At 38.8% G+C, this 72,089-nt stretch overlaps 2 pseudogenes; one reads left to right on the top strand and one right to left on the bottom strand.

The window, feature by feature from the left end:
* Positions 1–6,300: 6,300 nt before the first annotated feature.
* LOC100338647 (probable ATP-dependent RNA helicase DDX43 pseudogene) lies at positions 6,301–8,091 on the bottom strand (annotated as a pseudogene).
* Positions 8,092–18,441: 10,350 nt separating this feature from the next.
* Positions 18,442–58,345, top strand: LOC103348922 (dnaJ homolog subfamily A member 1 pseudogene; annotated as a pseudogene).
* The last annotated feature ends 13,744 nt before the right edge of the window (positions 58,346–72,089 follow it).

Here is a 72,089-nt window from a genome sequence, read left to right as displayed (position 1 = left end):
CATGTTTTCCCTTGCTTAGAATTAGTCAAAAACCTTAGGAAAGGTAGGTCTCAAGTAACTTGATCCTAATGACTACCTTTTACTTAAACAGGGTCTACAAAATAAACCAGTGAACAAAATTCACTACATTAGGACCAGGCTATTTCAGATTATCTTTATTTAATATTTCATTATATGTATTAACATCTAGTTTCGCCATTGGTCTGTGTGTCTCCTACTTTTCAAGGGATTCTTAGATTTTAATAGGTTTACTTTTGTGTAAAAACATATGTATTAGTGAACTTTGCCTTGATCTTCTGAGTACTCTCTCTCTCTCTCTCTCTCTCTCTCTATATATATATATATATATATATATATGACTTTTATCTGTTCCTAACATTTGTCAACCCTTTCCTGGCTTAATGCTCCACAGGGAAATTCAATTCCATTATGACTTTGTTTTCCTGATTCACAAAACAATATAATGCAATAAACCAATGATGAAAAACATTCCAGTATGCCTCTATTATTGTATTAAGGCCTTTCAAGTAAGTACTTTCTGGTGAAAAAATTTTGAGTGTGAAATAATGAAAAGAAGAAATAATTTAAAAGATTTTATATTTTATATTAATTCTGGAGGTCTTAAAGATTTGTGTGCTACAGGCGGCATCATATTTAGCTGCATGACACTGCTCTGTACTGCTGTTGATAAAATCATGCTGCTTTGCTTTAGAGCAGCTAATGTGAAAAGCATTTGCACAGAGGAATACAAAGTGTACAAAACAAAACAGAGGACTTAACTGGGTCTTTAATCAAGTTGGAAAGTAAAGTGGTTCATGCTCAGATTCTTTGAAAATAATTGAATTCACATAGTCAAGTTCTAGGACTGTAAGTCCATGACTAAAGTCTAGTACATGTTACAACAAGCTTTTACCTAAGTATCAGAAGACTGCTGCTTTATCTCTTATCATCCTCTGCGGCCTTGGGTAAATCAATTAACTTCTCAATAAACTTAGTTTTCTTATCCTTGGAATGGAAGTCCATTCATCCATTCATTCATTCAACACATCTTTATTCAAATTTAATAGGGCCAGCCTCTGTGTTGAGGTGATAAAGATAACAGCATGCAAATGAAAGCTAGCTTAACATTTTCCTATACATTAAGAAACAAACATTACACATAAATAATTTAGCACAATACAATAAAGGCAACCAATATATAGAAAAAGTTGTGAGAGGACAAGGAACTAATGTATGAAAGTGAAATGTCAAAAATCTAACAGAAACCATAGAAGATTGTTTTATTTTAAATTCAGAGCATAAGATTCCAAGAAGCTCCTTCAAAGGGATATTTTGAAGTTTAAATGAGCCAACATATATCTATGTACTTTCAAAATTTTCACATTTAACCATAGATTAACACAATCAAAACGCAATTGTACCTGAAATGAGTGTTGATCCGCTTTGAAAAAATAATTTATTACCTTGCACGTCTTTATCTCAATATTTTCTTCTATACAGCCATTTTGCATTTAAGCTCATTATTATAATTATTTTTTAAAATAATAAAGAATATTATTATGTATTGAATTCATGTTGTGTCCCAGGAACAATTTGAGCTGGGTTTTAACAATGTTTTTAAAGTCCCTATTCTCATATAATGTCTGTTGTAAACTGGAGTAAGAGACGTAATAAATAGCATTAAATGTTAAGAACCAAGAATAATGAATCACAAAAGAAGATAAAGAATAAAAGGAAAAAAAATATTTTGGACAGAATTATCAGAGAGGAACTGTGAAAAAATATTTGAGGAGAAATTTCATTAAGGTAGAGGAGTAAATAATCAAAATTATTTCAAAAGATACTGTTTTAGTGAATGATAGTTCTATTTATAAGTATTTTCAATTCCATCTCTTTCCATCATACCAATGAAGCAAAACTGCAACCTTGAGTTAGGCCTGTATTCTGATTGCATTTCTGTATCTGAGACCTGGAGACTGCCATGCAACCAAGCAGATGGCCCTACAACTAAAATTCAGTTTCTTATTCACTTGGATCGTGGATACTAGCCAACACTCATTCTAATTTATATAACCAAATATCTTCCCCATTATCCACAACTACCCTAAGCCTGCTCTTGTCTGCCATGCTCTATGCTCCCTCTCTTCCTCCTCTTTTTTTCTTCATCATGGAAAAAAAAATCTAGACTGTTCAATTGCTCTTGCAAATTCTTGCAGCAATTATACAAAGTTCTAACATATACAACCTAACTGTCTTGCTCCCTTCTTGTTTCTAATAGAAAATGTGCTAGTCTTCCAACATCAACTCACTCCCTACCCTTGAGCTTGTATCTGGAGCTTCACTCTTTTCTGTGTTCAGGCTTATTCTCTGTACTAGCATCTATCTATCAACATTTAAGCACACTTGATTATTTATATCATAAACAAACACTCCTGAGGGGTCCCAAGGTGGTGGAATAGTGACAGGGTGATCTGATTTACATGGGGCGAAATTAATATAAGAAAAGTAGAGAAAGTGCATTCTCAGGGTAAGGCTAAGGGGAAACCGCAGTGGGACATCCAGCAAAAGCAGAGGAACAGCCAGAATCTGGGCAGAAGGTGTACTCAGCTGGGTACAGTGAGACGAAGGAGCGCCAACTTGGATCTGGGAAGGGGGATGCCCACTCGCCCTGGAAAACCAGGTGAGATAAGATTCCAGGGCCCACACCTGACAGGAAAAGCTTGGTGAATTGTACCTCTTCGAGTCCACAGGGGATCCCTCAGAAAAGCAGGGCCACAGCTCACCCAGAGTGGGAGGAGGAAAGGAAAAAAGGCAGCACATCTCTCTGCCCTCCTCCCTCCTGCAACATGACCTGCCACCAGCAGGGGGTGGGGTGCAGCGCCATTTTTGGACTTAGGCCCCTAGCAGCCACCCAGATTGTGTTCCTTGAAGGCCTAGAGCAGCTCATAGGATAGAGAACTGTGCTCACAGGAAGGGTTGGGCAGATCATCTGTGCATCAGTGTGGATGAGTGTTGAAAGCATTGGGAGCTAACACTTGGGCACTCCTCAGCCTGGAAGAGAAAGAGTGGTTGCACTAACAGAGGTGACCATTCCTCCCCACCTAGTTAACCAGAGGAAAGCTACTATGCCCAACCTGGTATTTACCCCAGGCACTTGCTCCATCCTGGAGCACTGACCAGAACTCCCTGGCCACACCCACCACGCACCTCTTGGTATTCACTGACAGTGTAGATATTCCACTAAGCCACAGAGGCATAGGCATACTTCAAAGGTAAAAAGCCATCAGAGGGGAAAAAAATACATTTCTATGGATGCCTAAAAATAAGTGCAAAAACTCAAGAAACAAGTGTAAGGAACACTACGACCTCTACAAAAGAATAAAACAAAGGCTTGTGCCGCAGCTCACTAGGCTAATCCTCCATCTGCGGCGCCAGCACCCCAGATTCTAGTCCTGGTCGGGGCGCTGGATTCTGTCCCGGTTGCTCCTCTTCCAGTCCAGCTCTCTGCTGTGTTCCGGGAGTGCAGTGGAGGATGGCCCAGGTCCTTGGGCCCTGCACCCTCATGGGAGACCAGGAGGAAGCACCTGGCTCCTAGCCTCGGATTGGCACAGCGTGCAGGCTGTAGAGGCCACTTGAGGGGTGAACCAACTGCAAAAGGAAGACCTTTCTCTCTGTCTCTTTCTCTCACTGTCTAACTCTGCCTGTCCAAAAAAAAAGAATAAAACAACATTTCAATATTAGAATGTGAAGATTAAGAGATTGAGGAAATGACAGAAATGGAATTCAGAAAATTAATCACAGGATTACCCAAAAGTAATCAGAAGCAAATCCATGAGCTAAAGAAAACCGTATATGATATGAATAAAAATTTTTCCCATGAAATTGAGATTTTAAAGAAAAATCAAAATGAAATACTATAAATGAATTCAAAAATTAAATTAAATAGTGGAAAGTCTCAACAAAGTTAGTGAGGCAGAAGAAAGAATATGCAAGCTAGAAAACAAAGCTCTGAAAATTTTAGTCATACCAAAAACAAGAGGAATAAATTAGAAAACTTAAAAGCAGTGTTGGAGACAAATGAGATACTATTAAATGACCCAACATACAGGTCTTAGGAGTGCCTGAAAGAGCAGAAAGAGAGAAGGGAATAGAAGGCCTACTTAGTGAAATAATTACAGAAAATTTCACTAACTTGGAGAAAGAAAAGAAGGACCAAGAAGAGGAAGCACACAGAACTCCTAACAGATAGATATGACCAGAAAATATCTTCACCATGACACATTTTAGTCAAACTTTCTACAGTAAAGCATAAAGAATAGACTTTAATATGTGTATGAGAGAAATGCCAGATTACCTTCAGAGGATATTCAATTATACAACATAAACTGCTTCTAAAAATAAAAAATTGCATAAGTCCATGAAAATTAAGGCAAAAAATGAAATTTCTTTAATTGGATGTTTTGGTACGAAAATAATTTTAAAGACATAATTGTCATTTTATAGTAACATTCTTTACATACTATCCAGATAATATCTGTGTGTAACATCTAAGGTGCATTGGATAGCTTTTGATGTAATCTGAATTTTTAAATATAACTAAGCCTTTTCCAAAGTTGTATATTAAATACATTTCAAATTTTTGACATCTTCCATTAAATCCTTCATAGAGATAAACTGTGATATTTTCAGAAAATACTCTCTTATTAAAGAATTCAAATGCTTAAGTAAATAATTTTATATGGATTGTTTTGTCTCCATTCATTGTACTTCAATAAATCTTTTTACAAGACAAAATTTGTCTTTTTTACAATTTTTGAAAATTTTCTAAAAATATGGATGTTATAAAATCTAAAGTCTTAACTTCATTTTAACCTAGTATAAAATATCTATTTATCCAATTAAATTTAGCTTTGGAGTCAATGTACTTTTTCAACAAATTAATATATTCCTAAATCTAATTATAGAATTCTAATATTAAATCTCTACTACTTGAGCTCATAATCTGATTTGTTAATTTTTCCTTATTGCTATTTTATTGATAAATTTCAATGAATTTTATCTTAGCAGCTTAGTGTATTTCAAGGAATACAGTAGATGCATTTGGTGCAAGAAATACACAGAAAAAAAAATCAAATACTTCCACCATCACCCCCAAGACTGGAAAAGGTCAGATATATTCAGCTGCTTGCATCCAAGGGTGCTTCCTTTTATCAATGGGTAGCTTGTATGCTGAATTTGGAAAACATGTTATGTCTCTAGAATAAGTTGACAAAAGAGGGATGACTCTTCCTGGTTATCTTTCAAATTTAATCACATACTGAAATGAAAACTCTTTTTAAAAATATTAATCTTCTACATCACCAAATGAGACCATGAAGGAAACCAGAAACTTAATGTAGAAACCTATCACATCCTTCCTGGTTTATGTTAATACAACTACTGATAAAAATACATTGCTAAAAAAGAAAATTTTCATACAAATACCAACTGTACAAGATGTTAGGACAGCTGGCATTGATAGGGTTGGTTTCAACCAAATGAAAGTGTTTTTAAAGAAAACGTCACAAAGTAAATTCCAAAATCTTGGTAGCTCCAGGGATCCTATCCCCAAATATACTTTTTTTTTTTTTTAGCCAATTTGGTTTTATTATGAAAATGTTTCACAACATACAGAATCACAAACCTTCATTCATCATCTAGCATTGGGAACATATCAAGAAAATATTACATCTAGCATTTCTAGAAATTAGATTGAAGTAGAAAAGTTTCTTATGTTAGCTCAATCCACCATTCTAGTGCATTTTGCTTTTCTGCTTTTAACAGATGTCCTTAAAGATGGTCCACATGATCTTCAAATGCACACCATACCCAGTATACCTGCAGTTTGTTCATCTAGCTCCCCTGCCAGACATGTTACATTCTTCTGCTAGTGTAAACATTGCTTTAAGTCTCCTAAACAAGCATATTTATAAAATACATTCCTAGAACTGCTGTATCAGAGGTATATGTATTTACCACTGATACATTACTATGTTTCTTAGAAGCCATTTTACCAATTTTTACCTCTACCAACTTTTGTGCTATAATGACCTTTCTGTAGAACGTAATATTTTCAACTCTGAAATTAGTACTTCTAGTTATGAACATACATTAGATTTTAGGCAACTGGTTAGAGAATTAACACCTAATAATTAAAGACTTAGATAATACTGATTATAATAAACAAAAAGCCTAGATTATATAGGCAGGCATTTGAAAGCCTAGTAGGTAAAATTTCACCTGTTAGGCTAATGCCATCTTTCAATAAAACATCATTAATAAAACTTTTTGGGTTTTGCTTGAGGTCATCCCATTTTTTTTTTCCATTTCTCTTTTCAACTTGCTTGCATTATATCTCTCAGCCATTGAAACAAGCTCCTCCGGGATATTCTGATTTGCTCTTTCCTGGATATGAATCAGTTCAGTGGCAATCCTCCAATCATTTCCCATGATGAGGGTGACTGACACCCCTGTTCTCCCTGCTCTTCCAGTGTGTCCTACTCGGTGTACGTATTCTTCAATATTCCTCGGAAAGTCATAATTATAGACATGAGTGATATCGTGGATATCCAATCCACATGATGCTAAATCAGTAGCAATTAATATCCTTACTTTACCTGTGTTAAAGTTCTTTAATGCTTTCTCCTGATCACTTTGTTCTCTGTTGCCATGCAGTGACTCCAATGATAGGTGTTGGAGGACTAGGTCACTTGACAAATGATCAGCAACAACTTTTCTACTAATACTATGACTTTGTCCTTAGGTGACATATTTTCCAAGAATTTTTGTGTATGTATTCATTTCTCTATTCAGTGGTAATGATTATATTTTGTTTTACTGGATTACAGCCACTAGATCCAAGGTTCCAACATACACAAGCATTGGTTCTTTCAAGTATGACTGTGCAAGCCTACAGACACCATATGGCCAGGTTGCACTTGTCATAATAGCTTGACTATCTGGTTGAACATCTAATAAAACCTTCATTATCTGGGGTTCAAATCCCATATCCAACATTTTATCAGCTTTGTCTAAAACCAAGTAGGCTACACTCTTGAGTCTGATGAAGTTATTCATTTGTAGATCATTTAACCTTACAGGAGTTGCGATTACAATATCGACACCTTTTGAAACATCTTGTATTTGTGCATCTCTGTCTCCACCACTATACATACAAACACTTCTAAGGTTTTTGTGTGAATACTTAGCACATTCGGCCTGTACCTGCAGAGTCAGCTCCTGAGTGGGTGTAAGGACTCACGTGCTGGGGCCATTCCTTTTCTCCCTGCCAACTGGTTGACAAGCTAGATGAATAAATCCAGGCATTAAATATGACAAAGTCTTCCCAGTTCCTGTTTGGGCTGCTCCTATGACATCTACTCCTTGTAGAACTACCGGCCAAGTTTCGACTGAATTGGTGTCGGCCTTTTAAACCCTGCCTTTTCAATATTTTTCATCGTTTCAGGAAAGTTTTCTAAAGCACCTTCAAAGAAACAGGTAGGATTCGGTACAGGATGTTTTTCACCTTCTTTCAAGTCGTCACACATTACATTAAAATTTTCCTTCCTCCAGGTGTCTATCTCTTCTTGTGTCGTCGATCTTGTTTTTTCTGATTCTACATAAAAGTTTTTCTTAATCGGAAGTAAATCAATTTTGCGACTTAAATTGTAATTCTCTTGTTTTTTAACAAAGTCATCTATTACGGTTTTTGCTTTTGTCTGCATCGTCTTGCTGCCAAAAATTACTTCCGAGTTAGGTGTTCCTTTTATTATCTGTATTTTAATGTTTGTTGCACTTTGTATCTCTTTTATTTTTGACCTACCACGACCGCTCACCAACTCGCTCTTTGAGCCGGAAGAGAAGAGAGAGGCGATTCCCTACCGACCACAAGGTCGCATCCGGAGGGCTCCCTCCAGGAACCTCCTCTGCCTACTCTATTACCTCTCTGACCTCTTCGCCCGGGTTCCTACGACGCTCTCCTCCCGGAAGCTCGAGGCACAGTGGACCCTCGCGGAGCAGCAAGGACCCAGGCAGAGGCGTTAGGTCCTGCATCTTGCGTAGCTACCAGACAGGGATGCCCACTCTCACCACTGCTATTCAATATAGTTCTGGAAGTTCTAGCCAGAGCTATTAGGCAAGAAAAAGAAATTAAAGGGATACAAATTGGGAAGGAAGAACTCAAACTATCCCTCTTTGCAGATGATATGATTCTTTATTTAGAGGACCCAAAGAACTCTACAAAGAGACTATTGGAACTCATAGAAGATTTTGGCAAAGTAGCAGGATATAAAATCAATGCACAAAAATCAACAGCCTTTGTATACACAGACAATGCCATGGCTGAGGAAGAACTGCTAAGATCAATCCCATTCACAATAGCTACAAAAACAATCAAATACCTTGGAATAAACTTAACCAAGGATGTTAAAGATCTCTACGATGAAAATTACAAAACCTTAAAGAAAGAAATAGAAGAGGATACCAAGAAATGGAAAAATCTTCCATGCTCATGGATTGGAAGAATCAATATCATCAAAATGTCCATTCTCCCAAAAGCAATTTATAGATTCAATGCAATCCCAATCAAGATACCGAAGACCTTCTTCTCAGATCTGAAAAAATGGTACTGAAATTTATATGGAGGCACAAGAGACCTCGAATAGCTAAAGCAATCTTCTACAACAAAAACAAAGCGGAGGCATCACAATACCAGATTTCAGGACATACTACAGGGCAGTTGTAATCAAAACAGCATGGTACTGGTACAGAAACAGATGGATAGACCAATGGAACAGAATTGAAACACCAGAAATCAACCCAAACATCTACAGCCAACTTATATTTGATCAAGGATCTAAAACCAATTCCTGGAGCAAGGACAGTCTATTCAATAAATGGTGCTGGGAAAATTGGATTTCCATGTGCAGAATCATGAAGCAAGACCCCTATCTTTCACCTTACACAAAAATCCACTCAACATGGATTAAAGACCTAAATCTATGACCTGACACCATCAAGTTATTAGAGAACATTGGAGAAACCCTTCAAGATATTGGCACAAGCAAAGAATTTCTGGAAAAGACCCAGGAGGCACAGGCAGTCAAAGCCAAAAGCAACTATTGGGATTGCATCAAATTGAGAAGTTTCTGTACTGCAAAAGAAACAGTCAGGAGAGTGAAGAGGCAACTGACAGAATGGGAAAAAATATTTGCAAACTATGCAACAGACAAAGGGTTAATAACCAGAATCTACAAAGAGATCAAGAAACTCCACAAAAACAAAACAAACAACCCACTTAAGAGATGGGCCAAGGACCTCAATAGACATTTTTCAAAAGAGGAAATCCAAATGGCCAACAGGCACATGAAAAAATGTTCAAGGTCACTAGCAATCAGGGAAATGCAAATCAAAACCACAATGAGGTTTCACCTCACCCCGGTTAGAATGGCTCACATACAGAAATCTACCAACAACAGATGCTGGCGAGGATGTGGGGAAAAAGGGACACTAACCCACTGTTGGTAGGAATGCAAACTGGTCAAGCCACTATGGAAGTCAGTCTGGAGATTCCTCAGAAACCTGAAGATAACCCTACCGTTCGACCCAACCATCCCACTCCTTGGAATTTACCCAAAGGAATTTAAATTGACAAACAAAAAAGCGGTCTGCAGCCTAATGTTTATTGCAGCTCAATTCACAATAGCCAAGACCTGGAACCAACCTAAATGCCCATCAACGGTAGACTGGATAAAGAAATTATGGGATATGTACTCTTTAGAATACTATACCGCAGTAAGAAACAACGAAATCCAGTCATTTGCAACAAAATGGAGGAATCTGGAACACATCATGCTGAGTGAAGTAAGCCAGTCCCAAAGGGACAAATATCACATGTTCTCCCTGATCGGTGACAACTGACTGAACACCAAAAAGGAAACCTGTTGAAGTGAAATCGACACTATGATAAAAGGTGACTTGATCAGCATAGCCCTGACTGTTAATGAACAACTTAATACATTATCCCTCTTAGTAGTTCTTTTGTCTGTTCTACTTAATATGACTGGTTTAATTCTGTAATTAATACACAGTTATTCTTAAGTGTTGAAATTTAACTGAAATGTGATCCCTGTTAAACATAAGAGTGGGGATAAGAGAGGGAAGAGATGTACAACTTGGGACATGCTCAATCTGACTTGCCCCAAATGGTAGAGTTAGAAACATACCAGGGGATTCCTATTTAATCCCATCAAGGTGACATGTACCAATGCCATCTCACTAGTCCAAGTGATCAATTTCAGTTCACAATTGATCATAATGAAAGGACTAAGAGTCAAAGGGAGCACATAAACAAGTCTAGTACCTGCTAATACTAACCGATAGAATAAAGGGGAGAGTGATCCAACATGAGAAGCGAGATACTCAGCAGACTCATAGAATGGCGGATGTCCTAAACAGCACTCTGGCCTCAGAATTAGCCCTAAAGGCATTCCGATCTGGCTGAAAAGCCCATGAGAGTGTTTCAGGCATGGAAAGCCAAGACACTCTGGCAAAAAAAAACACACCTAAATGGAATATCTGTGAGTGAGATCCCAGTGGAAAGAACAGGTCTTCAAAGAAGGAGGTACCTTTCTCTGAAGGGAGGAAAGAACCTCCACTTTGACTATGACCTTTCTAAACAAGATAAGAGTCGGAGAACTCAAAAGGCTTCCATAGCCTTGAAAACTCATGGCTGGTGCATAGGGAGATTACTGATGCCATAAACAGGAGTGTCAATTTGTAAAGTCCACAACAGGAGTCACTGTGCACTTACTCCTCATGTAGGATCTCTGTCCTTAATGTGCTGTGCATTGAGGCTTAATGCTATAACGAGTACTCAAACAGTATATTTCACTTTGTGTTTCTATGGGGGTGCAAACTGTTGAAATCTTTACTTAATGTATACTAAACTGATCTTCTGTTAAAAAAAAAAAAAAAAAGAAGAAGAAATTAGCAATTCCCAACTTGACCTTTGCTGGGATTAAACATGACAATAGGTCTGATCTGATTTCATCATCATTTAAAAAATCATCTATTATTTTTCACTTTATGTTTCTGTGTGGGAGCAAACTGTTGAAATCTTTACTTAATGTATGCTAAACTGATCTTCTGTATATAAAGAGAATTGAAAATGAATCCTTATGTGAATGGAAGGGGAGAGGGTACCGGGTTCTAGTCCCGGTCGGGGCGCCGGACTCTGTCCCGGTTGCCCCTCTTCCAGGCCAGCTCTCTGCTATGGCCAGGGAGTGCAGTGGAGGATGGCCCAAGTGCTTGGGCCCTGCACCCCATGGGAGACTAGGAAAAGCACCTGGATCCTGGCTCCTGCCATCGGATCAGCGCGGTGCGCCGGCTGCAGCGGCGGCCATTGGAGGGTGAACCAACGGCAAAGGAAGACCTTTCTCTCTCTGTCTCTCTCTCTCACTGTCCACTCTGCCTATCAAAAATAATAAAAAAAAAAAAAAAAAAAAAAAAAAAAAAGGAAGGGGAGAGGGAATGGGAAAGGGCGGGTTGCGGGTGGGAGGGACGTTATTGGGGGGAAGCCGTTGTAATCCATAAGCCGTACTTTGGAAATTTATATTCATTAAATAAAAGTTAAAAAAAAAAAAAATCCAGTGCTTCCGACGTCACTCCCATCCGACTCTGCACCGCGTGACTGTGGCATCAGAGAACCACTGTCATCCCCAGAAATATTTAGAACAGTTTGTCATATACCAAGCCTTGTTCACAAAAGCTAAGGAAGCCAGTAAGGTATTGACATAACAATCCAGATAACACCATGAAGCAGGGGAGAAAAGACAAACAAGTGCAGTTTGTTTTGCTCCCCTGACCCAAGAAAAGGCCTCATACTGGGAAAGAAAAAATGAGAAAGCACCGTGACCCCCAGAAAGCCAACATGTTGAGAAAAAGAGAAAGAAAGAAAGAAAGAAAGAAAGAAAGAAAGAAAGAAAGAAAGAAAGAAAGAGAGAGAGAGAGAGAGAGAGAAAGAAAGGAAGGAAGGAAGAAAGAGAAAGAGAGAAGGAAGGAAGGAAGGAAGGAAGGAAGGAAGGAAGGAAGGAAAGAAAGGGAGAGAGAGAGAGAGAAAGAAAGAAAGAAAGAAAGAAAGAAAGAAAGAAAGAAAGAGAGAGAGAAAGAGACGGAAGGAAGGAAGAAAAAAAGAAGGAAAGAAAGAGAATGAAAGAGAGAGAGAGATGGAAGGAAGGAAGGAAGGAAGGAAGGAAGGAAGGAAGGAAGGAAGGAAGGAAGGAGGGGAGGAGGGGAGAAAAGGGAAGGGAAGGGAAGGGAGAAAGAAAAGGAAGAAAGGAAGAAAGGAAGAAAGGAAGGAAGGAAGGAAGGAAGGAAGGAAGAAAAGAATTAAGGGAGGGAGGAAGAAAGAAAGAGAAAGAAGGCAACATAACCCCAAACAGCAATGTGGGCCAGCAGCCCTAGCTGCAAGAAGATTCTGCAGTCCTCAATGGCTTTAAGTATGGCCTAGACAGATATTCCTGTATTCTTGCAGGGCAGATTGATCCCAAAAGTCCAGCTAGGCCCAATAGGGCAGTGGCAGCCCCAAATCCCAGGCCCACATAGTTGTGCAGTGAACAGTGAGGTCAGGGCAGCTGGGGTAGATAGCCCCAAAGGACTTCGGATTTAAGGAGGACCACACCATTAGAATTGGAGACTTCCCCACTGCCTTCCCTCCCCTGACCGCTTGAACTATGTTCTGATTCCGGGAACAGTAGGTATTTCCACTGCTGATAGAGGCCAGCAAGGACAGAACAGCTGGAACATGAACTCCTGACCCACGTGACTATAGGAGTTTTAGGCATAGAACATCAGCTGAGAAGTCATGAATTGCAATTGGATACTCTTACATGGCACCCAGACTGATAAGTCTTATCTATGGTGTGATCTACACCCTGACACCATCCTAGGCTGTAGGCCCCACCGCCATTGCAGAAAGCCAGGTGGTCACACGGCCCAACCACCAGTGTCAGCCCTACCCCCATCCTAATGGTATATATCATTGGCCCATCTAACCCAAAAGAGGGAGAAGATCCAAATTAATAAAATCAGAGATGAAACAGGAGATGTTACAAGTGATACCAAGAAATACAGAGAATCATTAGAAATTATTACAAACAGCTATATACCAACAAATTGGAAAATCTAGAAGTAATGGATAGACTTCTGGACACATATAATTTACCAAAATTGAGGCACAAAGACATAGAAAACCTTCACAGACCAATAACCAAGACTGAGATGGAATCAGCAAGGAAAAGCCTCCAAACAAATACAAGCTCAGGACCAGATGGCTTTACTGTTGAATTACACCGAACTTCTTAGGAAGAACTAATCCCAATTCTTTTTAACCTATTCAAAACAATTGATAGGGAGGGAACCCTTCCAAATTCATCCCATGAGGCCAGTATTACCATAATTCCCAAAGAAGTGAACTATAAACAAAAAAGGAGAACTATAGACCTATATGCCTGATGAACCTAATTATGAAAAATTCTCAACCAAATACTGACAAAATCCAACAAAACATTAAAAAGTTCATCCATCAAACCAAGTGGGGGAGCCAGCACTGTGCTGCAGCGGGTTAAAGCCCCAGCCTGAAGGGGCAGCATCCTATATGCATGCTGGTTCTAGTCCTGGCTGCTCCACTTCCAATCCAGCCCTCTGCTATGGCCTGGGAAAGCAGTAGAAGACAGTCCAAGTCCTTGGGCCCCTGTACCCACGTGGGAGACCTGGAAGAAGCTCCTGGCTCCTGGTTTCAGATCTGTGCAGCTCTGGCCGTTGCACCCTTTTGAGGAGTGGACCAGCAGGTGGAAGACCTCTCTCTCTGTCTCTACCTCTCTCTGTAACTCTTTCAAATAAATAAAATAAATATTAAAAAAAAAAACAAGTAGGACTTATCCCAGGGATTCTGGGAAGGTTCAACATACACAAACCAATAAATGTGATGCATCATATAAACAAATGAAGTATAAAAACCATATGATTATCTCAGTGTATCCAGAGAAAGCATTTGATAAAACACAACATCCTTTCATAATCACAATAATTTTTTTAACTGAGTAGAGAAGGAACATACTATAACACAATTAAGGCAATATACAACAAACCTACATTCAGAATCATATTGAACAGAGAAAACCTGGAGCTCTTTCTTCCAAGATCTGGAACCAGACAAAGATGTCAACTCTCACCATCAGTATTCAATATAGTTCTGCAAGTTTTAGCCACAGCCATTGAGCAAGAAGAAGAAATCAAAGAGATTCGAATTGTAAAGGAGAAAGTCAATTACCCCTGTTTGCAGATGACCAGACCCTTTATATATGAAAACCAAAAGGATTTCACTGAGACTATTAGAACCCATAAAAGTTGTAGAAATATAAAATCAATACACAAAAATTAATAGTATTCTTATACACCAGCAATGCTTTAGCTGAGAAAGAATGTGTAAAATCAATTCTATTTCCAATGGGTACAAAATATAAATGCCCTGAGAAAAATTTAACCATGGATGTCAAAGATCTGTACAATTGAAATAACAAAACATTAATGAAAGAAATAAAAAAGACACAAAAATGGAAGTATCTTCCATGTTCATAGTTCAGCATATATATCATCAAAATTTCCATGTTACCAAGAGCAATTTACAGATTCAATGTGATCAAAAGTCCAAGGACATGCTTCACAGAACTAGGAAAAAAATCCTAAAATTCATATGGAAAAGATCCCAAAACATCCCAAAAAGACAAAAGACCTCAAATAGCCAAAGCAACTTTAAAAACGAAGAACAAACTAGGAGGAATACCAGATTTCAAGGCATACTATAGACCTGTTATAATCAAAACAGCCGAATACTGTCACAAAAATAGACATGTAGACAAATGCAACAGAATAGAAACCCCATAAATAAATTCACACATCCATAACACACACAAATGATCTGAAATCATTCCCTGGAGAAAGGACAGTCTTCTCAACAAATGGTGCTGGGGAGATTGTAGAAGTCTGAAACATGATCCCTAACTCAAATCCTATACAAAAATAAATCCACAAGGGATCAAGACTCTTGACTTGAGTCCTGAAATCGCCAAATTACTACAGGAAAATATACGAAAACACTATAAGACAGTGATCTAGTAAGGCTTCTTATATTACATCCCAGAATCACAGGCATTAAAAGCAAAAATAGACAAATAGTACTATGCATCCAATAAAGAATTAATATTGAAAATATATAGGGAGGGAGCCGGCACTGTGGCACAGTGGATTAACACTCTGGCCTGAAGCATCAGCATCTCATATGGGCGCCAGTTCGAGACCTGGCTGCTCCACTTCCAATCCCGCTCTCTGCTATGGCCTGGGAAAGCAGTAGAAGATGGCCCAAGTCCTTGGGCCCCTACACCCTCATTGGAGACCCAGAAGAAGCTCCTGGCTCCTGACTTCGGATCAGCACAGCTCCAGCCATTGCGGCCAATTGGGGAGTGAACCATCGGATGGAAGCCCTCTTTCTCTTTCTCTCTGCCTCTCCTTCTCTCTGCGTAACTCAGACCTTTGCAATAGCAGCCAAAGATGTGTTGGTTATCTATTTTCTCCTATAATAAATAATCTCCTAGAACAAATGTTCTCCTCCTGGAACAATAAATATTCATAACACTCTTTCTTTTTTTAAAGATTTATTTATTTATTTGAAAGTCAGAGTTACACAGAAAGAGGAGAGGCAGAGAGAGAGAGGTCGTTTTTTTTTTTTTTCTTTAAGATTTATTTTATTTATTTGAAAGACAGAGTTACAGAGAAAGGTAGAGACAAAGAGAGAGGTCTCCATCCACTGGTTAACTCCCCAGATGGCCACAACAGCCAGAGCTGCATCAATCTGAAGCCAGGAGCCAGGAGCTTTTTCTGGTTCTCCCACGTGGGTGCAGGGGCCCAAGGACTTAGGCCATCTTTTACTGCTATCCCAGGCCATAGCAGAGAGCTGGATCAGAAGAGGAGCAGCCGGGACTAGGACCGGCACCCATGTGGGATGCCACAGTGTAGGCGGCAGCTTTACCCACTATGCCACAGCTCTGCCCCCCACAACATTCTTGATAACTCTTGATTGAATACAACTTAACCACATGGAACCTCAACACAGCTTCGAAATACCAACATATTCACTTCCTCATCTCCCCAGGAAATTTATTTTAAAAACTAGTGCCCCTCAAATCTCTACTATTTACTACCACCCCTGTCTTCCTCTTCACTTTCAGAAGATATAGCAATTGTGCTTCACAAAGGAAAATAGTAAGCTCTCGTATGGCAACTCCATCGTCTTTTTTCCACCGTTCTTATTCCCCAACTCTTTCTCCTTCTTTTCTGTTTGTGACAGATTCTGCTCTTATGAAAGTCATTCCAATCCATCCACTTCATGTTCTGAGTTCAATCTATTTTATCTTCAACTTTTCCTTCTGACTTTTGTCCTAAATCATGTATAAATACTCAAAACTTACTTACTAAAATGAAAAAAAAAAAAACTTTCCTCCACTCCAATTGGTCTTCAATATGCTGTCAAGTCTCTTCCTTTTTGTTAAACTTCTTGAAAAAGTTGTGTAGTTCTCTTAAAATTTCCTGTATCGTCTCTGATTGAAACAAGAACAGCAGTCTCCTCTTAGGTTTCTTTTCCAAGATTACTGAGTCTAATAGAGTAGGACAAAATCACCTAATGTCTGTTGTTTAAAGAGATCTCAGCTGCACCAGTTCCTTACTCCCCATTGTCACTACTTTGGTACAAACTGCTCTGATCTGTTTAATGATGTTTTGCAAAAGCCTCTCTAATTTATCTGCTTTTTCCTCTCTCACTGTCAATTTTCTTCCTGCAGACAGAGAAGTATCACTTAAATGGCTACTTAGTACTTAACTTGCTTAAACAATAAAATCAACCTACTTACAAATACTGACCACAGTGCTTGAAACACTCTGCCTGCCTCAGCTCCATTGTTCCTGTAGCTAGTCATTTTAATACTTCAACTACAGTCTTTTTTTTTTAAAGATTTTATTTATTTTATTTGAGAGGCAGAGTTACAAACAGTGAGAGAGACAGAGAAAAATGTCTTCTATCCGTTGCTTCACTTCCCAAATGGCTGCAACGGCTGGAGCTGCACCAATCCAAAGCCAGGTGTCAGGCACTTCTTCCAGGTCTCCCATGAGGGTGCAGGGGCCCAAGGACTTGGGCCATCTTCCACTGCTTTCCCAGGCCATAGCAGAGAGCTGAATCAGAAGTGGAGCAGCCAGGACTCGAACCAGAGCCCCTATGGAATGCAGGCACTGCAGGTGGAGGATTAAACTACTGTGCCACAGTGCCGGCTCCTTCAACTACAGTCTTAGTTCATCTTCTCTGAACCCCTGAATTCAGAGAAAATTCTCTTCTTTCTCACTCTTCTGTTGATATCTCCCGTTGCCTCATTTATTTCTCTAATTATGACATGCATCACTCAGTATTGTACTTGTCTCTTTTCATGTGTGTAATAGATAGATAACCACGTTACTCTCTGCCAAGAAATCAGTAGCCCCTACCAACGTCACCCCTAAATGCAAAGGCAACAGCCTATTAGAATATGTCTTTTCAATTCCCTGTAACACCTCCCAAATGTGTGAGATGGCCTGTCAGAGAGGTAAGTATTTGAATCGAGGTCAGCTGTATTCTTTCTCCAGATATTTTGGAACTGTAACTAAGAAAGAGATGCCCCATATGTTGGAGTGCCCAAGGTGAAATAAGTGAAATGAGAGAAATATTATATGTCATTTTCCTGGGGGTGGGAATTTGGTGCTGTGGTTAAGATGTCCCTTGGTATACCCACATCCCATAACCGAGTGTCCACTTCAATTACTGACTGCTCTGCTTCTGATCTATTTTCCTGCTAATGTGCCCTGGGAAATGGTATGGTTGGCTTAAGTACTTGAGTCCCTGCCATCTATGTGGTAGACTTAGGGTGATGTGATGTTCCAGGCTCCTGGCTTTGGCCCAGCCCACTCCCAGTGCTGAAATCTAGAGAATGACACAGCAGACAGAAGCGCGCGCGCTCTCTCTCTCTCTCTCTCTCGCTCTCTCTCTCTCTTTTCAATCTCTATGAATTTCAAACAAGATGAGAATAAATAAATGCATTTTTTTAAAAATGAAGTAATTTTTCTGTCCACTGCATTTTGAATTGTTGTGTCCTCTAAGCTTTGTGTATTGAAATCCAACACTCAAAGTGCTGGTATTTGATTGAAGGTGTGGTTTAGATGTCATGAGCATAGAGTCATCAGAAATGGAATTAGTGCCCTTTTATAAAAGAGGCTTTAGGTATCTTACTTACATCTTTATTCATGTGAAGAATTGTGAAAAACACCATGAAGAACGGGTTCTCATCAGGTACCAGATATGCTCGCATCTTGATCCTGGATTTTCCAGCCTCCAGAACTGTGGACAATAAATTTCTGGATTTTTGCAGGTTGCCCACTTTAAAATATTTTGTCTTAGCAGCCTTACTAGACTAAGATGGTATCTTTTAGAGTCAAACCCCTTAGCAATCATGTCTTTTAATACTCAACTTTCTTTCTCTCTGAAAAGAATGCCCTTTAGATTTGCAAACTACATAGCCATTTTCTTCTTATGAAGTTGGTTACTTCTGCATAATTGCTGCAAAGAGTGGGGGCTGGCAGTAATGAAACACAGTTTGTATATGCCATTTGAATCAATGCAAGGTTCAACTGTTTTAGTGGCAAAAAAAAAGAGGAGAGAATTATGCCTTTCATAAAACTTAGATCTAATAAGGAAACAGAAACAAGAGCAGAGCCTAAATAAAATTTCATACCTAAAAAAAAAAAACAAATAAACAAAATATTTAGCAGTTTCAAGGGGAGAGTAATTTTCTGTTAGTGAAGTAAAGAGCCATGAAAAGAAAGTAATGAATAATATCATATGTTGAATCTGCCCTAACAGTTCATTAGTACCTAGAATGAAATTTCCAAAGGCTGAGTAAAATTACTCAGTAGGTTGCATTAACATTACTTGGAGAACCTGAGCTTATTTGAAAAAATTAGTTAACCTGTTCAAGTCCATAGCAAAGCTCTTTGATTCTTTTTTTTAACAACTAAGTGGTATTATACTAACCTATCCTGAGATGTATAGGTCCATATTCCTTCAGTGGGTATTATTGAAATGCTCTCATTTTATAACAAAAAAGTACAACTTTATGTTAAAAAAGAAAAAGAAATAAAAATCCTTTTTGATTACTCAAATATGACCACCAGATGGGTGAGATGTCTTTAAACCAAAATTTGACATCTTAGTGCTTGTAACTGATGTTTCTTAAGTGTAAAATAAATTCATGAATGCACTTTAAAACCATCTTTGCAATGTTCACACAGACTGTCTCCATTACAGTATTATTTGTGAATTTTTCATTTGCTGCCATGGGCTGTTCACCCTTTCTCCATTCATTTGTTATTCCCAGATAGCTTATTTCAGTAAACATAAGTGGTTGCATATAAAAAAACTTTTTTCCATAGTCATAAACGTCTAGCCTGTTAAACTTTCCTGAAAAGTTCAGAATAAATGGAAACATTATAAAATGTTTCCTTAGGAATGGCATTGAAGATAGAGCAAGTTTTTTTTTTTTAACTTTTATTTAATGAATATAAATTTCCAAAGTACAGCTTATGGATTACAATGGCTTCCACCCATAATGACCCTCTCACCCGCAACCCTCCCCTTTCCCACTCCCTCTCCCCTTCCATTCACATAAGGATTCATTTTTGATTCTCTTTATATACAGAAGATCAGTTTAGCATACATTAAGGAAAGATTTCAACAGTTTGCTCCCACACAGAAACATAAAGTGAAAAATACTGTTTGAGTACTAATTATAGCATTAAATCTCAATGTACAGCACACTAAGGACAAAGATCCTACATGAGGAGTAAGTGCACAGTGACTCCTGTTGTTGACTTAACAATTTGACACTCTTGTTTATGGCATCAGTAATCACCCTAGGCTCTTGTCATGAGCTGCCAAGGCTATGGAAGCCCTCTGAGTTCACCAACTCTGATCATATTTAGACAAGGCCATGGTCAAAGTGGAAGTTCTCTCCTCCCTTCAGAGAAAGGTACCTCCTTCTTTGATGACCCATTCTTTCCACTGGGTTCTCACTCACAGAGATCTTTCATTTAGTTTTTTTTTTTTTCCCCCAGAATGTCTTGGCTTTCCATGCCTGAAATACTCTCATGGGCTTTTTAGACAGATCTGCATGCCTTAAGGGCTGATTCTGAGGCCAGAGTGCTGTTTAGGACATCTGCCATTCTATGGGTCTGCTGTGTATCTCACTTCTCATGTTGGATCATTCTCTCCCTTTTTTATTCTATCAGCTAGTATTTGCAGACACTATTCTTGTTTATGTGATCCCTTTGGTTCTTAGTCCTATCATTATGATCAATTGTGAACAGAAATTGATCACTGGGACTAGTGAGATGGCATTGGTACATGCCACCTTGATGGGATTGAATTGGAATCCCCTGGTATGTTTCTAACTCTACTGTTTGAGGTAAGTCAGGTTGAGCATGTCCCGAATTGCATATCTCTTCCCTCTCTTATTCCCACTCTTATATTTAACTGTGATCACTTTCCAGTTAAGTTTCAGCACTTAAGAATAATTGTGTATTGATTACAGCATTCAACCAAAAGTATTAAGTAGAACAAACAAACAAAAATACTAAGAGGGATAACATACTAACTGAGCACCAAAAAGGAAACCTGTTAAAGGGAAATGAACAGTAAGAGAAACGGTGACTTGATCAGCCCTCACCCTGACTGTTGATGAGCAACTTAAGATATAGCAAGTTTTTTAGGTGGTAGATAGTCCAGACTTTCATCTCTCAATGTTAATATGTCAAATCATTTACAAGAGTAATCTCTGAATCCACCTAGTTTATGACCAAATTGATCTTTGAAATTCTTACCTTGGGAGACAGGCACTTAGTCATCAGTTAAGACACCACTAAGATGCCCATATTTCACATGAGATTACCTGGATTAAATTCCCAGCTCTGGCTCCTAATTCCAGCTTCCTACTAATGCATTAACTGAGAGGTAGTGGTGATGGCTTAAGTAATTCTGCTCCTGGATTGAGTTACCAACTTCTGGCTCAACTGTAGCTCCAACTCAGCCCCAGCTGTTACCAGCATTGGAGGAATGAACCAGTACAAGGGAACTGCCTCTCTCTCTCTCCCTCTTTTTTCTCTCTCACTCCCTCTTAAATTAATAAGCAAATTATCTTCTTTACAAGTTATTCTCTAAACAGAGGCAGGACAACTACCCAGTCAAATCATGTGCTTGGAAGATAAGAAAGATACTCAGGGTCCTGGAAATGTACTGGGTAACACCAGTGTCTTCATCACCATTCGCACTTTTCCTTTCCAGGGTGCTCCATTCCTGGTACCTTTCCATTTGTCTTTTATTCCATGATTATCATTTTAATAACAGCCGATAGCAATATTTTAAACCTTTTTTTTCCCTAGCACTGTAGGCTATTTTCCTGATTTATCTGGGGAAAAAGGACATCTTTGATTGGGTCCAGTGGTTCTTCTTTTTCTATACCTATACATGCATAGGCATCAGCAATGAGAACAGATCAGAGTGATTCTGTTCTGAATTCATTAACCCCCATCTGTACTGGGAATTTTATAAGGATTATTGCTAGGTCCTCTGCCGCTCTAATTCTGTAACTTCTTATCAAGTGATCTCATCTCTGTTTAACACTTCAGCCACCACCTATAAATAAATTGTTTTTATTTTTATAGCTCCTGCTCAATCTTGTTCTTCATATTGACCTGCTTAAGACACTATTTCAAGGTACTTCCACAGTATCATGTGTGAAATTCAACTTCTAATTCTCTCTCCCAATCAATAAAGTGCATCTCTTTTTTCATATTGCAAAGATAATTATCTAGTTATAATAATCACAAATTCTGGAGTCATCATCATTTATTTGAAAGAATGTGTGTGTGTGTGTGTGTGTGTGTGACAACATGTGTAAATACTCAGCCTCTACTCCAGCACCTTCTAAACTCTTCATTTTACTACATAAAGAGCAATAATTTCAAAATGCAAATCTTATCATTCAAGTTATTTGCCTATATTTGATAACGTTCTGTTGTTTTTAGGAGAAAGATGAAAACCCTTCTATGATCGCTAGCACTTTGTGTTGTCGGAAATTTATTGTCCAGCATCATCTAGAACTTTTTCCTGCTTTTTCTCATTGAACAACACCTGTACCTGTCTGACAGGAATTCCTTGAACTGTTGCTTTAGATATATTCTGTCTGTTCTCACTAGAGTGCCGTGTCCTCCCCCTCTTCACCCAAATAACTATTGCTTACTTTTAGTTCAAGTGTCCATTCCATAAGATCCTTCCCTGACCATCCCACCTGCATCTAATTCACCATCAGAAGCTTTCATGGCGCTAGATAACTCTATCACACTTAACACTCTTACAAATTGATTTTTATCTGTCTGTCTCACAACTGGCCTATAAGCTCCAAGGCAGAAGGATATATATATATATATTTTTTTTTTTTTTGACAGACAGAGTGGACAGTGAGAGAGAGAGAGAGAGAGAGAAAGGTCTTCCTTTTGCCATTGGTTCACCCTCCAATGGCCGCCGCGGCCAGCACGCTGCGGCCGGTGCACCACACTGATCCGAAGGCAGGAGCCAGGTGCTTCTCCTGGTCTCCCATGGGGTGCAGGGCCCAAGTACTTGGGCCATCCTCCACTGCACTCCCGGGCCACAGCAGAGAGCTGGCCTGGAAGAGGGGCAACCGAGACAGAATCCAGCACCCCAACCGGGACTAGAACCTGGTGTGCTGGTGCCGCTAGGTGGAGGATTAGCCTGTTGAGCCGTGGCGCCGGCCAGATATATGTCTTTTTACACAATATTGATTCATCCTTAGTACCTTCATAGTATTTAATTAAAATGTCTGCAAGTTATGTGTATGCGTACGCACATATGTGTGTGTACAAGTGTAGGGTAGGAAAGGAGTTATTGAAGCTAAAGACATAGATGGAATAAGACCACATCTTTATGCTTTTGTAAAAAGATCTATTTATTTATTTGAAAGGCAGAGTTAGAGGAGAGAGAGATGGAGACAGAGAGAGCTTCTATCTGCTGATTCACTCCCCAAGTGGCGCTGATTCACTCCCCAAGTGGCCACAATGGCCATGGCTGGTCCAGACAAAAGGCAGGTGCCAGGAGCTTCTTCCAGGTCTCCCATATGGGTAGCAAGGGCCCACACAATTGGGCCATCCTCTGCTGCTTTCCCAGGCACATTAGCAGGGAGCTGGATCAGAAGTGGAGCAGCCAAGACTCAAACTGGTGCCCAAAGGGTATGTAAGCATTGCAAGTGACAGCTTAACCTGTTGTGACACAATGTCAGCCACATATTTATGTTTTTTTTTAATATTTATTTAAAAGATAGAGTGACAGAGAGAGAGAGAGACACACACACACATACAGATTTTCCACTCAATGGTTTACTATTCAATTGGCAACAACAGGCAGTTCTGGGCCAGGCCAAAGCCAGTAGCCTTGAACCCCACTCTGTTCTCCCACGTGGGTTCCAGAGGTCCAGTCACTTGGGTCATCTTCCTTTGCAATCCCAGATGCATTAGCAGAAAGCAGGAATGGAAACAGAGTAGTTTGTACTAGAAAAGGTACTCCAATACTGCATGCGATCATGGCGAGTGGCAGTCTAACCCACTATGCCACAATGCCAGCCCCCCATTTTTTTATGCTTTGAAATCATCATCCACTAATATTTGTTGAATTCTTGACCTTTGCCCATCACTAGTCTATGATTTTACATGCATTATGTTTTATCTCATTGGAAATTGAATCTCTAATCACAGTGAGGTAAATTCAAATTCAAGCTTGCTGAATTCCTAAGCCTGAGGCCATGTAGCCTCCCAATCCGTTGATTTGGCTTCACATGATCTTCACTAGGGATTTGTTTCTGATTTTGCTCGTGAGAATTAGTGGACGTTTATTTTTGCTAGCACTTTTGTACATCATTTATTTCTCACTTTTTATAATTAATTTTTCTGTCTCACTTTCCTTCTTAAAATAGTTACCAAGGCTTGTTCTTTTTTTTTTTTTTTTTTTTTTTTTTGGACAGGCAGAGTGGACAGTGAGAGAGAGAGACAGAGAGACAGAGAGAAAGGTCTTCCTTTTGCTGTTGGTTCACCCTCCAATGGCCGCCTCCGGCTGGCGCACCACACTGATCCGATGGCACAAGCCAGGTGCTTCACCTGGTCTCCCATGGGGTGCAGGGCCCAAGGACTTGGGCCATCCTCCACTGCCTTCCCAGGCCACAGCAGAGAGCTGGCCTGGAAGAGGGGCAACTGGGACAGAATCCGGCGCCCCGACCAGGACTAGAACCCCGTGTGCCGGCGCCACAAGGTGGAAGATTAGCTTAGTGAGCCGCGGCTCTGGCTAAGGCTTGTTCTTGTCTATAGTTCCTAACAGTGCCTGTAATGGTGATTTGGATGTGGCAAATGGTGAAGAATAGTAAAATTTCATAGTGTCATGCTTATTAAATTGGGTTGACTATGAAAAAAGAATGACACTTTTAAAAACCCAAATTCCTGGACATAATTGCCAGAACATTTCTATTCAGTCTAAATGAGGTATGACTCAAGAACCATGCATTTGTAAAATTCCTCAGGTGATTCTAAGCATAGCAAGTTTGAGGGACTCATTGGAATTTAAGAATGAACTTGACCGTCTCTAGGAGCTGCAGTCTGTAACACGAGGCTCCATGTCTATGTGTTTCTGGGTCATGAATCAGATACTTCCATGAAATTCTGTAAAGACTGGAAATTGTCACTTAATGACAAAAGCACTTGTAATTTTAAGCCTAAATAATATTCTGTAGTATCTGGCTCAACTGTCAGAATTTTTTATCAATGTGAGCCTCTTAGTAAGACCCAGTCTTAGGGCCTTAGTAAGGCCCATGATACTATGAAAATGTCAAATTATTCCCTTAAAGTTCTTCACAGTGGAACTCTATGGACAGCATATTAGTATTCCATTATGCTATAAAAATTACTACCATCTTGGTGGCTTCAAAAAAGTACTTACTTATTATCTTTAAGTTCTTAAGGTGAGAAAGCCAAAAACAAATCTTACAGGACTGAAATCAAGTGTTGTTCAGGTTATTCCTGCTGGAGGCTCTGAGAATTGATTCCTTGCTTTATCCAGCTTGTAAAGGGCATATGCATTCCTTGGCTCATGGTCACTTGCCAGGAATAACATTGCTTGGACTTTTGCTTTAGTGATCTCTGACACTAAACTTCTGTTCACAATATAAGGAGCTTTGTGATTTCATTGAGCCTATCTGGATAGTCCAGGATAGTCCAGGATAATAACTCAATCAATCACATCAAAGTTCTTTTCCTCCTTTAAATTAATGTATTCATAGATCTTGGACATCCTTGAGGACTATTATTCAGCCTAACACAAATGATATCTCAAAACTATAGCCCCATTTTTGTCTGAAATACCAGATCAAACACAAGAAAATCTAGATTTTAATTCTTTTTTAACAAATATATAGTCATGCATCACCTAACAATAGCAATATGCTTGAGAAATGCATCATCAGATTTTGTGGTTGCAAATATCATAGGTACAATAAGAGAGCTAGAATGTTACCAGGAGAAATATTATTATGAAACCACCATCACATATGGAGTCATCATTGACAGAAATGCTGTTGTGTGGCATATGCTTGTATACAGTATAGATAAACAAATGATGGATGGAACCCTACCTGAATACATACATACACACACATACACAAAGAGCTTGCAAAATGCCCAAATCAACTAGGACAATCAAATAGCATAAAACTATGAGACTCTAGAAAGTCAGTCAACTGGGATAATCCATAAAAGCAACTGAAACCCAAGAAACATCAAGAGGTTCTCTTTGTGTACATCTTTCCATAGAGGCAAGGCCTCCTAATTACACACGAACACACAAATATTTCATAAAATTAGGAAAATTACTTCCTTTACAGACATATTTTTAGTGCCTAACACACAGCTTCTTTAAGAATAGTAACATACCACCCAATGTGTTAGGTAACAAAAGATCATTCTGGAGTTGTTGAGAAAATCATTTGTTTTTGTTTGTGTCCTCTAGTGGCTATGACTAGAATTTTAGACTCGAACAGCTATATTTTTTGTGAATTTAAAAAACATTTAAATGCCAAGAAATTCTACATGTTTGCCCCTCAGAAAACCTCTGAGTTTGAGGGGAGCAACTGGGAGCAACTCGGACTAGACTAAGTTACTGGAATTAAGACTTATTCTATGCATCTGCTCTCCCACAATATGGCGCTGGGAGAGGAGGAAACAGCTTCTACACAGCTGCCTCCAGTTCAACCAATAAACTGTAGGACCTGCTCCTGATTGGAGGAGAGCAGCGTACTCGGTGTGTGGGTAGCAGAGTTGGGATTGGTGGAAGAGGACTATAAAGGAGGAGAGAGACAACATGCACCAGGAACATCTATCTGAAGGAACACCTGTGCAGCCCCCGAGAGAGCCGGCCGGCGGTGTGCCGCTCCCCTGCGGAAGTGGGGAAAGTGGCAGGGGGAACCGCCCTTCCACGGAGGTGGAAGGGTCAGCAGCCAACCCGGGAAGAACCAGCAGCAAACCCGGGGACGGCCGAGCAGACAAAAGAACAGCGCAGGGTCTTGTGTCGTTCCTCCACGAAGACGGGGAGCGACATAATGGTGCCGTGACTCGGATACGAAGCCTAGGCAGGGTTTAGTGTCGTTCCTACATGAAGAGGGGGAGCGACATGAGTTGAAGAATCAGATCCTGAAGGTAGATAGGAAAAGTCTTGGTGTCACCATATTCAAGATTTTAATAAATACTTTTTTCCTCTTCTCTACTTGTATTTCATTTTTTCCCTTATTTTTGAGAAAGAATACACCTGAGAACTGATAGAGCAGAGTTACCCTTCACTCTTTTTTTTTTTTTTCCTTAAGATTTTATTTATTAGACAGGTAGAGTTACAGACAGAGAGAGGGAGAGACAGAGAGAGGTTTTCCATCTGGTAGTTCACTCCCCAAATAGCCACAATGGCCAGAGCTGAGCCCATCTGAAGCCAGGAACCAGGAGTTTCTTCTGGATCTCCCGTGCGGGTGCAGGGGCCCAAGCACTTGGCCAAACTCTCCTGCTTTCCCAGGCCGTAGCAGAGAGCTGGATCAGAAGTGGAGCAGCCAGGACTCGAACCAGAACCCATGTGGGATGCCTCCACTGGCCCCATCCCTTCATTCTTTTTACAAACTTTAGTGAACATGAATTTTAAGCAAAACATCAGTGTCTTAAAATTCAAAACCAGCTACATGTAACAGAACTCACTGAAGTTGACTTGATTTGATAAAATAGGAAACTGTTTATTTGCTTGTTTCCTTACCTATTTTATTATAAGAGATTGGCCTTGAATTTTTTCCTACCAAAGCCTGCTGTGAACATTTATAGAATAACCTCTGAAAAGCAGAGTATCCATCATTCTGACAAGTTCTAAATCCACGACTTGTTTTCTGGTGAACATTTAAAGATAGCCCTTTCGGTAGCAGTTAACAATGCCATAATGTTTCTTGCTAAAAGAGAATGCTTATTAAATTTATAACAGAGAAATCACATTTTAAACAAGTCAGTCTTATTTCCTCTCTGACTCTATCAAAATACCTTTCATCTCACCCCACCTAATTCCTGCCTTCATGCAACCCCATAAGCTTACTTTTATTAATTTTGGTCCAACATTATTAATGTTAACTGACTCCTATGTTTCACTTTTACATCTAGTGGAAACACAAATCAAACCTCGTATTTCAACAAATTTGTGACTACAGAAGTCATTTATTGGAGATTCCAAAAATATATAGTTTACTCCACATTTGGAATCTCCTATGATTAAAAAACAATACACTTGGAGATTGATACAGGAACACAGAACCACACAATGGATCGTATTTAAAAAATTCACAGAAAAAAAAATTCCCTAACATCAATCTTCGCACAGCACCTTACTTTTACTGATCTGTTCCAAACTGCTTTTCTTTCAAACCACCACTTCTTTTGTGTTTTAGAATATTGTTGTGGTTTGTAAAGAACCAAAACAGTTATTCCTTTATAATCAGAACAACTAATTTCTATGTTTTTCACCCATAATCTCAGAATTTATAAATGTATGCTAAGAATTCATTGCATTTTTTTCTGAACCTTGAACTTTCACTTAAAATGTGCTGGCCTTTGGAAAATGTGATTTTTCCAGAATGTCATATTAATAAAATATTACTTGAAATTCTTCTAAGTGCAAGAAAAAAGCTTAGTCATTTACATATTCATATCTAAAAATTGCCCTCTAAACATCAGAACAACAAAATAAAAAAGATCATTAGTGAGAAATCTCTGCCCCCAATACGTGGCAAGGGCAGGCCCTGGCAAACACCAAATCTGAGGGTTATGGATCTGAGTTCACCAGAATTTATAGGGAAAAATTAGTTTTCACAAAGAGATACACATACTATTAAGTATGTAGAATCCATGCACAATAAAGTGTTGGAGGTCTTTGTTCCAAAATGTGCTACCTATTAGCTTCCACTGAAGGTACACAGTAATTTGGGTACTCACCCACACAGAAAGAACATTGTATGCAATGCTATCAGGAAAATCTTTTTATCTTTTATTTAGCAAATTATTTTCACATATTATAGATATGAACAACAGGGTTATCATTTCCTAATGAAAAAATCAACCCAATCATTGTATTACAATCTACTAAACTCTGACATTTACATCTGAGCAATCAGGTATAACAAGTGGCTGAATATTAACTAATCATAAAGCATTCTCAGTAATTTTTTTCTATTTTTTAACTTTTATTTAATGAATATAAATTTCCAAAGTACAGCTTATGGATTACAATGGCTCACCCCCCATAATTTCCCTCCCACCCACAACCCTCCCCTTTACCTCTCCCTCCCCTTTCCATTCACATCAAGATTCATTTTCAATTCTCTTTATATACAGAAGATCAGTGTAGCATACATTAAGTAAAGATTTCAACAGTTTGCATCCACATAGAAACACAAAGTGAAAAATACTGTTTGAGTACTAGTTATAGCATTAAATCACAAAGTACAGCACATTCAGGACAGAGATCCTACATGAGGAGTATGTGCACAGTGACTCCTGGTGTTGATTTAACAAATTGACACTCTTGTTTATGGCATCAGTAATCACCCTAGGCTCTAGTCATGAGTTGCCAAGGCTATGGAAGCCTTTTTTTTTTTTTTAACTTTTATTTAATGAATATAGATTTCCAAAGTACAGCTTATGGACTACATTGGCTTACCCCCACCCCGCGATGACTTCCCTCCCACCCGCAACCCTCCCCTTTCCCGCTCTCTCTCCCCTTCCATTCATATCACGATTCATTTTCAATTTTCTGTATATACAGAAGATCAGTTTAGTATACATTAAGTAAAGATTTCAACAGTTTGCATCCACATAGAAACATAAAGTGAAAAATACTGTTTCAATATTAGTTATATCATTAAATCTCAATGTACAGCACATTAAGGACAGAGATCTTACATGAGGAGTAAGTGCACAGTGACTCCCGTTGTTGACTTTACAAGTTGACACTCCTGTTTATGGCATCAGTAATCTCCCTATGCTCCAGTCATGAGTTTCCAAGGCTATGGAAGCCTTTTGAGTTCTCTGACCCTTATCTTATTTAGGCAAGGTCATAGTCAAAGTGGAAGTTCTCTCCTCCCTTCAGAGAAAGGTACCTCCTTCTTTGAAGACCTGTTCTTTCCACTGGGATCTCACTCACAGAGATCTTTCATTTAGGTCCTTTTTTATTTTTTTTTTTATTTTTATTTTTATTTTATTTTTTGCCAGTGTGTCTTGGCTTTCCATGCCTGAAATACTCTCATGGGCCTTTCAGCCAGATCTGAATGCCTTTAGGGCTGATTCTGAGGCCAGAGTGCTGTTTAGGACATCTGCCATTCCACGAGTCTGCTGTGTATCTCGCTTCCCATGTTGGATCGCTCTCACCTTTATTTATTCTATCGGTTATTATTAGCAGGTGCGAGACTTGTTTATGTGCTCCCTTTGACTCTTAGTCCTTTCATTATGATCAATTGTGAACTGAAATTGATCACTTGGACTAGTGAGATGGCATTGGTACATGCCACCTTGATGGGATTGAATTGGAATCCCCTGGTATGTTTCTAACTCTACCATTTGGGGCAAGTCAGCTTGAGCATGTCCCAAATTATACATCTCTTCCCTCTCTTATTCCCACTCTTATGTATAACAGGGATCATTTCAGTTAATTTTCAACACTTAAGAATAACTGTGTATTAATTACAGAATTAAACCAGTAGTATTAAGTAGAACAGACAAAAAAATACTAAGAGAGATAATGTATTAAGTTGTTCATTAACAGTCAGGGCTATGCTGATCAAGTCACCGTTTCTCATAGTGTCCATTTCACTTCAACAGGTTTCCTTTTTGGTGTTCAGTCAGTTGTCACCGATCAGGGAGAACATATGATATTTGTCCCTTTGGGACTGGCTTATTTCACTCAGCATGATGTGTTCCAGATTCCTCCATTTTGTTGCAAATGACTGGATTTCATTGTTTTTTACTGCGGTATAGTATTCTAAAGAGTACATATCCCATAATTTCTTTATCCAGTCTACTGTTGATGGCATTTAGATTGGTTCCAGGTCTTGGCTATTGTGAATTGTGCTGCAATAAACATTAGGGTGCAGACTGCTTTTTTGTTTGCCAATTTAAATTCCTTTGGGTAAATTCTAAGGAGTGGGATGGCTGGGTTGAATGGTAGGGTTATCTTCAGGTTTCTGAGGAATCTCCAGACTGACTTCCATAGTGGCTTAACCAATTTGCATTCCCACCAACAGTGGGTTAGTGTCCCTTTTTCCCCACATCCTCGACAGCATCTGTAGTTGGTAGATTTCTGTATGTGAGCCATTCTAACCAGGGTGAGGTGAAACCTCATTGTGGTTTTGATTTGCATTTCCCTGATGGCTAGTGATCTTGAACATTTTTTCATGTGCCTGTTGGCCATTTGGATTTGCTCTTTTGAAAAATGTCTATTGAGGTCCTTGGCCCATCTCTTAAGTGGGTTGTTTGTTTTGTAGTTGTGGAGTTTCTTGATCTCTTTGTAGATTCTGGTTATTAACCCTTTATCTGTTGCATAGTTTGCAAATATTTTTCCCATTCTGTCGGTTGTCTCTTCACTCTCCTGACTGTTTCTTTTGCAGTACAGAAACTTCTCAATTTGATGCAGTCCCAATAGTTGATTTTGGCTTTGACTGCCTGTGCCTCCCGGGTCTTTTCCAGAAATTCTTTGCCTGTGCCAATATCTTGAAGGGTTTCTCCAATGTTCTCTAATAACTTAATGGTGTCAGGTCATAGATTTAGGTCTTTAATCCATGTTGAGTGAATTTTTGTGTAAGGTGTAAGGAAGGGGTCTTGCTTCATCCTTGTGCATGTGAAAATCCAATTTTCCCAGCACCATTTATTGAATAGACTGTCCTTGCTCCAGGAATTGGTTTTAGATCCTTGATCAAATATAAGTTGGCTGTAGATGTTTGGGTTGATTTCTGGTGTTTCAATTCTGTTCCATTGGTCTATCCATCTGTTTCTGTACCAGTACCATGCTGTTTTGATTACAACTGCCCTGTAGTATGTCCTGAAATCTGGTATTGTGATGCCTCCGGCTTTGTTTTTGTTGTACAAGATTGCTTTAGCTATTTGAGGTCTCTTGTGCCTCCATAGGAATTTCAGCATCATTTTTTCTAGATCAGAGAAGAAGGTCTTCGGTATCTTGATTGGTATTGCATTGAATCTATAAATTGCTTTTGGGAGAATGGACATTTTGATGATATTGATTCTTCCAATCCATGAGCATGGAAGATTTTTCCATTTCTTGGTATCCTTTTCTATTTCTTTCTTTAAGATTTTGTAATTCTCATCGTAGAGATCTTTAACGTCCTTGGTTAAGTTTATTCCAAGGTATTTGATTGTTTTTGTAGCTATTGTGAATGGGATTGATCTTAGCCGTTCTTTCTCAGCCATGGCATTGCTTGTGTGTACAAAGACTGTTGATTTTTGTGCATTGATTTTATATCCTGCCACTTTGCCAAACTCCTCTATGAGTTCCAATAGTCTCCTAGTAGAGTTCTTTGGATACTCTAAGTAAAGAATCATATCATCTGCAAAGAGGGATAGTTTGACCTCTTCATGGAAGCCTTTTGAGTTCACCAACTCTGATCATATTTAGACAAGGTCGTAGTCAAAGTGGAAGTGGAAGTTCTCTCCTCCCTTCAGAGAAAGGTACCTCCTTCTTTGATGACCTGTTCTTTTCACTGGGATCTCACTCACAGAGATCTTTCATTTAGGGTTTTTTTTTTTTTTTTTCCCCCAGAATGTCTTGGCTTTCCATGCCTGAAATACTCTCATGGGCCTTTCAGCCAGATCCACGTGCCTTAAGGGCTGATTCTGAGGCCAGAGTGCTGTTTAGGACATCTGCCATTCTATGGGTCTGCTGTGTATCTCGCTTCCCATGTTGGATCGTTCTCTCCCTTTTTTATTCAAACAGCTAATATTTGCAGACACTAGTCTTATTTATGTGCTCCCTTTGACTCTTAGTCCTATCATTATGATCAATTGTGAACAGAAATTGATCACTGGGTCTAGTGAGATGGCATTGGTACATGCCACCTTGATGGGATTGAATTGGAATCCCCTGGTATGTTTCTAACTCTACCGTTTGAGGTAAGTCAGCTTGAGCATGTCCCGAATTGCACATCTCTTCCCTCTCTTATTCCCACTCTTATATTTAACAGCGATCACTTTTCAGTTAAGTTTCAACACTTGAGAAGCATTCTCAGTAATTAAGTCTTAATATTGCAAGGTAATTCTGAGCCCAGCACAGTTTCTGTTATCTTTTGATAATTAAATTGCTTGCTTCTTTTGTTTTGTTCACATACATTGGGAATTTTTGGGAAAACTACTTGCTCAAAGACAATAATAAAATTAAAATCTAGGATTGTTAATTGTCTTGGATTTAAGCATGGAGTAAAGATGGTGCCAAAATCTTTCAAGGTTATATGTATCACACAGCATCATTGTTATAAATTTTATTCCTTCACCATCACCCAATAGAAACACAATCCAACAGCATATATATATATGTATATGTATATATATATAATATATAGTGACATGTCTGTGTATACACTCACTCACATGCAAGGCACTTGTATAATTTATGTGTATAGTGGTTATTTATATTTAACCGTATTGAATACTGATGTAAAAATTCACATTCACAGGCAGAAGTCTAATGTGAACTTATGCTACAGTTAACATGGCAATATTCATTTACTCTTTGTCCAAAACTTTGTATCTATACAGACATTTCTTATTCTTTATTGCATATAGGTTAGGCAGGAATATTACACTTGATTATTACCAACAGAGTGTAGTTTCCATGTCATTTATTATTTCTTTCTTGGGAAGAAAATCAGTAATAAGAAAGTCATCAAGTTAGTCCAAGTCCGATTATGAGTCAATGACCAGAGTCACAAACAATTCTAGTGAAAGTCCAAACTTCTGAACTTTCAGTTCTACATAATACAAATATGATTACCTTCTGGGCTAGACTAACAAACACTGAAACTGCACAAATCAATGGATTTTGTATGATAATTTTTTTACATATTCTTAAAGATTAATAGAGTTCACCATTTGATAGTTAGAGTCAAAAACTAGCCATGAGGATCCCTTGAAATTAATTATTAAATGAATTGCTGCCTCTCACCCCACAAGTATAAAGTTTCTACATACCAGAGATGTCTCCAAAAGGAATTCGAGCATCTGAGTTTATGCTTTAAGAACTACACACTGGGGCTCTGCCTGCAACACCGGTTCATGTCCAGGCTGCTCCTCTTCTGATCCAACTTTCTGCTATGGCCTGGGAAAGCAGTGGAGGATGTCCCAAGTGCTTGGGCCCCTGCACCCATGTGGGAGACCCGGAAGAAGCTCCTGGCTCCTGGCTTCAGCTGGGACCAGACCGTTGCGGCCAGTTGGGGAGTGAATTAGTGGATGGAAGTCCTCTCTCTATCTCTCCCTCTCTCTGTAACTCTACCTTTCAAATAAATAAATAAAATCTTCAAAAAAATTTAAAAATTAAAAACAAAAATTAAAAGAACTACATACTTTCCCTTGAAGGATCCAGCGCAGAAACAAAAATGTTTTGTATATGCAAGTTGGTAATTGTCTGAGAAGTGCACTCGTATGTTTTTTTCAGAATGACATAAATATAAATGCTATCAAAAAAAACACATTCCTACCTTGAAAGATTCACTTGTCAAACATTAGTTTCACTTACCATTCCGATGTAGAATTAGGACATGATTCAAGAAGTTTATGTGGCAGCTATCAAGTGGAAAACTGTATGGATGGAATTAAAGAGGTAAGGCAATGGAGCAAAGAGGTCAGAACTCAAGTCCCCTGCAACTAATGGCTAGGTAATTTCAAAGAGCTAGGGTGAGAGTGAGGAGATAGGAAGCCCTCTTAGCTAACCGGTCTTACCTAAAGAAAAAGTAAACTGTATCTGTCTGACAAGAGGTAATTATATAACTTGGAGCAATGATGATGCTGAAGTTAGAATCCTACTCTTGTGCAAAGGCTAAGAGATTCTGGCTGAGAGATAAGGGCACTATCTTCCTTGAAGAAGTTATATTACATTTCAAAAGAATGGCTCCTGGGCCTTTGAGAAAGATAGCCCTAGCAAGAGGATTTTGTAAAAAAAATTTACATCTCAAAAGTGCAGAGAAAGAATGTGCAAAGAGGAGTTTTCTAAGGTAAATGCTCTAAAGAAAGTAAAGGCGGTGGGTGACCTAAAGGTAGAAAGAATCCTGACTGAATACTGAGGTCCATCTCTGTTACATCTCACCAATAGCACTCACTGCTCCTCTACCTAAAAGTGAATAGGATTTCACAATTTTAGTGTAAAGGAAGCTAGAAAGAATCTCGGATCAATAAAAAAAAAAAAAAAAAAAAAAAAAAACTTGGCATTTTTTACTATTTATAAAACACTGATGCTTAATTTTTCCCTTAAATTTCTTCTGGACTGTTATAATGGTAAAATAACTGGTTTGTAACAATTTAGGAACTAGAATGAAAGGATAATGAGATATGGGAAGAACAAATGTTTTTAAATATTTTTTCAGTTTGGTCAATTTACTTAACCACAGAAATAACTGCCCCCCCCATGTGTCCTAGTAAAATATTTGGTATAAAATAGTAATGATCATATTCTGAAAATAAGAACAACAACTACATAGAAATGTTTGCACTATCATTTACACCTTAGGATGACTTACTTGGTGAGAGTGTTTTTTCCTAGCAGCTTGCTAAAGTCTTATAAATAAAATAATAGTATTTATAATAAAGGAGAAATAGTGAAGAGGAAAATGCACACAGTATTGTGAGCTTGGGGCACATTTAAATGGAATACCACAGCTGAAACATTCACTTGCCTGAGGGTGAGAAGCAGAAATTAGAAGGTCAGAGAGAAATAGAGAAAAGCAAAACAGAAGGAAATTAAGGCTTTTTTTTTTTCTCAATTTACCCATTACCAGCTCTTCTTCTAATGAAGCTTAGTTTACAAAAGATTTCCCAGAAAATATATTGTTCATATTCAAGTTTATTCTCTGCATCTATAAAAATTAGTTACTTTGTTGAAAGCAAAAGGAAACTAATTTTTATTTACAATAAAAGCAAAAATTCTGCCATAAAAATATAATAGCACAGTAGACATAACAAGCAGTTAAAACAACTCAATAAATCAATGATACAATTCTATTTAAATCGAATCAAAAGTATCAGCCTGACAATATCCATTGGAAATTTGGTAATTAAAACTCTTTATATGGGGGCCGGCGCCGTGGCTCACTTGATTAATCCTCTGCCTGCAACGCCAGCATCCCATATAGGTGCCGGGTTCTAGTCCCGGTTGCTCCTCTTCCAGTCCAGCTCTCTGCTGTGGCCCGGGAGGGCAGTGGAGGATGGCCCGAGTCCTTGGGCTCCTGCACCCACATGGGAGACCAGGAAGAAGCGCCTGGCTCCTGGCTTTGGATAGGTGCAGCGCTGGCCGTGGCAGCCATTTGGGAATGAATCAACGGAAGGAAGACCTTTCTCTCTGTCTCTCTCTCTCACTCTCTATGACACTACCTGTCAAATAAAAAAAAAAAACTAAAAAATTAAAAATAAACTCTTGATATGGCACAAGCATATAGCCTGACAATTAAGATGCCCATATCCTGTATCACAGTACTTGGCTTTGATTGCCATCTCCAGCCCCTGATACCCACTGCCTCTTAAAGAAGACCTAGGATAGCTCAAATGATTGGATTCCTGGCATTCATGTGGAACAATGTGATTGAGCTCCTAGCTTCCTGCTTTGACCCAGGCCAGACCCAGTCACTGCTGGCATTTTGGGCGTGAAAGAGAAGATGGTTCTTTGTCAGTCTATGTCTGTTTCTTTGCCTCTCAAATAAGTTAATTAAGAAAATAAAACTTCTCAGTGTGTCCTGTTTCTGAAGCTTCACATATATTAGACATTCCGTTTTGGGTCCACCTCCAAGCTTGGCAAGTGTGTTTATAAGGTTGTTTGATTTAAATTGGAAGAAACAGGCCTTGATGAGCTTGAGAAAAACAAAAAGCAAGCAAGCAAGCAAAAAAGGAAAGGAAAGAAGGAGTGGGGAGGGAGGGGGGAGGGGAAGGAAGGGGAGGGGAAGAAAGGGGGAGGGGAGGGGAGGGGAGGGGTAGAAAGGGGGAGGGGAGGGGAGGGGAGGGGAGGGGAAGAAAGTGGGAGGGGAGGGGAGGGGAGGGGAGGGGAGGAAAGGAGAGGAGAAGAGAGGAGAGGAGAGGAGAGGAGAGGAGAGGAGAGGAGAGGAGAGGAGAGGAGACTTACTGAGGGTCATTATGGAACATAGAAAGTGGTTACCCAAATGACAGAGTTTTGAGTATTTTTAATGCATAATTTTGTTTAATTTTCACAATACTCATGTGCAGAAGAAATGAAAATAATCTTTCTTTACAGATGAGGCAGTTGAATAACAATGAAGTTCTCACCCTGGTTAGCAGTGGAACTGATATTAAAACTGAGCCTTTGGGCAGCAAAATATGTTTTCTTAACCAACCCAACTCACTGAGACTGGAAAGATTTTGTAAACATCCATAGAAGGAATTATAACCTGCATTAGTCATAAACTCATGCTGTATCAAGATTATATTAACTGAGTGAGGAAAAACTACATAAGGCCTTTTAAGAGTAAGAAGGAAATATTTTCTTAATTTTGGATTTTTTAGTCTTGTACTAACAGAAGGTATCAACAAAGTGAACCACAAATTTTGTCTTTTACCACAGTATATAGTGTTAAAAAAAAGTCACATGACAGCCATTGATTTAGTCCTCAACTGGCATCTTCTAAACTAGAACAAAAAGAGAGAGAGAGAAAGAAGGCTTAAATTCTTTGGGACGGCTGGCAAGATCCTAACTCCTTGTTTATTGATTTTTATGTTATTGCTCTTGGTTATGAATTATGGATTAAAAAAACTTTTATGATGGCTAATAAAACAGAAAGCCAGGAGAAAAATTCCTTCCCCCAACTCAAACCACTCCATCAATTTCTTTTTCTTTTTTATATTAATCTATAAACAGAATCTGGGAGGGGGGAAAGTACATAAAAATCCAATCTGTGTCACCAAAAGGCATGAAGAAATTCTAAGATATAAGAACTCCATGACAACATAAGTGAATCCCCATTTCTCCTGAAGCCAGAGGTGAGAGAGAGCATTAACTCTTTCCTTACCAAAAGGATGTGTGATTGATGACCAATGGTAAATGTCAACCATTAGTTACTGATATGGAAGAGTTAGTGCCACATTTTAGTTTGATTTTGTTATGTCATGGCAGGGAAGTGGTATATATGGTATTGAGTTTCTTCTTACAAGGCATTGGTCTTCATATGTTGTTTCTATTATTGCCTGTTGGTGATCTAGGGCAACCTGGATATATAGTTTTAGTACTTTCAACTTCTAATTTGTCAAGTAGTTTCTGGAAAAGCCTATAGATAGAAATCTAATTCCCAATATACATAATTAAAACTAGGAAGGTTTTGTGTTTCTTAGAACACATGAATTTCTATAAATATTAGTAGCATTGTCATTTGATTCAAAACTCCTGGGTGAGCCTCCTTAGGTTACTAATATCTTAGGAAAAACCAATATTGTTCCCAAAGAGAGGGATCTTTTAGTCTCCTTTCTATCTGTACATTAAAGTTTTCAATGATAGATTGACTGGTCTCCCAGATGCCAGAAAGGAAGTGAAAATCCATCAAAAGATACAATGTTGAAAAGCACCATAAACATAAAGGATAATGGAAAGATCAGATGTTTGACTTAAAGATTGAAGCACTAATCATCATTTTCTATTTAAAAAAAAAATTGGGAACATTAGAATCTCAGAATGAACATTGTCACATTCCTTTGGGGGAGCTGTTTTTATTGCAAATACTTTACATGGAGAAGTGAATAGATTAAACAATTCTGCGTACTTGATTATTAAGTCTAGAACATGTCAGAATTCTACATGTCCAGCTGGATAGAGTTGGGATACTGTCAAGGAACTGCACTGGAACGAATGCTCAGGTGCCCAGCACAATGCACAACCTTTCCCGTACATTAATCTCACTACATTCATTCCAATGAGAGTTAGAACTGATGCTTAAAACACTCAACTGTAATTAAAAGATGATAATTAACTTCTTTATATCATATAGTCACTAATTGTCAAAACTGGAATTCAAACCAGTTTGCTAAACCCTACTGCTGCTGAATCCGCCAGGCTTAAAAAGAAAGATGAATTAATCTCTGGCATTTTACTATTTTTAAAGCATTATTCCACAATTTACATTTCTTTACTACCTGGTGAAAAATCCTGTGTTTTATTTCCTTTCCTTTATATTTCTATACCTATTCTGTTCTCAACACACACACACACACATACACACACACACCCTTTTGATCATGATCTGTGAACATGCTCTTTCCTTTTTTATTCTGTATTTTCTATTCAAGTAACGAGTGCTTTCCCATATTCCTCAGGTTCCTTCTCTTCCCTGGATGACATCCATAATATACATTTCTGTCCTGAACTTAATTAAATTTTCTTAGAAATTTTTCCTTTCTCATATTCAATAACATCTACACTATATTTCCACATCAATTTATCCAGGACATTTCCAATTACTCTCCTATAATATAGTCATACTATTCTTCAAAGGCAATCCACACACCATTTCCTCTATGCTTATTTTACTGTACACTCCAAATCCTTAGAATAGTTCATATTTATCGAGTTCTGTACTAAATGCAGACATAAGTTAGTGAGATCACCACATTGAAATATGGAAAGGGCTAAATCAGAAATCAGTGGGGCTGGTGCTGTAGCGCAATGGTTTAAAGCCGCTGCCTCCAAGGGCCAGCATCCCATATGGACACAGGTTCGAGTCCCAGCTGGTTCACTTCTGATCAAGCTCTCTGGTTTGGCCTGGGAAAGCAGTAGAAGATGGCCCAAGTCCTTGGGCCCCTACACCTGCATGAGAGACCTGGAAGAAGCTTCTGGCTCCTGGCTTCGGATCAGCCCAGCTCTGGCCATTGTGGTCATTTGGGGAGTGAACCAACAGATGGAAGACCACTCTCTCTCTACTTCTGGCTCTACCTCTCTCTGTAACTCTGTATTTCAAATAAAATAAATCTTAAAAAAAAAAGAAATCAGTGGGAAACTGGCAGTTTTTCTTGAGAAGGTAACTCTAGGGGCCAGTATCATGTGGTTAAACATCCACCTGTGACACCAGCATCCCATATGAGCAACAGTTCCAGTCAGGCTGTTCCATTTCTGATCCAGCTCCCTGCTAATGTGCCTGGGAAAGCAGCAGAAAATGGCTCAAGTGCTTAGGATTCTTCCATCCATGTAGAAGAACTGGATAGAGTCTCTGGTTTCTGTCTGCATCCTGGCCTAGCCCCAGGGATGTTGGCCATTTGGGGAGTGAACCAACCAGTGGAAAAGTATATCTCTTCTCTCTTCCCTTGAGGTTCCCTCCCCTCCTCTCCATGTAACTCTGCCTCTCAAATTAATATTTTTTCTTTAAAAAGAAGGTAACTCAAATATCAATATGAGAAATTAATAGTCACAACAGGCTAATTAGTTTTCTGTTGCTGAGTGAAAATGTATCTCCAAACTTACTCAGCTTGAAGCAACAGACATTTTATTGCCTCACATAATTTCTGATAGGCAAGAAAGCAGAACATCGTCTGGGTGGTTCTGGCTCAGTATCTCCCAGTCCAGAAGATTACTGTGACTGAAGTCATAAGAAGGCTTGATTGGGGCTGGAGGATCCACTTCCAAAATAGCTATTGACAACAGATCTCCGTTATTTACACATGGGCCTCTCCATTGAGTGCACTGGGGGTGTAACCATTGGCTTCCCCCAGAGTGAGTGAGCCAAGGAAGAAATAATAAGAGGGAACAAAAAAGTTGTGATGTCTTTTATCCTAAGCTCAAGAGACTATATGGATCTTCCAATCCTGTAATCCGGTTACAATATGGAAAGGCACACACAAGTGTTAGTGACAGCAGATGAGAATCACCTATACTTTACTGTTTATTTCTTTAAATTGATGCAAAAATGTATGTATTTATGGGGTACCATGTAATGTTTCAATACATAAGTACATTGCATAATATTCAAATCAGGGTAAGCATATCTCCTCATATCTGTTTATCAATTCATCATTTCATTATAGTGAAAACACTCAAAATCCCTTTTTCTTGCTTTTCTGAAATATACGGTACATTATCATCACATGTAGTCCTATTATCCCTATCACGTAATGGAGCACCAGAACTTTTTCCTCCTATCCAAGCATCACAACACCCATTAGCAAACTTTCCTTACCTCCCCTTCTCTGCTATATTCCACAGGCTCTGATAACCATTCTCTACTCAACTTCTACCAGATCACCTTTTTTTTTTTAAACTCTGTATGTGAATGAGAGCATGTATTATTTGTCTGTCTGTGCCTAGAGCTTATTTCACTTAAAATAATGACTTTCTGTTATGCCTATGTTTATGCAAGTTGTAGAATTTCACCCTTTTATTTTTTAATAGATGAATAGAATACATTCTATGTATTTTATCTTCTTTACTCGTGATGGACACAAACATTGCTTACATTTCTTGGTTGTAGTGAATTGTGCTAAAATAACCATGGGTGTAATTAGGTACTGATTTTATTTTCTTTGTAAATATGAATTAGTGGGATTGCTAGATCATATAGCATTTCTATTTTAAATTTTTGAGAAACTTCTATACATTTTCTATAATGAAGTACTAATTTGCATTACCACAAACAGTGTTTAAGCGTTCCCACATTGTTTTCCCATGCTCCTTATATTTTGTCTTCTTGATCATAGCCATTCTGATTGGAATGTAGTGATAGCTCTCTGTGATTTATTATTAGTGATAGTGAACATTTTCTATATCACAGTTGGCTATTTGTATGCCTTCCTCTGAGAAATGTCTATTTCTCTCTTTTATTTTTAATGTTGAGATGCTAGAATTCCTTACATATTCAAGAAATTAACACTTTGTTTGAAGCATAGTATGCAATTATTTTTTCCCATTCTTTTGATTGTCTTTTCACTCTGTTAATAATTTTCTTTGCTAAACTAAAACGTCCTGGTTTGATGCAAACGCAGTTTTCTACTTTTGCTTCTATTACTTTTGCTTCTATTTCCTGTGCTTTTGGACCCTTATCTGGAAAATCCTTGCACACTCCAAGGTGCTGAAGTATTTTCCTTAGGTTTTTTCTAGTATTTTCATAGTTTCTGGCATTATATTTAAGTCATTAGTCTGTTTTGAGTTGATTTTTATTCTTTATTTGAGAGAGATACAGAGAGCTCTTAAAGATTCACAAAGGCTGGGGCTAGGCCAGGGCCTGAGATAGGAACTGAGAACTCAACTTATACCACCCATTGGGGTGGTAGAGACTCAATTATCTGAGCCTTCACTGGCTGTGTCCCATGATGTGTGTTGAGGAAAGTTGGAATCAGTAACCAGAGACAGTAATCAAACCCAGGCATTCCAGTATGAGATGTGTGCATTTAACTGCTAGGCCAAACAGCTGCCACCATTTTGAGTTTATTTTTGTGTGTTGTGAAAGATGCAGGTTGAGTTTTATTCTTCTGCATGTAGATACCCAATTTTCCTAACACCATGTATTAAAGAGACAGACTGTTCTTCAATGCAAATCTCTGTTTGCAATTTTGTCAAAAAACCAGTTGGCTCTTGAAGCATGGATTTACTCTAAGGTTCTATATTCTGTTTGATTTGTTTATGGTCTGTTTTTATGTGTAAACCATGCTGTTTTGACTGCTATAGCTTTGTAGTATGTTTCTTGCTTTGTTCTTTTTGTTATAAATTGCTCTCACTACATACAATATTTGAGGGTACCATATGTATTTCATGAGTTTTTTCTAGATCTATGAAGAATTTCATTGGTATTTTCATAAGGATTGCATTAAATCTGTAGATTATTTTGTGTAGTTTTGATATTCTAACTGTATTGATTCTTTCAGTCCACAGCATGGGATGTATTTCTATTTTCTGTGTATGTGTGTATAATCTTCAATGTCTCTAATACATATTTAATAGATTTAATTTTAGAGATCTCTCATCTCTAATTAAAATTATCCTTCAGTGTCTTATAGTTATTGTAAATGGTAGTGTTGTTTTGATTTCTTTTTCAGAGAATTTGCTTTTAGCATATAGAAATGCTATCAATTTTTGTGTGTTAATTTTGTACTTTGACTATAATCTTGTCTAAATAAGATCAAAGTTGGCAAACTCAAAAGGCTTCCATAGCCTTGGCAGCTCATGACAAGAGCCTCAGGTGATTACTGACACCATAAACACGAGTGTCAATTGTTAAATCAACAACAGGAGTCACTGTGCACTTATTCCTTATGTAGGATCTCTGTCCTTAATACATTGTACTATGTGAATTAACATATAACTGGTACTCAAACAGTATTTTACACTTTGTGTTTCTGTGTGGGTGCAAACTGTTGAAATCTTTCCTTAGTATATACTAAATTGATCTTCTGTATATAAAGATAATTGAAAATGAATCTTGATGTGAATGGGATGGGAGAGGGAGCAGGAGATGGGAGGGTTGTGAATGGGAGGGAATTTATGGGGGGGGGGGGAAGCCACTGTAATCCAAAAGCTGTACTTTGGAATTTTATATTTATTAAATAAAAGTTAAAAAAAAAGAGTTACAGCAATATAGGGAGAAGCAGTGACATAAAGAAAAGAAAGATATCTCCATCTACTGGTTTACCCCCCAGATGGCTGTAACAATAAGGATTGGGCCAGGCAAAGCCAGGATCTAGGAGCTTCATCCCGGTCTCCCACATGGATGCAGGGGCCCAAGCACTTGGGCCATCCTCGGCTGCTTTCTGAGGCACACAAGCAGGGAGATGAATGGGAAATGGAAGAGTCAAGACTCCTTGCCAGCGCTGTAGATGGCAGCCTAACCTGCTGCACCACCTTTGGCTCCGAGTTCTTTTTTTAAAACATGATTGATTGATTGATTTGAAAGGCAGAGTTACAGAGAAAGAGAGGGAGAGACTAAAGAAAAAGAAAAAGAGAAGAGGAGATATTCCACCTGCTTTTTCACTCCCCAAATGGCCACAACAGACTGGCCTGGGCCAGGCCGATGCCGGGAAACCAGAGCTCCATCTGGGTCTTTTTTTTTTTGGGTGCAATGGCCCAAGCACTTGGGCCATCATCTGCTGCTTTCCCAGGTACATAAGCAGGAAGCTAGATTGGAATTGGAGCGGCAGGGACTCTAACAGGCACCCAGATGAGATGCCAACATTACAGATGATGACTTAACCTGCTGCGCCACAACACTGGCACCCCTAGTATCAATTATTTCACCATTAACATAAGACTTAAAGGTTTAAATGTCTGTGTCTATTTGGGGAAGAAAATTCTGTTCAAATCATTACAAATTCCATCCTCTTCAATTTTTTGGAACATTTTTTTAAAAAGTGATACTTCTGAAAAATTTAAATCTTATGGAATACATGGTAGAATTTACTAATGAAACAATCTCATTCTAGTATTTCTAAGATGTGAGACTTTTCTGTTAGTGATTCAATCTCATTACTTGTTATTGGTCTGCTCTTGTTTTCTATTTCTTCACGATTCAATTTCAGTAAGATATGTAAGTCCAAGATTCACACATTTCTTTTAGATTATCAAGTTTGTTGGTGTATAGTTGCTCATCATAACAGTCTCTAATGATCCTTTGTATTTCAGTGTTGTCAGTTTTAATGTCTCTGCCTTTGTCTCTGATTTTGTTTGAGACTTGTTTCTTTTTCTTTTAGTCTAGCCAAGAATTTGTCTTGTCTTGTGTGCGTGTGTGTGTGAGTGTGTGTGTATATTTCAAAGAACCAGATCTGAGTTTTCTTGATCTTTTATAGATTTTTTAGTTTATATTTCATTTATTTATGCTGTAATCTGTATTATGTCTTTGCTTCTTCTAACCTGTGATTTGGTTTGTTCTTTTTCTAGTTCCTTAAAGTACAATAGGTTATCAATTTTAGATCTTTATGCTTTTTGATGTCAGTATTGGTTGCTGCAAACTTCTTTCTTAGTACTGTTTTTGTTGTATAACACAGATTTTGGTTAGTTTTGCTTCCATTTTCTTGTGTCCCAACACTTTTTAAAATTTTCACAGTGTCCAAAATTTTTCTAACTATTAATATCCAGTATTATCACTTTGTAGTTGGAAGAGGCAATAGGTATTCTTTAATTTATTTTTTTTAATTTGTAGAGCTTGTTTTGCTGTTTGTGTGTGTATGTGATCTATCCAAGACAGTGTCTGATGTGCCATTGAAAAAGATTTATATTCTGAAGTTGTTGGATAGACTGTTCTGTAGATTTTTGTTAGGTCCATCTGATTTAGGGTGTAAGTTGTTTTTTTTTTTTTATTTATTTGAAAGCAGAGTGACAGAAAGAAAGGGAGAGACAGAGACAGAGATAGAGACAGAGAGTGACCTTAAATCTGCTGGCTCACTAGACAAATGACTGCAACAATAAGCACTGGGCCAGGCCAAAGCCAGGAGCTCAAAATTCCATCTGGGTCTCTCAAGTGGGTGGCAGTGGTCAAAGAACCTGGGTCACCTTCTGCTGCTTTCCTAGGTGTATTATCGGAGAGCTGGATTGGAAGCAGAGAAGCCAGGACTTAAACTGGAACTCTGCTATGTGATGCCAGCGCCCTCCCAGGTGGGAGCCTAATCAGCTGCACACCAATACCAGCCTCTTACTATGCAATTTAACTCCACTATTTCATTGTTGATTTCCTGTCTGAATGATCTATCCTTTGCTGAATGTGAGATGCTAAAACAGCTTCACATTATCGTATTGTAGTGTATCTTTCCCTTAGGTTTATTAATATTTGCTTTATATATTTGAATACTCTGATATTGAATGCATTTACTCTTATATTTATAGTTGTTATTTCCTCTTACTGAATTGACCCATTTTTCATTATATAGTGACCTTCCTTGTCTCTTTTTAATGTTTTTGAAACTTATTTATTGTATTGCACATAACTACTTTTTTGTTGTTGTTGTTTGTTTTTCTTTTTTTTTTTTAACTTTTATTTAATGAATATAAGTTTCCAAAGTACGAATAATGGATTACTATGGCTTCCCCCCCATACTGTCCCTCCCACCCACAACCCTCCCCTTTCCCACTCCCTCTCCCCTTCCATTCACATCAAGATTCATTTTCGATTATCTTAATATACAGAAGATCAGCTTAGTATACCTTAAGTAAGGATTTCAACAGTTTGCTCCCACACAGAAACATAAAGTGAAAAATAATAGATGATTTTTTTTAAATGATGATGAAATCAGATCAGACCTATTGTCATGTTTAATCCCAGTGAGAGTCAAGTTGGGAGTTGATAGTTTCTTTTCTTTTCTTTTTCTTTCTTTCTTTCTTTTTTTTTTTTTTTTACAGAGGATCAGTTTAGTATGCATTAAGTAAAGATTTCAACAGTTTGCACCCCCATAGAAACACAAAGTGAAATATATTGTTTGAGTACTCGTTATAGCATTAAATCTCAATGCACAGCACATTAAGGACAGAGATCCTACATGAGGAGTAAGTGCACAGTGACTCCTGTTGTTGACTTTACAAATTGACACTCCTGTCTATGGCATCAGCAATCCCCCCATAACTACTTTTTTTAAAGATTTATTTTTACTTATTTGAAATGCAGAGTTGCAGAGAGGTAGAGACACAGAAAGAGAGAGAGAGAGAGAGAGAGAGGTCTTCCATCTGCTGATTTGCTCCCCAAATGGCTGCAATGGCCAGAGCTGAGCTGATCCAAAGCCAGGAGCCAGGAGTTTCTTCCAAGTCTCTCATGCAGGTGTAGGGGCCCAAGGACTTGGGTCATTTTTTACTGCTTTCTCAGGCCACTGAAGACAGCTGAATCGGATGAGGAGCAGCCGGGACTAGAACCAGTGCCCATATGGGATGCCAGTGCTTCAGGCCAGTTCTTCAACCCATAGTGCCACAGAGCTGGCCCCATAACTACTTTGGATTTCTTTTGAGTTCCATTTGCATGGAATATCTTATTTCATCCTTCCATGTTCAATGTGTGCTTGTACTTAGGGGCAAAGTGATTTTGTAAAAAGCAGTATATGTGGGGCTGGCGCTGTGGTGTAGCAGGTTAATGCCATGGCTTGAAATGCCAGCATCCAATTTGGGTGCTGATTTGAGTCCCGGATTCTTGAATTCCAATCCAGCTTTCTGCTATGGCCTGGGAAAGCAGTGGAAGATGGCCCAATTCTTTGGGCTCCTGCACCCACTTGGGAGACCCAGAGGAGGCTCCTGGCTCCTGGCTTCGGATCGACGCAGCTCTGGTTATTGCAGTCAATTGGGGAGTGAACCGTCGGATGGAAGACCTCCCTCTCTCTCTCTCTCTCTCTCTGCCTCTCTTCTCTCTGTGTAACTCTGAATTTCAAGTAAAATAAATAAATCTTTAAAAAAAGCAGTATATGGCCGGCGCCATGGCTCAATAGGCTAATCCTCTGCCTGCAGCACCGGCACATCTGGTTCTAGTCCCAGTCGGGGAGCTGGATTCTGTCCCAGTTGCTCCTCTTCCAGTTGTGGCCCGGATGTGCAGTGGAGGATGGCCCAAGTGCTTGGGCCCTGTACCCCATGGGAGACCAGGAGAGGCACCTTTCTCCTGGCTTCGGATCAGTGTGGTGCGCGGGCCACAGTACACCAGCCGCAGTAGCCATTGGAGGGTGAACCAATGGTAAAGGAAGACCTTTCTCTCTGTATCTCTCTCTCACTGTCCACTCTGTCTGTCAAAAAAATTAAAAAAAAAAAGCAGTATATAATTGTGTCATTTTTATCCATTAAACTATTCTATGTCTTTTAAATGGATAACTCAATTCACTTATGTTTTCTGTAATTGTCAACAGGTAACGCCGTACTACTGTAATTTTCTTTTCTACTGAGAATTCTCTTTGCTTTCAACATTTGAGAGTTTTATTGTAATTCAAGAGTAATTCAAAAGTTCATTAAAATGCATTGTATAAAAATATACATTTTAAAAATCTTCTCCATTGAAGTAAACTTAAATTTTAAATGTATTTTTCCCATGAACTTCTGAAGTCCTCTCATATTCTCATATAGCTTGGATGAATGAAATCTTTTACTTTTCTGTGCCCAGGTATTCATATCCAACTCTAAGTTTGTCAATTTTTCTATTATGTCTTTGACTAAGCTTTATAGACCTTTGGCCTCCTCAAGTCCCTCTTCAACCCCAATAATCTGAATATTTTCTCTTTGATGTTATCCGAAAGTTTCCAGGAGCTTTTTTTATTCTTTTTCGCTATTTTCTCTTTTTTACCATCTGATCATATTTTCAAAATAGCCTGTCTTCAAGTTCACTAATTCTTCTGTTTGGTCTATGTTTTGGATATCCTCTGTTGCATTTTAATTTTGTTTAGTGTACTTCAATTTTAAGAATTTATTTTTGATTTTCTGATTATTTAAATATCTGTTGAATTTGTTTAATAGAGAACTAAATCATTTGTGTTTTATTGAGACTTGTTGGGTTTCCTTAAAAGAGCTATATTTGATTTCTCTGAATGTTTACACATGCCAATTGCTATATCGTTGTTTTATGGAACCTCATTCTGTCTATTAGGTGAGATCACAATCCCCAGAAACTCTTAATTATTGATGGAAAACATCATTTGTATGCTTGAGGATTGTTTGTTTACTCCATTCTTCACAATATGACCTTCTGCAAAGTCTAAGCAGGCTGCCTATTTTCTTAGAATCTATGATTTCTTCTGCTACTTCAACACTAGAGAACACTTTAAGTCTGGATTTACTGAGTCCATATTGATGTGTTGTTGCAATTATAGCACTATAGAGCTCATCAAGGCAAATTTTTCAAAATCCATTTTGGTTTGTTGCTCCAAATGAGCTGGGGAAGTACCTCAGTAGGGTAATCGTCCTAGCAAGCTTCTCCCTGGGGACAAAGTGGGTCCAAATGGCTCTTTCATAGTCGATGACTTGTGATCAGGCACCATGGAATTATACCCTGTCTTCTCTCTTACCATATGGGGATTTTCCCCAGGATCCTATGCAAGGAGTTGGCACCTACTTCTCTTCTTCCTCCAGACACAGGACACAATTACTCTCTGTGTTGTGCTGCCTCAGGTTCCGGGAACACTATGATGTATAGCCCAGTGCTCAGCAAGGCCACAATGCTAGATCACATCCAGAATCCAAGACCTGCCAAGCCTGCCAAGACAAGTGTAGCACAGGAGAGGGACTAAAACCAAAACTAATATGAGTTCTCCACTTCTGTGGTAGACCCAAGTCTTGAGACCACTGCAAACAGCCACGTGTTGTCAGGTGAAAATGAACTCAGATAACAGAGAGCACAAGTTTCTTCCTTGCACCGTGGTAGTTGCAGGGGATCCATCTATGGATCAACAGAGCTCATTCATTGTTATATTTCACTGGCCAGAACTGATTCCAAAGCAAAATCATGCATTTACTATCCTGTCATACCCCCATTGGATGGAGTCTTTCTCTGCACTGCACTAAGCTTGGGAAAAGGGTGATGGAAGCAGTCCTTTAGTCACTGAGGCTGATGCTTAATGGGGTTGCGCCTGAATCTCAAAGGAACCTACATTGTCTGAGGGGTGTATCCCAAGCTCTCACTACAGCTGGTGTCAATGCAGGCCAAAATATGATTCTCATAAAGGTGCAGATTTCTTCCTGTGCTGGGACAGGCTTAAAGTTCTCTCCATGAGTACTGTTATTGGATTAGGAATTTTTGAGTTCTGTCATTCTCATCAATGGGACTGGCATTGAATTACAAGGCAAAGTCACATGGTCACTTTCCTGTCTGATACTTAGCAAGTAAAGAATTGCTCCTTGATGGGCTGCCTGAGGTTAATGGGGTTGTTGAAGTCTTTTCACCATTTAGTTAATAGGTCTCAAGGCTCAGATTGTGATTGTTGTCCTAGGACGTACAGGTTCCATGGGGCTCTATCTGGATTTCACATAGCAGTCCTAGTTCTCTGATTCAAGTCTGAGACCTGAACTCAATTCCATCATCTTCAAATGGGAAATTGACAGAGAGGTGTTGTGGACAACATTTTTCCTCCTTGCTTTCTTCAATGATATTCTGTTACTACATTAATATCAAGCACTGTAGTGTCTCATCTGATTTTCTTCACTGGGAATTGATGCTAAATAGCTTTTTAGATCATTGTTTTTGTAGGGAGATGATCACCCATCATCACTTTTGTGAGTTCTGTTCTTTATCTTTAAGATGACACAATTAGTAATATGCAGTAACTTCAAAAAGTTCATGGAAACATGGAATTCCAAGGTAACTGTAATTTTCCATGAGTTCTATGAAGACCCCTTGTGCCTGGATTTGAAAGACAAGGCAAATAAAATGAATCATATTCCTGTGTTTTCTTTTCCCTTTCCAGGTCCAGTGCCAAAGACAGTATGAGATCTAGAAACCTTCTCAAATTAAGCCCACAGGACTCCTATTTCTTCCCTATAAACTGAGGAGTTAGTGCAAGTTCATCTTTAAGTTTTATTGTGACTAAGTATATATTTCCATTAACTGAAGGGCAGAACATCAACAGTCCATGCGTATTCATCTCTTTGAAGAAAAAAACGTAAAATACTTTTCATCTCATGGGCATTTTTAATCTGAAAAGTGAGAGCACAAAGCTAAAATGCTGTTACTAGTAGTAGCATTCTCCACTTCCTTCCTTCTGTATATTGTTTCACATAAAAATAAATACCATTTACATGCCCTTTAATCATTTATAACATATTAAAAGCATATTTTGGGGCCGGCACTGAGGCACAGCGGGTTAACACCCTGGCCTGAAGCCCCGGTATCTCATATATGTGCCGGTTTGAGACCCAGCTGCTCCACTTCTGATCCAGCTCTCTGCTATGGCCTGGGAAAGCAAAAAAAGATGGCCCAAGTTCTTGGGCCCCTGTACCCCCATGGGAGATCTGGAAGAAGCTCCTGGCTCTGGCTTCAGATCAGCACAGCTCTGGCCATTGCGGCCAATTGGGGAGTGAACCAATGGGTGGAAGACCTCTCTCTCTCTCTCTCTCTCTGCCTCTCCTCTCTCTGTGTAACTCTGACTTTCAAATAAATAAATAAATCTTTTTAAAAAAGCATATTTCAACTATTTGTTTCTCATAATTTCATTTGATGTTTATGATGACACTAGGAGATAATATTAACTCCATGAATTCCAGTTAGAGTGCTGAACCTCATTTGCTTTACCAAGGTCACAAAGACTACAACTCAATTAGAGACAACTCTTCTAACTCCAAATCTCACACTATGTGTGGTCAATAGCAGCACTCAGCCAGAATGCTTTGGACTACTCCTGATGGCAACTGGATTCATGGATCTTCTGTTAATCTTTCTACAACCAATTCGCCGTTCATTCTTTGTCCCAGAATTTGGCTCATTGACTCCTCATGAGTTCAGTTGACATTAGTATGACTCCCCAAGTTCAGAAAATACCTCCTTATGCTTTTAGGTAGCTTGCTTTTTTTATGCTAGAGATTTCACAACCTGAGCTATATAAGACTCCAAACACATTGTAATTTGTTTTCTGCAGTTTATTTTTGAAGGTAATTTTTCTGTACTTAAATCACACAAGGAAAAAAGAGGAAAAATTATTTTCTTTTCAAGAATGTACACAGCACAGAAAAACAAGGTTCCAAAGTGAAGTTTTACTGCTGGGTAACTGCTTGAGTTGCTAGAGTGAGATATCCTAACTCCAACAAATTTATGTATTTCCAAAAATGATCAAGCACCCTTGAAATATTTTCCAGTTTGTAGTTATCAGTTTGGCTGATTATGCACCATCTTTGTGGCACATTAATAGCATACCATTTGAGTATATGAACTTTTCTTCAACATTCAGATTGACAAAACAACAGAAAGTCCACAAATTGATCCATATTTTATGATCAGTTTAATTCAACAAGTTTTGAACACAATTCAATGGGTAAAAGTAGTATTTCAATACATATTATTAGAATAAAATAATAATATATTATTTATATGTATAAAACACAAATTTTTGAAAACTTTGACCAATAAACACATAGCAATAATAAGAGCTAAACCATCACGCTTCTAGGAAAACATAAAGGAGAGGTCTTTGTCATATTAAGAACAGAAATATTGGAGGCCAGCATTTTGACCTAGTAAGTAAAGCCACCACATACAAGGTCAGCATCCCATTCAGGGGCTGATTTGTGTCCCGGCTGAGCCACTTCTGGTCCAGCTCCCGCAAATGGCCTGGGTAAGCAGCAGAAGATGGTCCAAGTGATTACGTCACTGTCACCCACCTGGGAAACCTGGAAGAGACTCCTGGCTCCTGGCTTCAGCCTGTCCCAGCCCCAGTCATTGTGGCCATCTGGAAAGTGAATTAATGTATGGAAGACATCTCTCTCTTTCTATCTCTCCCTCTCTCTTTGTAACTATGACTTTCAAATAAATAAATAAATCCTAAAGGAAAAATACTACAAAGCAATAATAACTTAAACAAAATGATTTCTTTTTGTTGTGCTTGCTGCCCTCACTTTCCTATGCATCTCTCTTGCTGAATAAAATCCTTAAAACTTACCCTGTTGCCTGGTCTATTTAAGCCACTAGTCAGAATTCTTCTCTGAATAAGTGGCAAGAACACACAAGGCTTATTGATATTGAAAAAATATTAATAAGCAAGATGGTATCAAAATGGTGACTCTGGCAAGACCCTTTATAATGGAGAGATTCCCGAGATTGTTTATTGGTTTAAAAGGAAAAACTGACAACATGGTAAGAACTGGCTTCCCATGGTGTCTAACCCTACTCATCTTGCACTCTGCTCCCTCCCCATCTGTACTCCATGCTCACCCTGCACACCCTGCTTGGGTCCCCACTGGAGGAAGGGGCAGCTTTTGACTCTTGTGATGGGTGCAGGGCCTGGATTGTGCTCACCCCCCTCAGAAAGTGCATGCTCCAGCCTAGCTGACTATGCTTTTTTGCAGCTTGTCCAGTTCCAGCAGCACCTGGCCTAGGCACGGAGGTGGATGTATCCCTGGGCAAAGGGCAGGAGCCCAAACAGCAGAGATAGGGTTGGAAGCTGCTGATCCCACCTGCCTCTGTTTCTGACCCACTTGGGTGTGGGGGTGGGGTGGGGCTGGGCCACTCTCAGAATAGCCACTAGCTGAGTCGTGGCCACCCCATGGAGGAGGGGGGGTCTTACTAACAGGATAAGCATTGTTGCTGCAGTGGCCATGGCTCTAGCTAGCCCTGGTGGAAAAATTGTAGCCGATCCTGAGGCTCTAGCTAGTGTGTTTATTCAAAACAGACAAACAGTGATTAACTTAGATGGTTTTTCTTTGAGTCTTAATGCTGGTAGCTTTCAGAAAAAGCGTGGATTGATTTTTTTTTTTTTTTTTTTTTTTTTTTTGCTGTTTCCTGCTTTGAGAATGTTAGTGCTAATGGAATTCGAGCAGAGAGATGAGAAGAATTTTCACAGAGGGCTAGTTTCAAGTTTCCAAGTTGTTTGTAATGTGTTTTAAAGACAATTGACATATTTTCTACAGCTGAAACTTTGAAAAGTCTTTATTTTATGGACTGACTCCAAGGGTATTAAAAATTCTGTTTTGCCTCAGAGTCTTTGATTTTTAAGCCAAACATGCTTTCAATTGTTAATATTGAGCTGGAGAACTGGTTTGGTTGCCTAGGAACATGTTAGCATCAGGGAGGCGGGGCATAAAACATGGCAAATGCCCCACTTCCTGCTATAGAGTGCAGGACTTCCATTCCAAAGATGGCAATCCCCCATGGGAACTTCCACCCCTACCAGAGGATGGGCAACAGATTCCTCCCCAAGATGACAGCCCCCATGGCCTGCCACTTGCCTGATTAATAGCACAAATTTTTATTTTTTTTAAGTTGTAAATTGCTGTTTTGGCTTCCACACTGGTATTCTTTGTTTTGGCTTCTGCACTGGCAGCTTCCACACTGTTTTTTGTTGCTGCTGTTGTTGTTTATTGGTTTTGGCTTACACTGGCAGCTTTAACACTGGTCTTCATTATTTTAATTTTTTATTTTAGTTATTTGTTTTACTTTACTAAGCAGCGTTTAAACAAAGATAATAATAAAAAGGAAAAAAAATATTAAAAACCCCTTCACTGGACTTGATAAAATAATGGACCCCATTTGGTAGACAAATAGAGCTCTAAGGTGTCAGAACTGTAACTAATGCAATACATCCAAGTCACGTCCTTAAGGAATTATAACTAACGCAATGTATTCATGTCAACTGCTTAAGGATAATTAAGCTTGTGAAAAGCTGTGTCTGTTTTTATCTTCTCAGATCCTACAAAGAAACTGTAAAGCTGTATAATTCTGCATACATTCCTATGGACTTATTTCTACTTATTTCTACAGCTTAAAACTTTGTCATGGGATCCCAAATCCCCCTAAGCTAGATGGTAAAAGTAACATCTTCATTGTTAAAGTGATCATATAGACAAGATTAAGTTTTAAAGTAATCATATAGATAGGATTAAGGGTTTTTTTTAAAGATTTATTTTATTTTACTTGAAAGTCAGAGTTAGAAAGAGAGAGGAGAGGCAGAGAGAGAGAGAGGTCTTCCATCTGCTGGTTCACTCCCCAGTTGACTGCAACAGCTGCAGCTGTGCTGATCCAAAGCCAGAAGCCAGGAGCCTCTTACAGGTTTCCCATGTGGGTTCAGGGGCCCAAGGACTTGGGCCATCTTCTACTGCTTTCCCAGGCCATAGCAGAGAGCTGGATAGGAAATGGAGTAGCCAGGACTCAAACCGGCGCCCATATGGGCTGCCAGCACTTCAGACAGTGGCTTTACCCACTAAGCCACAGTGCCGGCCCCAATAGGATTAAGTTTTAAAGTTATCATATAGATGGGACTAACTGTTAAATGATCATATCAATAAGGTTCAGTGTTTACTACTAATAACAAATAGGATTAAAGAGGAGTAAATGCGCCAACATGGGAAACAGTCCAAACAGCAGGCTCATAGAATGACAACTGCTATAATGCTCTGTGACCTCAGAGTCATCCCTAAAGTCATTCTGGTCTGGCTGAAAAGTCCATGAGAGCATTTCAGGCATGGAAAGTGAGGACACTCATGCAAGAAGTGTCCCTACTTGGAGAAACTTTCTATGGAAAAAAATGGTCATCAAAGAAGGGTGTACTTTTTTCTCTGAAGGGAGAAAACTTCCACTTTGCTTATGGCCAAGTCTAAATACTGAGAGTGTGTGGATTCAAAGAGCTTCCATAGCCCAGACAGCTCATGTCAAGAGCCTTGGGTGATTACTGATGTCATACGTAATAGTGTTAATTGTTATATTAACAACAGGAGTCATTGTGTACTAACTTCCCATGCAAGACTTCTGTCCTCAAAGAGTTACATATTAGTATTAATGGTAAAACTTGTTCCCAAAAGTTTACCTTGTTCTAGTGTGTTATATTCTTATGCATCATAAATTTCAGTTATGTCTGAATGTCAAGCTTCATTGCTTGTATTCTTAGGTGTTTCTTTAAAGTTAATTGTCTCAAACACAAACTCTTGGATCCATGTCTCTCTGTGATATATCCTATGTTTTAACATAAGGTCAAATACAGAGTACAGAATGATTAAAGGCCTCAGGGCTATTAATGAGAGAGTCACTTCAGTACATCTTACTGTGTGCTAAACCTTTGTCAAAGGGATACTTTCTTCTGCATCCATGAAACCCATAATCTAGGAAAGTCATGATACAGAACTTCCCAAAGAAAGCTCGGGTTTCTAAACTAGAGGTAGATTACTTGGGATATGCTCTAAATCCTGGAAAGTGTGCTCTTTCAGTCAAGAGAGAGGAAGCTATTCTATATTTAAAAAAAAAAAGGCAGATAAGGAGATTTCCAGAAATGGCAGGATTCTATGGAATATGGATTCCAAGATTTGGATTCCAAGCTTTTGTATAAAGCTTCAAAAGGCGCTGATGCAGACAGTGTGCTGGATAGGGGAGCTACAGAAGTTCTTTCAAAAAATGAAGGCGCTTCTAAAAGAAGCTCCAACATTGGGAATTGCTCATGGCAAGATTCTGTGGAATATGGAGTCCAAGCCATTGAATGAGGCCTTAAAAGGCCCTGATACAGACACTATGTGCTGGACAGGGGAGCCACAAAAGTTGTTCCAAGGAATTAAATAGCTTTTAACAAAAGCTCCAACATTAGAAGTCTTAAACAAGCCATTCATAGACAGATCCTCTTCAGATCATTGCAGCTTAAATAAAAGGAACCTTACCAGGTGCTACTGAGCATGACTACCTCAGTAAACTAAGGATTAAAATTCTACCTCTTATGTCTTCACAGGTGAACTCAAAAGGCATGTTTAATTATTCCTGTAAGCCAATCAAGACCTTAAGTACCTCTTCAAAAGACAAAAAGATAACTAAAACTTCTGCTTTTGTCAAATCAAGGTTACTGCACCTTAAGGCAGACATGCTGTGCCTGCTTCCTTTTTTGAATCTCTCTGGGAACTGTTATTGACAATAAAACTCCTAATTTTTTTATCATAATTTTCTATGCTCAAGCTAAATGGGTGTACAATCTACATAAGGGTAGCCTATCACCACCCACGATCTGGGAGATGTGAGATGTGTTCTTTCTAAATTAAGGGGGACACCACTTATATTTGGTTTTGTTCCAGTTTTGCTTATGCTAATTAACAAACTTTCATGTTTCAGAGCTCAGTAACTTCTGGGGATAACAGACCATACAGGAGACAGTCATTGGCAGTGACCGGGACTACTACAGTTCTTTAAGCAAATTTGTTAGATAAGATCGGTGGAGACTTCCAGACCCAGGACTGGCAGGGCCTGCGCTATGCCCCTCATAAGCAGGAAGCAGCTATAGAACAACATATGATGATTCTACAACAGCTCTAGGATTAAGGGCTGGAATGTCTCTGAAGTGGGAATGATGTAGGCAGGTAGATAGATTAAATTTGATTAGATTTGCCCCTGTGTGACCTCATGCCCCTACCTGACCTCACCTGTATACCCATCTGCCAATCAGACTATGTAGCCACTCCCCTTAGAAATGAATAAAAGGCCTGGAGCACGGTGGGCCCCTCCCTTTTTGTTACCCTTGCTGCCCATGCCTAAGGGGCACATTGCCTTCAGGCCACCAGCTCCCTGTGTTTTTGCCTGCATGCTTGCTACATGTGGCTTGCTGCTGGCCTACTCTCTGTTTGGTATGAAGCCAACTTCCCAACTTAATCTCTAGACTTAACTTTCTCCCCAAATAAGCCCTCACTTTCCTATGCACTCTCTCACTGAATGAAATTCTTAAAACTTAAAAACAAAAACAAAAACAAAAACAACGTGATACTGGCAAAAGGAAAAAAACAAAAACAAAAAACACATAGATATAGACCAGTGCCATGGAATAGAGAATCCAGAAATAAATCCACATATTTACAGCCAACTTATTTTCAACAAAGACTCAAGACTCAGGAATGCACATTTAAGAAAATACAGGTGGGAGGGAAGTTGTGGGAAGGAAAAAGTCATTGTAATCCATTAACTGTACTTTGGAAATTTATATTTACTAAATAAAAGTTTTTTTTTAAAAAAGAAAAATCTATAAATGGTGCTTGGGAAGTTCTATATCCATATGTAGATGAAAGAAAGAACATTTTATATTAGTTTTCCATCACTTATGCCTTTTAAATAGATAAATAAATCTTTAAAAACATTTTCATGTGTTTTAATCCAAATTTCAAGTCTCATACAAGGGACATTTTTTAAAATTATTAGAAGCCCTTTCCTTGGCTTGAGTAGTTGACTGATAAGATTGGAATACTAGAACTATAAAAAGAAAACACTAAATAAATGCAGCTGATATTATCATTGAGTTACATCAGACGGATCATATTGTTTATAGTTGACAAGGAGATCTTTCCATGTGTATGGGCTTACAATTTGTTGAACGATTATGTGGCTTCCAAAAGCTGATATCCACTCTTGACAACTAAACCATAGTGATCATTTCTCACCCAAGTCTGATTGTCAAACATGGAGATATCAAGTGTGTGATGGATGAAGGCATGCTAATTTATAATAGATCTTATGAAAAGGATCCTCTAATCATTGCAAATAAGGTAAACTTATCCAAAAATTGCTTTCTTTCTCCTGATAAACTCTGTCTGATGGAAATACTACTCTCTGAGAGGAAGGATGTAGAAGAAATTCATGAAACAGATCAGGTAGAACTGGAGGACTTTGATCTAAACCAGGAAAGACTACACCATTATCATGGAGAAGCATATGAGGAAGGTGAACATCAGCCCAGAGCAGGTATTTGGTGTTAAACTTCTTAATGGGTCCAGTGGATATGTCACTTCAGGCATTTTATGGCAGCAGTGAATGAATGAGTGAAGGACTATTATCATAACACGTTCACTACTCACTTTTTGCTTTAATATTCAAGTATAATAGTGTTTCACAAGCTAAATGATGAATAAATGCACATATAAAAGAAAAAAAGTAGCTGATATTTTTTTGTCACAGATTGAAGAAAAAGAAGACCATCCTTTCACTGCTGTACCGTGAAGCTACAGTGATATCACTCTGATAAGAGGATAAGATCTGCTGCCCATGTGTGCTAGGCATAACAGCTGATCTCTGAAAGACAGTCTCTGTTTTGGATGCAGTTTCTTGTAGCAGCAGGTGCTGTTGCCTGATTGCATGAGAGACCTACCTTGCCTGTGGTTCAGAAACTGAGTGGGCAACTGCCTTGTCCCTCTACTAATCGACATTTTGTTTGACTAATTGGGACCAACCTTCTTTTCTCTGAGCCTTTATTCCTAAGATAAGAGTGCACTGTGTTCCAGGCAACTGTCTCCTGTGGGGTCTTTGTCTATGTGATACTTCTGAATAAATATATATATATACACACATACATATATATATTCCTAATTCACAGTGAAAACATATATTCATAAGTGATATATCAATATAAAATGCCAATGTCGGAAGACAAATTCACCTCCTAATACCATCTTGTATGGTATTTCAACTACTATCCTTTCAGTTTTCTGGAAACCTTCTGCAGTTATTTCACACATGGAATTATTACACATCACATTATTTATATTTTTCATAAATAACAATGAATTTTGCTTGCAGACTTTCATCTCACTCTCATATAATATTTGAACTATACAGAAAAATATTTAATTTGAAATTCAAAGAAAATCAGTTTCTTAAGTTCATTGCTTTTGCTCTTTGTCATTAAATCTAAAAGATTTATTCCCTGGTCTATCTACTGAGGAAAGCAGAAACCTCAATGATCTTTTTGTTTACAGTATTAAATCAAATGACTAAATCTGCTTCTGGAATTTGCTTTTGTGTTTGTTAAGTGACATATAATGTGATTGTTCTAGTTTATTTAAAATAGGTCTAAATGTAAATTGGTAGAATGATCTGGAAATAATGAAAAATTATAGTAGAAAGAACTATAAGTTGAAAGAACATAGTTGAAAGAACATAGCTTCAAAATGTACATATTTTGAGGCAAGCGTTGTAGCACAGCAAGTTAAGTCACCATATGGGATTCCCTCATCCAGTATCATAGTGTGGTTTAAGTCCTGTCTAGTCAACTTCCAATCAGGCTTCCTGGTCACACATTGATCACACATGTGATTGATGGCCCAGGTATTTGGGTCCTTATCACCCAAGAGAGTGAATGGCTTGAATTTCCTGGCTCATGTCTTCAGCTTGCCCTAACCTTTGCTGTTGTGGGTATTTGGGGGTGAATCAGAAAATGGAGGTTCTTCCCCCTCCTTGCTCTCCAACCCTTGTCACTCTGTCTCAAATAAATAATTTTTTTTTTTCTTGAGGGAATGTTTTGGAGTTAAAAAGCATTCCATCAGGGTTGATGTTGTAGCACAGCTGGTAAAGTTGCCATCCTCAATTCTGGCATCCCAGATGGGTACTAGTTCCTGTCCTGGCTGCTCCACTTCTTATCCATTGCTCTGCCATTGGCCTGGGAAAAGAAGCAGAAAAATGGACCAAGAGTTTGGGCCCCTGCCACCCATTTGGGAGACCTGGATGAAGTTCCTGGATCCCAGCTTCAGCTTGGCCCAACCCTGACCATTGCAGCAATCTGGAGAGTGAACCAGGTGATGGAAGAACTCCCCCCCCCCCCAGACTCTCCCTCTCTCTGAATCTCCAACTTTCAAATAAATAAATAAATAAATGTTTAAAAATGTATTTCTTACACATGTTCATATACATGTTATACACATTCTTACACATATACATATGGGGCTTTGTCCATTTTTTAAAATAATTTCAGCTCCAGTAATATTTTAGTCCTTTGTCTGTACACATTATTTGTCCCTTATCATTTTCTAAAATAAATGGCTTTACCATGTTAATTTATAGTGTTTCCAAAGCAATTTTATCTAGGACTTTCTTTTCATCTGCCATATAAAACAATAATGACCACTACTAAAACCAAATGAAGTTTCCAAAAATACTATTTACTCTGTCAGTCTCACCAAATTCAAATAATGATTGCATTGTGTTGGGTTCAACTACCCCTTAAAAATAACTATCATAGACCAGCATTGTGGCATAGAAGGTTAAGCCTCCACCTGTAGTGCCAGCATCCCATATGGGTGTGGGTTTGAGTCCTGGCTGCTCCTCTTCTGATCCAGATCCCTGTGAATATACCTTGGAAAGCAGCAGAAGATGGCCCAAATACTTGGATCCCTGCACTCATGTGGGAGACCAGGAAGAAGTCCTGGCTTCAGATTGGCCCAACTCTAGCCATTGCGGCCATTTGGGGAGTGAACTGGAGGATGGAAGATCTCTCTCTCCTTTTTTCTGTGTGTTTCTGTCTTTCAAATAATACATTTAAAAACATAATAATCATTATATAATTTGGAGAACCACCAAGACTCTTGAATGTTTATTTTTGGGAGGATAAAGAAACAGTGAGATAAGAAACAGTGAGATCCTAAGAAATAGATGGGAAATAAAATGGTAATGAAATAAAGATTTAAAATATATAGCTTTGTTCTGTATCCTTGTGATAATGCAACATCCAGGAGGAAGCAAGTGATTTTAATCAGATTTTTGAGGTACCCTTAAGCAGTGCAGGTTTGTTTTTTTTTTTTATTGCTGTTGCTATATCCCTTTGAATGCTTAAGGGACAATAGCAATCAATGTCAATTCAATTTTCCTGAATGTTTGCTAAAGTTCATAGACATGGCTTAATTTTAACTCACTGAAAGTGTCACTCAAATGGTTAGGTGTGAGTATCAGCTGACACTTGAGGGCTGTCAAATAAAAAAATGAATCCAGATTCAGGTAAAAACAGACTTGATTGAAACAGACTATTGCCAAGGATCTGTAATTATTTCAAGGTCAGGTTAAAAAGGCTCTTATTTTATCACAAGGAGTAAACAAAGCTGGAACAAAACTAGGAGTGCAAGAATGGAATGAGCAGGTGCACAATGAGACCCTTGAGCAGAAAATGTTTCCTTTCCCATCAGCTCATCGGAAGACAGGTTTACAGGGTTTTTCTACAATGTTTCCTTAAGCCCAAAGATGAACCCAAATTTACAAGCCTCAGGAAAGGAAAGGAGCCAGATTAAAGTTGGGTTCAGTTTGTGCACATTTTGTCAAGATGGGTCATTGTGTGGGGACAAAGAGTGAAGCTAATTGTTTATGAGACAAAGAGTAGAGATCTGGACAGTCTGTGTTTGCTCTTATTGATTACAAGGGAGTCATCCTACTGTCTTTCCTGAGTCATATGAGGGAGGATACATCTCAGCAGTGAGCCATGTTCCCTGAAATACAAAAAGGAAAGGATTTCTGATCCTGTTTCCAGGAGCAAAGTTCCCAGGCCACATTTGTTAGGGACTGTGCAAACCAAGCAAACAGGAAAATTCTGTTGTTTTCACGTAAGAATTGTATTTCACTGACACATTGTCCATAACTGCAAACAATGTATTCCCCACAGATAGATTGCTTGAGTTAAAAATTTCTTATTTTTCTCTTTTTCCTTTTACAATTTCATCAATAAGTAAGGAAACATTAAATCATACGATTATAGCTTTGTTCATTCATTTATGTGCTCATCAAATGAATCTAGAATAGTGGTCTACAGAAAAGACTATGTAGATTGTTGGGTGCATTGGCCTGTAAACAGGAGTTTGGAAGATTTTCAAAGAAGACCTGGGGTTTTATTAATGAAAAGTTTTTGCTTTCTTACTGTCCTTGCAATCACTTCTTAAACTTCAGTTGCTAAAGGTCCCTGCTTTAGTGTCTCCTTTCCCCTCCTGTTGTGAGCTTTGGTCCACAAAGAGAAGAAGATCAAAGATTAGCCTGCCAAGCACTCACTGCCTTTTTCTTAACATTCTAGGACAACACCTGCTGCTTTCCTGGGGTATAGTTGCTTATCATGAGAAGTAATACTGAGAAACCCATGGGCCCAGGTTCACCTTGGACTTCATCATTCTAATAAAAATCATTAGTGTTTCTTTTTTAATAGTGTGATAAACCAAAGTTTTATTTCACAATGCTGTGTCTCTTTAAAAGCTGCTCTAGGAACTTAGAGATTTGCTTCCCCCAACATTAAAGGGTTTTTTGTTTTGTTTTATGAAAGGGTTTACCACAGTATTCATTCAAAAATAATTTTACCTTATGCGGTTATAATTTAGAATAATTGTAGTTGTGTTAGCTTTGTTTTGGAATTGAAGAACCATAATGTGAAGGTTGCTGAATAGTAATTTAATTTCTTAGGCTCAGTGGGAATTTTTGGCTTGCTTTGCTGTCCACCCTCCCAATATTCTTCTCTATTCTGTAAGGAGAAGGATAACAGAGAAGGAAATGTTTTGTGCGGAGAAAACTTTTAAAAAGTAAGTACCATGAATTTGTCTGCCCTCTGGAAATAATAGGGCTATATCAATCCCAGCTCCAGTGACTTTATGAGCAAAGCATTTGGATGACAGGGCACGAGGCATGCATTTTGGAAGGATTAGGAAGTTGAGTCCCTTACCAGCCTTAGGGGTGGTAAGATAATATAATAGATAAGAACTTGCAGCTATATTTAGAGACATTCAGACAAATTAATGCCTGCTCATTGATACCGTGAAGGTGAATTTTATATCAATCTTTCTTGAAGATGCCAAATGACCAGGGTGACTTCTGTGGAGCAAGGTATTCATGAATAGCTACTCCAGTTTTACTCCAAACATGACTCTTAGAGGCTCATTACTCAAACCCACATGGTTCTGCAATGACTCCTTGCTTCAATGCCTTGTCTTAGTCATTATTCTCTCACTGGTTCTATTGTTCTACCAAGAGTGGAGTTCCACTGTCTTCTTACCAGGAACAGTTCAATTAATTTAGACTTTCACAAAAGCTATGAAGATGGTGATGTAAACCATCTTGAGACAAGGAAACACAAAGTATTACATTCAGTAATGGCACAGGGAAAAACCAGAGAGAGAAAAATACAAATGGGTTTTTATCACCCTTGTTCTTTCGCAACAAAGAAGCAAAAGAAATTACCAGGTAGGGAGAGGGAGGTGTGACAGGGAGGTGTGCTCTAGGCTAAGTGAAATGAACTATTTCTCAAGTTACTCAAAACAATTGAAAGGGAGAGAATCCTCTCAAATTCTTTTTAAAAAGCCAGCATTAAATTAGTTTCTAAACTAGAAAATAAACAACGGAGAAAGAGAACTATAGACCATTTTCCCTGATGAACATAGATGCAAAAATCCTCAACAAATTACTAGCCAATCGAATCCAGCAACACATCAGAAGGATCATTCATGCAGAGCAAGAGGGATTTATCCCTGGTATCCAGGGTTGGTTCAACACCCACAAATCAATTAATGTGATTCATCACATTAATAAGCTGCAGAACAAAAATTATATGATTATCTCAATAGATGCAGAGAAAGCATTTGGTAAAATACAAAATCCTTTCATAATGAAAATCTTAAGCAAATTGTGTATAGAAGAAACATTCCTCAACATAATCAAGTCAATGAATGACAAACCCACAGCATCTTCCTGAATGGGAAAAAATTGGAGGCATTCCCTCTAAGATCCAGAACCAAACAAGGATTGCCACTCTCATCACTGATATTCACTATAGTCCTGGAAGTTTTAGCCAAAGCCATTTGGCAAGAAAAACAAATCAAAGGATGCAGATTGGAAAGGAGGAAATCAAACTATCCCTATTTGCAGATGTCATGTTTCTATATATAGGAACCCAAAAGACTCCACTAAGAGACTACTGAAACTCATAAGAGAGTTTGGTAAAATAGTGGGCTATAAAGTCAACACACAAAAATCAATAGCTTTTGTGTACACAGACAATGCCATAGCTGAGAAAGAACTTCTAAGATCAGTCCCATTCATAATAACTGAAAATAGATCTTTGTAAAAAAATAAGAATAGGAATCGGAAATGGAGGATGAAGAACAGTGGGAGTATGAGTAGGAGGGAGGTGGGATGGGATGAATTACTATGCTGCTAAATTTGTATATATGAAATGCATGAAGCTTATATTATTTAAATAAAATTTTAAAAAGGAATTCACCATCTGAATATATATCTCTGCCACCTTGGATACTCAAAAGTTGAAAGTATATCACCTCAATGATGACTCAGGCAAGGTTCTACTTGAAGGAAGCACAAGGATAGGTAAAAAAAATTGTGTAATTAGACTCCCACTTGGGCCACTGACTTAATATATATATGTAGATATATATATATATGTAGGTATATATATATATATGTAGGTATATATATACACACACATATATTATATACATGTGAATCAACTAATGTTATGTCTAATTACCTAGGTGTCCATAGATGTGTATGAATGTATACACTTTTTAAATTTGATTTGGAGTTATCACCAGGAAATCCAGGGAAGAGCAGGATATGCCAACTAGATTTAGTGAAGTTTCCAAAGTAGACTGGGAAGAACATGGCAACAAGCTTAAAGAGCGGAACCAAAGAGTAAACTTGTTCCATAAGCCTACACATGTATCTGTCCTAGTGTCAAATTAAGTGTTTAACATATTGCCTTAAGATACTAAATCATTCACAAATTATGATATATTTGCCTATTATCTAGCTGCTTTGAAATTTAATTTATATTTGGAAATATGTTAATCCATAGAATCTTAAAACTTTTAGTTCCTTTTAGAAACCAAATAAGAATTCTCAGGGGCAGGCACTGTGGCACAGCGGGTTAAGCCACAATCTGCAATGTTGGCATTCCATATAGGAGCTGGTTCAAGTCCTGGCTGCTCCACTTCCAATCCAGCTCCCTGCTAACAGCCTGAGCAAGCTGTGGAAGATGGCCCAAATCCTTGGACCCCTGCCCCCATATAGGAGCCCCAGATGAAGCTTCTGACTCCTAGTTTTGGCCTGGCCCAGCCCTGGCCTTTGTGGCCACTTGGGGAGTGAACCGGCAGATATAAGATCTCTATCTCTCCTTCTCTCTGTAACTCTGACTTTCAAATAAATAAATAAAAGTTAAAAATTATCAGATTGAAATGAGACAACCATGTTATATGGGAATCATCACGTATGAACCAGGATTCCACAAGTGTGTATATAATGTTTTAACCTAGAAATGCAGCCAAATGAGTTCAGGATTTTGGTTCTTGTGCTTTAAGCCTTAAATTAAGGGCCATGTTACTTGTTTATGATGCTTTCCTTAAGCCTTTCTTTCAACTGTTTGTACCTCCAATGTGTTAGGAATAAAAGCGTATAACAAGCTAATTCCTGCAGGGAGTACAAAGATGACAAAAACAGATATTTAGAAAAGAAACTTCACATCCTGCTCCATCGTCTGATTGCCTTTATTTAGATCTTGAATTCTTTGTATCTCTCAGGGTCTAAGATGTGGTGTTTCCTTTTAGCTACAGTCAAGTTAGTTGCTCACATCCCAACAGCCTAGCCTGTTGTTGGTTAATGAGTTTATAATTTTAAACATGGCTGTGTATAGGGTCCAACAGAATTACTGCAGCCACTTCTATTGTATTCAGTATTTTGGGATGGTTTTGTAAAAGCCAATAATGCTCTACAGGTTTCAACTGGAAAAAGTATGGTTAATTCAGGCTTCTAAAAGCAGAAAGTAGGCTGGTGCCGTGGCTCACTTGGCTGGTCTCCCTAGGTGTTAGTCCCGGTTGGGGTGCTGGGTACTAGTCCCGGTTGCTCCTCCTCTATTCCAGCTCTCTGCTGTGACCGGGAGAGCAGTGGAGGATGGCCCAAGTGCTTGGGACCTGCACCCACATGGGAGACTGGGAGGAGGCACCCGGCTCCTGGCTTTGGATCAGCGCAGTGCCGGCCGTAGCGGCCATTAGGGGAGTGAACCAACGGAAGGAAGACCTTTCTCTCTGTCTCCCTCTCACTGTCTAGAACTCTCTCTATGTCTCTCTCTCTCACTTTCTAACTCTGCCTGTCAAAAAATAAGAAATATTTAAAAATTTTTAAAAAAGCAGAAAGTAATTTAAATCAATTGGTAAATTTAAAAAGCAGTTAAAGAGTTTAAGAAGTTATTACTGAAGCTGATTTATTGTTCTACCATTTATATTATGTTATATGTGTGTACATATTGTATGTCTACATGAGAAAATTTATTAAGAACACTGTTTTAATTGGCTTTCAGATGAAAGATTCTCATCGATTTAAACTGCTAAATTAATCAAAGATACATTTTGATTCATGTGACCTGAATCTCTGCATCAGATGTTTTAAATCTGTTGGTAGAAAGAAACTAAAAACATTTTATATGCTTGTGCTTGAATTTTCTGGTTAAACAAGCTACACCATGTTAGATATTTAAGAGATGTTTCCAAATACATGTATTCTTAGACTTTATAGAGGGCATTGGACTTCTGGAAAATGTTCTCCTAAGTTGTTATTTAATGGTTGAAATTGTTTGCTAAGTTTTCATTTGACTTGTTATTGTCAGTAAGCAATCTGGGACTTGCTCCTTCATTTCTCTATTCGAACCCCGACTTGTTCTCTCATTTCTCTATTCTTTTCAAGGTAGGAAACTAATTCTATTCTGAAGGACTCTCCCAGATGCACAATTTGATTTTTAGATATTATAAAAGGGATGACTAACATTTTTCTGTAATAACACAGCCAATATGAGAGCTTAAATTATAATTCCACAGCTAGATTTGCTTTGCCATGGGCACAGTAAACAGGCAAAACCTCACTTTCAGACCAAACAAAGGGAGAGAAAATTTTAAAATGAGGACATAGCTTTCCTCCTGGGCATTGTCTATTTCAGGAAAAAACACTATCAGAACATGCCTGTGACTATAGACTTCTAGTTGAGGCCACCAAAGATTAGAGATTGGACTTGAGCACCTCCTTGACTTGCATCCTCTGGTGCTTTAACCAAAACCAGGAGGAGAAGAAAGCTAGGCATCAGAAGCAATGTAAAGACAGATGGCAGGCCTATTAAAGGCTGTTCTGTACAGTGATCCGCCATCGAAGAGACCCAACAGGCCAGTCCACTGCAGTGGCTTTCAATACGGAAAGCCTGGGCTTCAGCAGAAGTCAGCTTATGAGGAGCCCTGGCAGCTCTGCCAGCCAAGAGTTTGGTCACTGGAAATGGACCTGCCCTGGAGTCAAAGGATACCCAGGTCAGAGCCACAGACCTTGCTGGCTCTAAACAGAAAAGCTCTTTACTCTGCCCAGCTTCCAAAGTGACCACCGCTACTGGGGGGACAGCCAAGTAGGGTCAGTAACATTGCAGGCAGATCTGCCTTTACCTGGCCAGCTCTCCTCCCAAGCCAGATAGGTAACAGAAGTCAACAGGGTGCCTTCCCAAGGAGGTTCACACCTCCCTTATGATGTTCCCCACATGAAGAAATAGGTCTGGGGCCTCATAACTGGCAAGACCTTAAAGCCCACCAGATTATTATCAAGCCTCTTCTGTCAGTTTCTATTTGCCTCTCAATCAGAGAACTTATTTGTGGTTTAGACAGTACCTTTCTTAGGTACTCTAATAATGACTCTGCCCTTTGTATCAAACCTGCTTGGGCCTCATTCCTTTGTAATCATCACCTCTACTCTAACATCAATGGCTCTACTCCCAACCTGTGTGTATTGATGGTCCTCTCCCCCACTTAATTTTGTATGATTGTTCAGAATTTCTCTACACACAGGCCCCTCTACCTGCAAAATATGAGAGTGGCCTTTCTCCTTGTCTTGGTTGGGATCAGCTTTAAACCACATTCATCAAACAGTCTTCACAAGGATCCAGAGACCACCCCTCATTTCCTCTCCTCTATGAAATCCTCTCATTACCTGGTTAATGCCACTCTTATGACCACTGGTTGCTATTCTCATGCTACAGTGTCTGTTTAAGTGTTTATAGGAGTTGATAATGGAATGAACCAAGGCCTTCACCAACCAGGCAGTCAATCAAATGCTGCTACAAGGATATACTTGGCTCCCCACCCAAGAGACAGCAGCTTGAGACATCGCCTCATGCCAGCGAAGAGTACCTTGTTGCCCCATGTCAGCAGGAAGTAGCTTTAAAGATAGATTATCATCCCTCTACCCCTCCTGGACTTTTGGGATTAATGTAATCCCATACAACTCCTGCATTATAAAAAAACAAAAGGGGGGATTGCTAGTAAAATGGTGCAGCTTTATCTATGGCATGATCTACACCGTGCTGCATCCTAGGCTCTAGCCCCCACCGCCATTGCTGGAAGCCAGGTGGCCACATGGTCCAGCCATCAGTGTCAGCCCCACCCCCATCCTAATGGGATTTGCTGCTCCTACTTCCCTGCCTGCCCCCGGAAAAGTTTTAAAAGGACCTGCTCCTGAACATGTATCTTTCTCTTTCTCTCCATCTCCTGACCTCTGACTCTGTCTCTATCTCTCTCTTATGCTCTCCTTCTCCCTCTTTCTCCTCCTTCACCACTTCCCTCCAGTCTGTTGGGTTTTCTATAATAAACACTTTCCCTTAAAAAATGCAACTTTTTCATGTATGCAAAAAAGAAAAACAGGGTATAGGGCTTAGCATTATCCATAATTTTAGGCATCCACGGGGGTTTTGGAATGTAACTTGTCTGCTCCATGGTTAAGGAAAGGACAGCTATAATTATTTTACTCCTGGAGATTGGCCAGGGGCCAGAGATCAGTGGGTTGGTAAAGCTGCATACTGACATATCCACTGTGGCATCACATTAGTCAGTGACAAGAACATGAAGGATGTGTCTGCCTCATTCCTTAACTTTTCAATGAACCCTCTTTCTCAAGCATATGCAAGAGTTGCAAAGTGCAAGACCTGAGGATACCATGAGAATTGGACAAATAAATGCCTGATGTCAGAGATGAGGTATTTATCAATAACCTAAGGGGGTCTCTCCTGGGTCTACAACTCTGATAACTGTTTTCTTTTTCAAGGAGGGACAGACTTAACTGGATTCATTTGCCCCTTTGAAGAGCATAATCAGTACTGGCTGTCAAAATTAGATTGAATTTAATGAAAGTGATATTTCTTATCTACCTGAATTATAAGATGTCTTAAAAAACATGTGAAACAGTAAAAAGGAAGTCAATTGAATTGGCAAATACACCCTTTCTTTCTTGCCAAAACTAAGCTGTACCAAATCCAATAGCATTAGTTGATTTAATTTTTATTAATTGGTCAATCACATCTATTTAAGACATCACATCAGTCATTCACTTAATATTTATTGAACACTGTCCATGAACATAGCACTGAGTATGGGAATAATTTAGTTTTTCCATATGATTGAATTAATTTTATGACACAAGTAATTCTTAGTCTGTGTGCCTCACCAACATCTTGGTAATTATGTGCCTGAATAAAGCAAATCTCTAAACCACACTTGAATCAATCACCATTTCCCAAACAACATTTTAATCACAGTAGTTAATAAGTAACACTATGAATTAAATCAAGTCTGCTCTTTTTATGTAATACTATGGAATTTTAAAGCTGAAAGTGACTGTAGAGAGTATCTATCCTCACATCCCTTCCTGACTCTCCTGTTTAACAAACATAAGTACTGAGTCAAAACTCAATAAATCTATCCAAGTCATCATATTAAATAATGACAAAAGTATGAGAATGCAAGATTTATGACTTCTAGTTTCATTCTTCCATTTATATTGTAAATGACTATTCCTTATCTCTATAAACATTATGTTATCCAGGGTAATTATACCCAAAGAGTAACTAGCATTGAATGATACCATTGTAATAACCACCATTTATTGAGTTATTACTATTTGCTGGGCACCATACTGCATTGCACTTCCTCATCCCATTTTTAAAACAATCCTATGAGGGGCCACGCTGTGGCATAGCAAGTAAAGCCTCTACCTGCAGTGCTGGCATCCCATATGGCTGCCAGTTTGAGTCCCGCTCCTCCGCTTCTGATCCAGCTCTTGGTTATGGCCAGGGAAAGCACCAGAAGGTGGTCCAAGTATTTGTTCCACTGCAACCACCTGAGAGACCTGGAAGAAGCTCCTGGCCCCTGTCTTTGGATTAGAGAGTGAACCAGTGATGGAAGAGCTCGCTCTCTCTGCCTCAGTCTCTCTGTAACTCTGCCTTTCAAATAAATAAATCTTAGAAAAACACACTCCTCTTAGATAGGTAATGTTAGCCTTCCTATTTTACATGGTAAGAAACTGAACCCCCGAGAGAAAGAATGAAGTCATTTGGGAAGTAGGAAGCTCATATTCAAACCTAGGTAGCAGGATCCCTGACCCCAACCTAAAGGCCTTAGACCTCATTTTATTGAAAATTGTTCGAATTAGTGTGTTTATTGAAGAAATAGACATATCAATTATTTTGGACTTCTATGTTCTAGATACTGACCTAGTCACTGAAGATAGTCTGGTGAGGGGAGTAGAGTTCTTGATGTTGTGGACTTTGTATTCAGGAATCTGTGAGATGTTTCTATAGTGCAAGGATCAAAGCAATATTTGATTATCTCAATTAGCAGTATGTTTATTTAAAGGAAACTTGGAATAAAAGAGACACCAGGAAGCCAATTCTACAGCTGCAGAGCCAGACAGCCTGTGTGTTCAGGCCACAGCAATAGCTCTGCAACCTTTAGAAGCTTCAGTAATCTGATGCGAGTATCCCTCAAGCCAGTGATCTGTCACTTTGAGGATTTGGTGTAGCCTCCTCTCTGCTTTGACTCACTTACTCAGTCTCTGGGTGTTAAAATTCTCAAGAGAGAACCTGACAAGGTCATCTGTCACTGTGTGACAAAGAGCAAGGCTTTTCAGCTGAGTTGTCCTGTTAGGCCGTGCTACATTCCAGTCAGGTGCTAACTCTTGTTGAATCAGCTCAGGCAGTGGTTCAGGTTCACAATAGATAGAGCACGAGGTGAGCCACAGACATGATGAGACTCAGAGAACCATGGCCAGCATAATTGCAATATTCCAACTGTATAAATTATACAGACTTACTCTTGATTACTTTGGCTACATAAAACCATCCACTCATTTTTTAAAATAAACATTATTGGGAATTAGCTGAGACCTGGATCGGTGGAGCTGTAAAAAAAACAAACATGATTTGTACTCAAACTATACTTACCTTTGTCAGATCCATTTAGCTGGGAGATAAAGTTGCACACAAATTCATAGTTTTTATTAGCTTAACAGAATTGTTCCTGATACTCTGTCTTTTCATTCAGATATAATATATTTTAAGTATTAAAAGATGAGAATTCAAAGATAAAAAGGACATAGTTCCCATTCCAAGTGTGCCTGAGGAAGTCAGACAAGAAAATAAATAAGGATAATATGAAGATAAAGATAAAGATACTTTAGATACTGTGGGGATGTGTGACAATGATGTCTATGGGGTGAGAGCTGGGAATGGGGACAGGTTGGAAAAGGCTTCCCATAGATGGTGATACTTAAACTGCACGCTGACAGAAAAATAAGAAGAGGAAGCATCCTAAACCTCGCAAGTACAGACACCATCAGGAAGCCAAAGAAAGCAAAATGCGTTTGGGCAACAGGACAGGATTCAGAGTTATCTTCAGTGAAGAGTTGTGGGCA

The sequence above is a fragment of the Oryctolagus cuniculus genome, chromosome 3 (genome assembly GCF_964237555.1).
Source record: "Oryctolagus cuniculus chromosome 3, mOryCun1.1, whole genome shotgun sequence".
Taxonomy (NCBI): Eukaryota; Metazoa; Chordata; class Mammalia; order Lagomorpha; family Leporidae; genus Oryctolagus; species Oryctolagus cuniculus.
The sequence above is the reverse complement of the archived record's forward strand: the minus strand, read 5'-3'. Positions and strand labels throughout refer to the sequence as shown.